This window comes from Delphinapterus leucas, chromosome 6, assembly GCF_059928025.1.
Source record: "Delphinapterus leucas isolate spDelLeu-1000000601 "Yukka" chromosome 6, BTC_Dleu_Yukka2, whole genome shotgun sequence".
NCBI lineage: Eukaryota > Metazoa > Chordata > Mammalia > Artiodactyla > Monodontidae > Delphinapterus > Delphinapterus leucas.
Genome location: NC_143134.1, coordinates 47,192,388 through 47,264,476, shown reverse-complemented (window position 1 = coordinate 47,264,476; position 72,089 = coordinate 47,192,388). Strand labels below are relative to the sequence as shown.

The window sequence follows — 72,089 nt, the reverse complement described above, 5'->3', positions numbered from 1 at the left end:
TTAATGTTTTTAATAACTCCACAGTCTTGATCATACGTGGGTCTATTTTTGTTGAATTTTTTATGTTGGTTTTAAATAATTTAGTACTGTATTTAGATGTGTCTGGTAGTTTTAGATGTAATAGTAGTCACTGTACATGGAAAATTTTAGAGATGTAGCTTTTATCTTCCCACAGAAAGGATTTAATTTTCATCTGACAACTATAATAGGTATAATGGGATTCAGACTTTATAGGGACTTGTCTATTTATGGTTTGTTTTTATTAGTTTTATGGGACTCAGCTACAAACCTGAAATATTTACTAGAGCTACTCATACTAGCCATGGCCTGTACTCCACCTTTTAAAACCCAAATACTGTAAGACAACCAAAGATTCTGCTTAGTTTTCAGGACTCTTAGCTTCACCTTTCTGTTGGCCTTCCTGATCTCTTAGTCCATGCACATAAATATGAAAATGCCTTGAGAGGATAAGTGGTATAGAATATTAAGCTAACCTCTTTGTTGTGTTTTTCTTCAGAACCTGGACCCCTCACCTTTTTATCTTTGAAACCCTGAACTTTGGTGTCATGTTCTAACCCTATGATTCCATTTTTAAAAGCACTAGGCTTCTACTTTCTTCTTGGCCTGTTTGCTCTCTATTGCTTATAGATAGGCAAAGGGTGGAGGGTGATAGTCAGTGCTTGGTGCAACTTAATAAATCTCCCATTGAAGGAAATCAATATTCAAATTTGAACTTTCCACGAGACTAGCATGAGGGTTTGTGATCTACGCTGGGCTTCGAAGCAGGAATAAGTGATGTAAAAAGGCAGAGAATAGGGCTTCCCTGGTGGCGCAGTGGTTGAGGGTCCGCCTGCCGATGCAGGGGACACGGGTTCGTGCCCCAGTCTGGGAGCATCCCGCGTGCTGCGGAGCGGCTGGGCCCGTGGGCCATGGCCGCTGGGCCTGTGCATCCGGAGCCTGTGCTCCACAGCAGGAGAGACCGCAGCGGTGAGAGGCCCGCATACCGCAAAACAAACAAACAAAAAAACAGCCACGATTTACTGATTGCTTGCTATATGCAAGTAAATTTGTGAAGTGTTTTACATTAATCTTCCCATTTAACACTCAACAGAATCTTTTGATGTAGTTGCTAGCACCATCTCTATTGTATAACTGAGGAAACAAATGTTTAGAAATATAAAGTGACTTGCCCAATATACTATAGCAAATGAGTGTGGAGCTGGGATTTTAAGCCAAGTAGCCTGACTGCAGAGCCCATGTGTTTAAGTACTATGCTTCAGCAGTTCCCCTTAATATATCTTTATTTGTTCATTTGATTGATTTACAATTGTACTATTTTTACAATAAGAAAACAAAATAAGGCTAATCTTATTTTATAATTATAATGAAGACAATAAAATGAATTATTATTATAGAACCTTAAATATATGACCAGTGCATAATGTCATATAATACCAAAAAAAAAGGTAAAATTCATTAGAAAACTAGAAGAAGATACATAGATAAGATTTGGTGTGATATTTGAGGTGTCCCAAACTGGTAAAAAGTATAAATACCTAATTCCTAAAAACCTATGTTTTCTAAGTAAATTTTTCTTCGTATATATTTAGGAAATGCTGTATATTTGTGCATATATATAGAGAGAGACACACACATATATTGGTATGTACGTATGTATATGTGTTTATGTGTGAGTGTTTTGGCAGATCTTTTGAATTACCAAAATAATAAAAAGTCCTCAAACATACTATTCATACAAATAGTCAAGAATGTTTTCAAAAACACTAAAGCAAAACAAAACAAACAAAAAACATAGCCTGAAAATATTTCTTGTGGACTGGTCTTGAAACAAATTATCTACTTTGCTAAAGGAACAAATTGTAATAGGAAGCTGTTGGTCAATAAATCAAGACTATGTAATCTTCTATGTAAGAATCAAAAGTGATAATCAATAATATTTGATTAACTGGCCCTACATGATGAAAGTAAATATCACCCTGTTCTTTAAAGGTATCTCCACTCCTTAATGAATTGCTAATGGATGCTATACATGTTTACATTTTTGATCTGTGTTCTAAAGCCATTTTGAGATTATGCTGATGCAATATAATTCTTATTGTATTTCCCCAACATAATGTTTGCCCAGTGTTAAAATGGACATTGTTCTGAGTATAATATCCAGAACAAGATCTCAATTTTATTATCCTTTTCACATTGTTTTCCTTTCTTTGAACATTTCTGGCATTCACACCCAAAGCTTTATATTATGACAAGCACCAAAGCTATGTCATGTTTGCAGATTGCTACTTTTTTTTTCTTTTAAATATGATCATTCTTATTGGCATGACCTATGTTTTTTCTTTGGACTGCTCCATTTATATCCCCATATTTGAAAAAGAAAAATAATCTGCTGCCCAGCAGCATACTAACTCCTCTTCTCAAGTCATACATTAAATGTACTTTTACTTTTGTCCAGAATTCTACCAGTTTTTTAGTTTGGAGTTTTAATAAAAAGAGAAAATGTAAGGAAACATGACTTGGGCACACTGCTGAGTGTGGAAGGAAACATGTATTTTCTAACTCTCTTGAGAATAAGTTCCCGTCTTTCTAGGAAAAGACTGTTTCTGGCCATAGCAACAAGTAACTACCTGAGTTAGTTTTAAGGCCATCATATTTGATCAATGAAACTTCCTCCAGCAGCACACTTCTTAGAATCAGTCAAGCAGCAACAGCCTTTTTCCACTGCCCAGGCTTCTAAATGTCAGCCAATCAGAACAATCTCCACTTTGTAACATGCTTTCAAGCTAAGTTCAACTGATCCCTAAACACGACCACTTCGCAAAGTCCATCAATCCTTGAGAGTCCCACTTTCTTAAACTCTACACAAGATTATCTCTCTGCTTTTCCTCTCTTCCTAGGAAAAGACTGATTGCTAAAACAAAATAATACAACTTTTCTTTCAGGCAATAAATTATCGTCTCTCCTTCTGTACTCTTCAATGAAAATATAGCTAAATACTCTCTACTTTTAAGGTCAGACTCTGTAAGAAAAGGTTATAAGTTATTTGAATGAAGAAATCTACTCTTACTTCTGTACTCTTCAATGAAAATATAGCTAAATACTCTCTACTTTTAAGGTCAGACTCTGTAAGAAAAGGTTATAAGTTATTTGAATGAAGAAATCTACTCTTACCCTATATTTCTTTGTATTTCATTTAGCATAATTTACTGTACACTGTGGTCTCTCAGTAAATCAAATCAAGGAAAAATATTTGAGTCACAAGATATTTTAGGTATTTAAAAACGCAGTGGTGCTCAAATTTTAGAATTTAGTGGTGGAAACCTCCTTAAAAGAAAATTTCACACCAAATCTGACTTGTATCCAATGTCTTTGGGTGAAGTTATGGAAGAATAAGCTAACCTTTTCCCATATGTTCTATTATGCACTTCACCTCTCTTGGGCTCTAAGGTGCAAAGGTATCAGCTAAGACTTTGCTAAATAGCGGTTAAACCACTGATGTGTTTCTATCCACTCAGTTAACAGATGAGGAAAGTGAGGCCCCAATAACTTCTTCAGAACAAGATTACATACAAATAAAACATGTTTCCTCCTATGACTCACCAAATTTCCATGTCAAGCAATTCTTTTGATTATGGATTTCTTCTAAAATATATTATTGCTTTCATTCATGTGGATTCACTAATGTATATGAAGTTAGTTATATTTTGCATTAGTGTTATCATGCACTATATTACAAAGCTGTAGTAATCAAAAAAGTATGGTAGTGGCATAAAGACATACGTACAGATCAATGGAACAGAATAAAGGATACAAAAATATACCCATGTACATATGGTCAACTACTATTTGATGAGGGAGCCAAGAACACTCAATGAAGAAAATACAGTGCCTTCCATAAATAGGGCTGAGAATATTGGATATTCACATAAAAAAGAATGAAAATAGAACCCTACCTTACAACACTCACAAAAATTACCTGGAAATGGATTACAGACTTAAATGTAAGACTTGAAACCGTAAAACTCCTAGACAAAAACATAGGGAAAAGTTACTTGACATTGGTCTTGGTAATGACTTTTAGAATATGATACCTAAAGCATAAGAAACAAAATAAAAAAATAAATAGAACTACATCAAACTAAAAAGCTTCTGCACAGCAAAAGAAACAACCAACAAAATGAAAATGCAGCCTATGGAATGCGAGAAAATATTTACAAATATTTTCACAAATCCAATAAGGAGTTAATATCCAAAATAAAAAAGTAAGTCATACAACTCAATAGCAAACACACACACACACACGCAAATAATCCAATTAAAAATGGGCAAGGGACTGGGATAACCAGTTTTCCAAAGAAGACATACAGATGGCCAACAGGTATAAGAAAAGATGCTCAACATCATTAATCATCAAGGAAATGCAAATCAAAATCATAATGAGATATCACATCACACATGTCAGAATGGCTATCATCAAAAAGACAAGAAATAACAAGTGTTGGTGAGGATGTGGAGTAAAGGGAATAGTAAAGTTCACTATTGGGGGAATGTAAACTGGTACACCTACTATGGAAAACAGCATTGAGATTCCTCAAAAAATTAAAAATAGAACTACAGTATAATCCAGCAATTCCACTTCTAACTATGGGAGGTAATAGATGTTAATTAAACTTACTGAGGTCATCATCTCACTCTCTCTCTCTCTCTTTCTCTCTCTCTCTATATCTATATCTATATAGATATATCTCAAATCATTACATTGTATACTTTATACTTATAAAATGTTATATGTCAATTATATTTCACTAAAACTGGAAAAAATGGAATATATTCTAGAATATTTATTGACTTATTCTATTTACTCACATATTCTCCATAAGCATCTTGTAACTTTTTAAGTCTTCATTCATACTATCTAAAATTAAAATTTATAATAACTATTTATTGCAGTTCCCTGCTGTGTCTTACTCTATTGGGAAAAAGTACATCGCTGACTTTGTTATATATGTTTTCATTATTTTGTAAAAAGAGTGTTTATTTTTCTTACTTTCATTAAGTGATTAAATGAATGAATGATATTTAATTAATGTATTCAGAAAATATATATTGACCATCTCTCATGCACTAGGAAATTTTTTAAATTTTATTGAAATATAGTTGATTTACAATGCTGTGTTAATTTCTGCTGTAAAGTGACTTAGTTATACATATATATATATTCTTCTTCATATTCTTTTCCATTAGGGTTGATCACAGCATATTGAATATAGTTCCCTGTACTATACAGTAGGATCTTGTTGTTTATCCATCCTATATATAATAGTTTGTATCTGCTAAACCTAAACCCCAAATGTTATAAGCACTTGAAACATTATCAATGAGCCAGTTTTCTGCCCTTGTGAAACATAGATTCTGATGGGACTCAGAAAAAAAAAAAGAATATGATAAATAAAGTACATGAACTATTACAAAATAAGTATTATAGAAACATTGAAAAATAAAAGCAGCATTTTGGAATTGAAAGCACTTTTTGTAAAGGCACAAATTATAATTTAAACTAGAGTGGTGAAGGCAGAGCACAATGAGAGGGGGACATTTCAGCAAAGACCTGAGAGAGATGAAGGAATTAGCAGAAAGATATGGAGATGGGAGAACTTTTTTATGCAGAAAACTTGGCCAGTGCAAAGGCCCTAAGATAGAGTGTATATATATATTGTTCAAAGAACAGTTAGGAACCCATGTGGCTGGGTAGAGTATATAAAAGGTAGAAATATAAGACACGAATTCATAAAGCTGGAAAGAGGTCAGACCATACAGGCCAGTCTTATATGCAGGCCTGTAATCTGAATAAAATGGGGAACTACTGCAGGATGCAGGATTCTGAGCTAAAGAGCAAGCTGATATGCTTAGAACCATTAGGAAGTTGTGAAACTAGCCAAGAGATGAGATAATTAGGAGTTTTAGGTTAACGTTTACAGTTGTACACACTCCTATATATAAAATAGATAACTAACAAGGACCTACTGTATATCACAGGGAACTATACTCAATATTTTGTAATAACCTATAAGGGAAAAGAATCTGAATATATACATATGTGTATAACATATATATATATATATATACAAATATATATATATATGTGTGTGTAAATCACTTTCTTGTACATCTGAAACTAACATAACATTGTAAATCAACTATACTGCAATTTACAAAAAAAGAGATAATGGTAGCTTGGACCAAGATGGTCAGTAGAATTTGCTTAGGAGTTGGGTGAAGAGGTGGGGGAAGAGAAGTGGGGGAGAGGGAGAGAGAGAGAGAGAGAGAGAGAGGGGGAGAGAGAGAGAGACAGATAGACAGACAGACAGACAGAGACAGAGAGAGAAAACAAAGATAACCCTGAGGTTTAGGGTTTGATGGAGGTGCTAACAATTGAGATGAAGAAAATCACAGGTGGAGCAAGTTTGAGGGGACAAGATTTGGAGTTCAACTAGACATGCTGAGTTAGAGATATAACCAGACAAATGAGGAGATATGGTTCAACAAACCCATCTTGATTTCAGGCTGGAGATTATAGAAAATCTATGAACAATCAATATATAAATGGAATTTTTAGTGATCATAAATAAATAAGAGATAAAGACAGTAGTTACTGAGCCCTGAGGCACTCCAATTTTAAGAGATCTGAGAAATCTGGAACCTTCAAAGGAGACTGAGAAGGAGCTACCAAGCAGGCAAGAAAACCAGGAGAGTGGGTTCCAAAAGCCAAGTGAAGGACTTTTTTTTTTCCCCAGGGAGGAAGGAGTGAGTGTGTGTATCGAATACAGCCTAGATGTCATAGAAGAACATACTCCAGAAATATCCATTAAATTTAATAACTTGAAGGTCATTGATAATTTTGAAATTATCAATGAAAACAGATCTGATGGTAGAGAGAGTAGGAGTATAAAGTATAAAGTAGGAGTATAAAGGCTCTTTCAGGAAGTTAAAGGTGATATGAATGAAAAGTATTAATTTGTCAAGTGAGTTTGAGCAATGCTGTCTTAATATTGAACATGTCTCTTTTGAATAAACTTAAACAGACTTTCTAATATACAAATGTGAATTTCCCTGGAGCTTATAGTAAGCAGTTCTGGCCAAACTTATTAAGAGGCCTTTTATTTTACAAAACATTTGTAGAATTAGTGTCCTGTACATTTTGAAACTATAATCTTATAGTCACTCATGCCTCTGGATTTTAAGAAAACCATATTAAAAAGAAGGATTGATAGTGTAAAACTAGCTTAAATACTCAGTGTTTTCTAATTATGTTTAATTGGCTATATACTTACATGTTCATTTTTTTTTTTATTTTTGGCTGTGTTGGGTCTTCGTTGCTGTGTGCGGGCTTTCTCTAGCTGCCGCGAGCCGGGGCTACTCTTCGTTGCGGCGCATGGGCTTCTCATTGCGGTGGCTTCCCTTGTTGCGGAGCACGGGCTCTAGGTGTGCGGGCTTCAGTAGTTGTGGCACGTGGGCTCTAGAGCGCAGGCTCAGTAGTTGTGGTGCATGGGCTTAGTTGCTCTGCGGCATGTGGGATCTTCCCGGACCAGGGCTCGAACCCATGTCCCTTGCATTGGCAGGCAGATTCTTAACCACTTCGCCACCAGGGAAGCCCTACTTACATGTTTTTAAATTGGCTTGCCAAGTCATATCTAGTTCATACCATGATTTAATGTCCCTAAATGAATTATATTTATGTCCCTAAATTCCTGAATTTAAATAATACCTCTAGGTATTCCTAAGCAAGAGTAAGCAAAACAGAAACAACCAGATTGAAAGCATCTCTTGGCTCCTCAACTGGGAAGACAGCTAATCAAATGCCTGATAAAATGACATTCTAATGATCTCACACTGTAACTCTAGCAATTCTTCACAAAATCCCTTAAGATTTAATACTATCAAGGTCATGGAATTTTTTTCTTCCCTAAAGTAAATACATACAAATGTATGACTTCTTATTAGATGTACTAGTTTTAAAACTGCAGTTCTATTATTCAAGGCAGGATATCATAATTGTGTTTCTTATAGCAACAGCAGTCACTTTTCTGATGTTGGCAGTGATCTCTGTTCAGTTCATGAACATGACGGAGCATTCACTGTGCATTCTTCTGGGTGTGCAGAAGTGTCAGACTACTTTCAAACCACCTGTCCTCATAGATAACAACAAAACTATGCTCAAGTGAACTTTTGCAGCAAGGCAGCAACCTGTGCTTTCACATCACAGTTGTTACAAAATGAAAGTAAAGGGTATGAATAGGGTCTGGCATGTAGATAAAATTGCCCTTTAGGTATATTTAAGGACCCGAGGGATATTATGCTAATAATATGAAAGGCAAATTGAGGAAATATAGTCACAAAATTACCATATAGTTTGTAATGTCCTAATATCTCCAATAGAGTCAATTTTTACCAATTTAGGACAACTGGAGGGAAATCAGTATTAATTAATATCATTAATGATATTATTAATCAGTATTCATTAATATCATTAATCAGTATTCATTAATATCATCAATAAAAAGTCCAAATTCATTTGTTCATGCATATATACATGTGAATTCATTCTATGCATTTAGATCCTTCTGAGGCATATTAAAAAAACATATTACACCATGTAATAATAATAGCCCTTTAATGCAGGCATTATTTAATTTAACATGTAAGGGAATTGAAGGAAAGAGAATATTTAAATTATGTAATACTCAATGTCACATCAATATTTCAGCATTGTTTGCTGATCTTATAGGTTCCTGTCACCTAATTTATTGCTTAAAAAGTACAACTCTAATCTTGTCCAATTATTGGAAGATATATGTTTCATGGGTCCCTCCCAAGACAAAGGGGTTAAATGTTAATTTCTAAAAACCAATCTAGATAATTCTAATGACATAACCTAAACTACTACAATAGAAGGGGGACTCTTGGGACTGTTTTTCTTGCTCTTATAAATAACACAGGATAAAGACCACCTTCTGGGCTTTGCACTTATTTTTGTTAGGACTTGATGCTGGGAGTTACTGTAGCCAAGTAGCAAATAAGATACATGTCAAGAGAATTACACAGAAGTTGATCAGACCCTTGCATTATTGAGTCACTGTATTAACTTACTGTATAACAGCTTACCTCTGGACTTCTGGTTATTTGAGATAACAAGCATCATTAATATATCACCAGAATTCCTTTTACTTGCCAGTGGACACATCTGATATAGCTAGTAAATGTTGGAACAGTAATTTAAAACTACAACTTGTGATTCAAATTAGTGGGTTCTTTCCATTGCAAAGTCTGAAATTATTTTAAAATTTAATATTTATGTTATTGAAATAAAATATTCATTGAAAATATTTTTTCTGATTTTCAGTTCATATAGTATAATCAGAATTTTCATGCTTAAAAAGAGCATTCTTATCAACAATTCCAGCCACCTCTACGTAACTTAAAAAAAACTGATGCCCAAAGGTAATTATTTGAAAATCCACCTCTTCTGTCCCCTATGTCACTAAGTTGAATAAATCTTGGGTTTCTAACAAAGTGGCACGAAAAATAACTATGGCTTATCAGGGGGAAAATTCTTTTCCCTTTTAGCCTTATCACTATTAAGTGCTAAATGGCGTAAATAATGCATTATAGTATTTTGATGAGGATTTACACACAGAAAATTACTGGCACACACTGGCTACCAAAAATACTAGTTTTTATACATACACTTTTCTATTCATACACTTGTTCAGCAAAGTTATAATTCCAAGAAATGCACTTGAGGAATCAGTACTATGGTTAAATATACTTGCACTGCATGATGTATTATTAGGTTTTTCTTTTAGAGCTAAAGCACATCAAACTATTAAAGCTCTGAGAAGTTCTGGAGTAAAAGAATCTCTATTTGTTTTCTATTGCTGCACAGCAAATGACCTCAAAATTTAGCATAAAAGACCAGTAAACATGTAATATCTCTCACAGGTTCTCTGGATCAGGAGCTAAACTGCTCTGGGAGCAGTTTAGATGGTTGGTTCTGGCTGAGAGTCTTATGAGATTGTAGTTGGGATGCTGCCTAGGGCTTGCAGTTATCTGAAGGCTTGACTGAAGCTGGAGGATCTGATTCAAGGAAGCTCACTCACTTGCTGGCAATCAGTATGGAGAGGACTCAGTGACTATTCATGTGGACCTCTCCACAGAGATGCTTAACCGTCCTCATGACAGTAACTGGATTCCCCCAAAGCAAGTAATCTAAGAGAGTGAAGCAAGGAGGAAGCTTCAATGCCTTTTACAAACTAATCTAGGAATTTATACATTTTTTCCATATGCTATTCACCAGACGCCAGTCGCTAAGTCCATCCCATACTGAAGAGAAGGGATTTAAGCTCTACCTCTCAAAGGGAAGAAGACCAAAGGATCACGAACATACTGCTAAACCACCAAAGGATCTATCCAACTTTATTTAATCTAGGTTTTCTGAAAGTCATTTGACCTTAGAACTCTAAAGTAACATGGTTTTAAGAATTCTCTTTAGGTTCTCTTGACACAACAGTATTCTATGTGGTTTAATTTGAATAAATAAATGAGAAAAGTTTGTCATGTGAAAATAAACAGTTTGAGTACTTCTGAATATTTAAGCAGCTTGACACTTTGTTTTTAAAAACCTCCTTGAATTACATTTATGTTATTCACTTGCCTCAAATAATTTCTAACCACTGATCGTGATCAATTTGAATTGGCAATCATGATTTTTGAATGATACAAATGGACATAAAAATATTGATTTGGGACAGATATTTTCTAAATGCAACTTGGCATATATTGTTTATTTTTAAATTTTTAAATGGTGTTGTTAAGGCCTCTATTCTGGAATGTGATGCTGTTGTGAGGAAGAGTGAAATAATTTGTTTTCAAGTGAAAGGGTTTTGTTTCCTCATCAGCTATTAGATTGGCAAAAAGGGATATTTATTAATAAAATGCCCTCCTTACTGGAAGACCGAATAACACTCAGAGGAATGGAAGCCCAAAGGGTTTCTTAATCCTGACTGTAATACAGGATTTATAAGCAATGCTATAGAGTCCTCTTGAAGACTTAACACATCTAGCCTAGTTCCTTATAGTAGGCAAGTACATAGGAACTTAAACAAATGCCCTAGTCATGAATAATGAGCTTCAAGCAGCTTGAATACCTCATATATCGCCCCCTAAAATTTAAGTATCAACAAAGTCATAGAGTCACTTGAAGTCCAGGATCATTTAGGAGATACTTAATATCTGCCATCATCAGTAAAATGGAAGATAATAACCAGAAAAACAGAAAGAGATAAGATACACTAACATAAGTACTTTCAAACACAGGATGCACTCATAGGAATACAGAGAAAATAAGACATAGAGCTTCATGTTCTTTGTTTTGTACAGAAAACAGAACATGAGAAAGCCAATTGTTAGAATTTAACTGTCCTTAGATTGCAGTTGCTTTCTTTATCTACTGTTTTGTTCCTTACTCAGGTTTCAGCTATTCTGTACCCCATGTAGCCCCATCATAAAGAATTGTACCTTTGGGAAATGACAATTTTCCACGAGAGCAATTTTTATATCTAAAAGACAATGAAAATATGAGAAGAGTGGTTGTTGCTGTTAAAGTGTGTCCTCAGTATTATAAACTACATTATGCAGTCATGAACTTCTATATTAATGTCATTTAAACTTTGGCGATATTAGTCTAGAGAGGATCTTGTGAAGGATGGTACATTAACTTTTAGAAGTGATGGGCTGTGATATACCTGCTGTGCTGTTGAATGGCATAGGCTGAACTTCAGCACAGCCTTCTAAAGTCACTCTTTCTACAGGGCAAGGCTTACATACATGAGGGCAGAGCTGTGAATTCAGATAGTTCAACCTGTCCTTTGAACAGGAAGACATAATGGTGCCATTTAAAAAAGTATTCTAGGGGCTTCCCTGGTGGCGCAGTGCTTGAGAATCTGCCTGCCAATGCAGGGGACACAGGTTCGAGCCCTGGTCTGGGAAGATCCCACATGCCGTGGAGCAACTGGGCCCGTGAGCCACAACTACTGAGCCTGCACGTCTGGAGCCTGTGCTCCGCAACAAGAGAGGCCGCGACAGTGAAAGGCCCGCGCACCGCGATGAAGAGTGGCCCCTGCTCGCCGCAACTAGAAAGTCCTCGCACAGAAACGAAGACCCAGCACAGCCAAAAATAAATAAATAAAATAAAAAAGTCCTCTATAAAATAGCCCATTTTCCTGGTTTCTGGCCACTATATTTTTATCTCTTTCATTAATCACTTTATTCTAGAAATAGATACTGGGAGCCTGCATTGTATACATTAAAGTAAATATTATTGCCCCCAAATTCTAGACATTTACAAATATTTAGGAAAGCACTAAACAAATAGTTGAAACATAATGATGTTAAGGCTTTAGTAGCAGCTTGTGTAAATTACTGAGAAAATAGAAAAAGTAACTATCTGGCTGGATCAGCGGGTGAAGGAAGCACTCCTCCTAGGGAGAATAATGACTACGCTGATGGGTGGGGGAAAGAACAGGCAATGAATATGGACTTGGAGTCAGATGAAAATAAAATCCTTGGTCTTCTATTTTTCTGAATGACTTTTGACCTATTAATTAATCACACGGAGTTTCAGTCATCTCATACTTCTAACAAATGAACCATTTTTTCATTTTTATGTCCCAGTAGTAACTCAAATGAATATGTCTAAAATTTAACCTACCACATTTTCTGTGAGAATGTGCATCTCCTGATGTACTCCAAACCTGATGAAATGTATCTCCATTCACCAGTTCCATTAGCTCCCAATTAGACAGAAGGACTCATGTTTAGTGGAAATTGCATGGGCTCTGAAACCTGACAAATCTTGCTTCAAACTCAGGTTCTAGCACTTACCAGTTGTGTGTATTCATGTACAGTTATTAACCTCATTGAGCCCTATTCCCTCAACTATAACATGGTAGTAAGACTTGCCTTAAAAGATCATTATGAGAATTGGCTACTGTGTATGTAAAGAAGCTGCCACATAGTCATTTCTGGAAAAGAAAATGGATAAATATTATATTGATAAATACTATTTTCCTAGGCTCCTCACATATTCTAGAAATTCAGTGAAACTCCAAGCACTGTAAAGTATGTTTCCTAAATATTTCTCTGCATACCCTATTTTTGTCTCCACCCCCTGTGACTTGGTGCAGACTTTCAGCATTTCCCACTTGAGTTAGAACAAATTTCCAACTGAGCAGTTTGATAAAAGTTGTCCTGCCATGTAATTCATTCCCCACCATGTGATTCACGTGATTTCTCTGAGAAATCTGTTTGATTACATAAGTTTTGCATAGAAACTGTGACTGGCTGCCAGTTGTTTTCATGACGAAGTCAATACTTATTAATATAGCAAAATAACCATTCCTACTGTGATGCTTCCTAGTTTTTTGTTTCTTCTTTTAAAGATTTAATTTTTCATTATTATGGTTTACAATTTGCTATATATTTATATTATCAACCTTATTTATTATATTTTAAGCTTTTTTGTAGCTTTACCTAGGTATAATTGATATACACCAAACTGCACCTATTTACTGTATACAATTTGATGAATTTGGACATATGCATGTTCTTATAATACCATCGTTATAGAAAAATATCCATCACCTTCAAAAGTTTTCTTGTGTCACTTTTGGTCACCTCCACTTCTTTAAACCCTTCTGCTGAAGACACTCCTCATTTCACCAAACATAATAATAAATTATAATACCTACCATTTATTGATTACCTTCTCTCTGTCAGGCACTCTAACAAGTATTTTACCAACATTTCATCCTCAAAAGGATTTTATAGGTTAGTGAGTATACTTACTCTAATTTCACAGATGAAACCAACGTGCATCAATTTAGTGAGTGACCAGAGACTACACAGCAAGTAACTGGAGGACTCAGAATTGAATGTAGGTAATTTACCTCTAGAGCCCTTAGTTGTACATCACTGTGTATACACTGATTTATGGTCCTCTGAATGTACTTTTTTTTATAATTATGTGATTTTTCATGTGCTCTTCCTGATACAGCCACTATGGAGAACAGTATGGAGTTTCCTTAAAAAACTAAAAATAGAACTACCATGTGACCCATCAATCCCACTACTGGGCATATACCCAGAGAAAACCATAATTCAAAAAGACACAGGCACCCCAATGTTCATTGCAGCACTATTTACAATAGCCAGGACATGGAAACAACCTAAATGTCCATCAGCAGAGTAATGGAAGATGTGGTACATATATACAATGGACTATTATTCAGCCATAAAAAGGAACGAAATTGGGTTATTTGTACAGATGTGGATGGACCTAGAGACTGTCATAGTGAAGTCATAAAGAGAAAAACAAATATCACATATTAACGCATGTATGTGGAACCTGAAAAAATCAGTATAGATGATCTTATTTACAAAGCAGAAATACAGACACAGAGACATAGAGAACAAACATATGGACAACAAGGGGGAAAAGGGGCGGGATGAATTGGGAGATTGGAATTGACATATATACTCTATTGATACCATGTATAAAATAGATAACTAATGAGAACCTACCGTATAACACAGGGAGCTCTCCTCAGTGCTCTGTGGTGACCTAAATGGAAAGAAAATCTGAAAAACAGGGGTTATATGTATAAGTATAGCTGATTCGCTTTGCTGTACAATAGAAACTAACATAACATTGTAAAGCAACTATACTCCAATAAAAATTTTAAAAAAAGAAACAGATGAAATAAATTTTACTAATATTTTATTTAACCAAAATGTATTCAACATATTTGAAATGGTCATTTTAACATGTAATCAATTTTTAAATTATTAAATATTTTACATTCCTCCTTTTTTTAAAAAAAAGTCTTTATTGTAGCTCTACTTTTGCAAAAAGTTCACAATTGAGCTCAAACATCTTCTCCTCCAAAAATGTGTTTCTTCATTGTCTGACTCATTCACACTGAGACCTATGCAGATCTCTATTGCACAGTCTCTAGTTATCCTGAGAGAAGGAGTGCCAAACTTTCATCTCTTATTATATGGTAAATATTCTCTAAAAAATTGCTGAGTTAATTTAGTAAATGACTATAAAACTTTTACAGAATCATGTTAATTTATTTACACCACATATTTATTAACCATCCTCCTATATGTTCTCCAACAACCCATTCAGTCCTTTTCCACACATCTATATAATTCTTACAAAGTATATGTATTTCCATAGCTTAAAATATATAATACAGAAGTTTACTGCTACATTTATAATAAAATCTGAACTACTGTGGTAGCCAAAAAGTTCCTTCAGTTTCTAAAGTAAAAATAAGGACACATTTTTCATTTTCACCAAGAACTGTATTGAACAATGTATTTACCATTTTGTTCCACCACCTTCTGCCATTTTTCAGGCAACTTCATAATTCCATCTTCCCAAAACTTTTTATCTTTTTGAGCAAAGCACTGGTCCATGTGCTTTTTATAGTCTTCCAGGGAATTGAAATTTTTCCATTAAGAGAATTTTATAAACACCAAAATAAATGGAAATCCAAAGGTGCAATGTCTGGTGAATACAGTGGATGAATCAGAACTTCCCAGCCAAGCTATAACAGTTTTTGCCTGGTCATCTAAGAAACATGAGGTCTTGCATTATCCTAATGGAAGATTATGCGTTTTCTGTTGACTAATTCTGGATGCGTTTCATTATCAAGTGCTGCTTTCAGTTGGTCTAACTGGAAGAAGTACTTGTTGGAATTAATCGTTTCGCTTTCCAGAGGAGCTCATAGTAGAAGACTCCCTTCCAATCCCACCATATACACAACATCACCTTCTTTGGATGAAGATGTGGCTGGTGGTGGTTCACTTTGCTTGCCCTATGATCTCTTCAGTTCCACATTATTGTACAGTATCCACTTTTCATTGCCTGTCACAATTTGTTTTAAAAACATAATGTTTTCTTTATGTTTAAGTAGAGAATCGCATACGGAAATACGGTCAAGAAGGTTTTTTTCACTTAACTTATGTGGAACCCAAACACCAAAGTGATTAACGTAAACAAGCTGGTAAAAATGATTGTCAATGCTTGATTTGGATATTTTGAGTATGTCAGCTATCTCCCACTTGGTATAACATTGATTGTTCTAAATCAATGTCTCGATTTGATTACTATCAACTTCAACTAGTCTACCTGACCGTGGAACATCGTTCAGTGAGAAATCTCTATCAAAAAACTTCGCAAACCACTTTTGACATGTTCAATCAGTCACAGCACCTTCTCCATTACACTGTAGAAATCTTTTTTTTTTTTTTTGCGCTTCAGTTGCGTTTCTACCTGTCTTGAAATAATAAAGCATAATATGCTGAAAATGTTGCTTTTTTTGGTCCATCTTCAATATGAAAATGCCTACACAAAAATTCAACAATTTTGATGTTTTATTTTTTTAAATGCACACTGATATGACAGCTGCCACAATAAAATCTAACAAACAGTTTTGAATGAAGTTAAAGACAACTAAGCGCTACTGGAGCCATCTTACGGAAAAAAACACACGGATTTTTTGGACAACCCAATACTTACTTGGTCTTTCAAGAGTGAAAGCATACAGTCTCTGCCACTCTCTGACCTCCTCACTCTTCACACCTTTCACTATCCTTTGGACACTTCACTGTCTCTCTCTGCTCTTTGAATATGCCAAGTTTATCCGGCCCTGGGCCTTTTTAGTATGTGAACTTCTATTAAAACATTCTTCACCCATACGTTTGCATGATTTCCTCTTCATCATTTAGGTTTCAGGTCAAAAATCCCCTTACTGTAGAAGCCTTCTTTGACCTTCTAATGACAACTCTGTACTTACCACATCTGTCAAAATCTTTATCCCATCACCCAGGTTTAATTTGGTCATTGGCATTTGTCACTATCACTATCATTGTCTGAAATCTTCTTACTTTAAGTGAATAGTTGTTCTTGGTGTCCCCACCAAAATATAAGATCAATAAAGACAGTGAATTTATTTTCACTGTTCTACCTGTTAGGCATAGAATAGTGTTAAAGCCAATTAATTTTTTAACATGAATGGTGGAAAACATACAATTATGCATGCTGAAAATGATGCAGGAGGGAAATATACATAAAACACTTAGCAGGAATAAAGAAAAACAATTGTAAAGTAAGTTGCAACATGAATATGACAATTATTCATAAAGAGTAATTGGAATAGTACAAGCGAGGATAACAGAGATGGAATATATTAAAGATTTTTAAAGGTATAATGGCTAGAATTCAGTCATCTTTTGATGTGGAGAAGAGAGTATCAATATCAATGACTTATTTGCCTTACGTGCCTAAGTCAAGTGTTAAAATTGTCTTAGAGAATTTCAAGGAAAGAACCCCCACATATTTAAGGGCTGGAGTTTGGCGATAATAATATTACTTTAGAACTTAGTGCCGATGAAGCATCCTATTAGAGACAGACAATCTGGACCTGGCTATATTTTTCTGGAGCTAAGAAGCATCTGAAATAGATAAGATTATCCAAAAAAAATATTTAATGAAAGAGGGAAGTTAGCAGTAGGACTGGGACAAGCAATAGGAACAAGAGGCAAGTATAGTGTTGAGAATGAGGAAGAGACAGAGATCAGGACCCACGCCACCTGACTATGCACGCACACTACTGCTCTCCTTTGTGCCCCACTCCATAATTTTAAGTCTCAAAGAAAAAGAATCCTGAAATACAGGCAGGGTATGGGAGGGCACTTTGCCCCTATCTGCCACGCAGAAGTCCTCTCTCCTTTCTCAATGCAATTCAATGAATACTTGAAAGTCTCAATGTGCCAACCAGAGAACTATGTAGCCACAAGCAGGACTTTTGTGTAGGAGTATCTCCTCTAGTCCCAATATTCTTTCTGTGTGATAGTTTGATTTTTAGTATGTCTTTTCCAGATGTTAGTGAACTCAGTGATATTTTGGCTCTTGAAAAAGCCACCGTTGTAAAATATTACAAATAAATTTTACTCTGTTATTGTGCAATTAGGGATGAGAATGATAGGAAATATACAGTCTTGGAAAAAATGCTACTTGCTCTTTTTTAGGCAAAGAATAAATTTAAAAGAGAGGTGAACAATTACTGATATGATAAAATGTACAGGGAGCTCCAGCTCTCAAAGGCTTAAACAAATATTCAAAATAAAGATCATCTGGAGAGGAAATATATTCTTCTATTTCTGAGTGTTAAAATGCAGTGCTTAAAGTCTATGAAGGAATTTACCAAAAAAGTAAACAAATAATAAAATAAAAAAGAAAATTATGATCCATTATCATCCTTAGGCAATTCTGTTACAAAGATGGTTTTTGTTTTTTTGTGGTATGCAGGCCTCTCACTGTTGTGGCCTCTCCCGTTGCGGAGCACAGGCTCCGGACGCGCAGGGTCAGTGGCCATGGCTCACGGGCCCAGCCTCTCCGCGGCATGTGGGATCCTCCTGGACTGGGGCATGAACCCGCGTCCCCTGCATCGGCAGGTGGACTCTCAACCACTGCGCCACCAGGGAAGCCCACAAAGATGGTTTTAAGGTCTCTGAATTCGAGTTGAAAAAAAATAAGACAAAAAATTCTCTTAATAAGAATGATAAAACTACTTTCATTTGAAATCATTTATTTGAAATAAAAGCAGAAATCTGTATTATCTGGAGATAGTGTCCATATTCAAGTACAGGATTGGGATTCCCAATTGCTAGACTAGGCTGAATTAGAGAGGTTAGTCATAGTAACTAATTAATATTTAGGTAATCACTGTGACCAAAACTGATGTGTAAATAGACTAACTTGTGAATAATTGCCTCTATATCTTGGGATTAGCTGAACACTTAAAAGGACTGACAAAAGCTTTCATTGGTTAGCATTTGTAAAGTGCTCCCTAGGAGTGAGGGCTCAGACTTTGGTTAGATAGAGTAAAACTCTACCTAGAGATGAGCTCTGAAGTAAATTTAAAAAATGAATGTATATAACAAAACAGAAACAGACTCACAGATATAGAGAACAAACTAGTGGTTACCAGTGGGGCGAGAGAAGAGAGGAGGGGCGAGATAGGTGTAGGGGATTAAGAAGTACAACTACTATATATAAAGTAGAAAATCAACCAGTACATATTATACAGCACAGGGAAATATAGCCTTTATTTTGTAATCATTTTAAATGGAGTATAATCTATAAAAATATTGAATTACTAGGTTGTACAACTGAAACTAATATAACACCATAAATCAACTATATTCAGTACAAATAATAATTACTGTATTAATATCTTACACATTATAGTAATCACTGAATTAGGAAATCAGTTTTATATTTTAAACCGTCAACTTTTTGAACTTAGCGACCATATACCTGTATTTGTTCATATAACATTATTATCTCCCTATAATCGTATTTCACAAACATTTGAGAAACCTTAGGCAATCAAATTAAAAAATCATCAAAATTTTTAGGAAATCTATTACCGATTCCAAATAGAAGTTTATTTGTAGCTTTCTGGACTCATTTCATTAACTCTTCCTGTGGCTTCATTTTATTACCTCCTATATCTATGCTTTCCCTTATGTTCTCAACATTATCATCTAAGCCTAGATTATTTTACCATAGGTATAGAATTTTAATATGAGCCTAAAGGGTCCTAGGTTCCCAAGTTATTTCCCTCTCCATCTGTCATTTATGTAAATGAACAGTATGTAAATATAATTCTTATAGCAAACCCTTGCTCAAACCTCAATAGATAAATATTAATAAGGTCAAAGCAGACCAAAGTTTCCATTCAACCTCAGCTCCCCATTCTGCTACACAGATATTTAGGAATCCATAGCAGCCTGTTCCATATGCTATGAAGATGTTAGAGTTATTCAGTTCTGTAGGTCTTGATATATGCCGTCTCCTGCCTTGCAGTAGTCTTCTCTCTATTTCATATCTCCAGGTCCCACTTGCAGAACTTTATTCAAATCTAACTCTGACTCCTAAAAGTGCCTTCTTTCTCTGAATTTATAATACTTTTTTCTATGCCAATTGTGTGGCATTTAAATAGGCTTTGCCTTGCTCTATCTAGGTGATTATTTCCTTATAGTGTTCCTTGAATTTTAAAGCACCTATCTTTAACTAAATCTATTTCCTGGAGTTTATCAATCCAGAGTTTACTTATTTGTATTCATTCATTAAACAAACATTACTGAGGATGTAATATACTTTGCCAAAATGTTTTATCTTTGAATTTTCAAGGGACAGTCTCTTTCCAAGTTTCTGAAAGCTCACAGTCTAAGAGTAGAGATAAGAAAAAGGAGATAATCATACTGCATTATACTTCCTCATCATAGAGCCATGCATATATGAGGTAATTTAAGATTTTATATAAAGAGTAAAAAAATTATTAGAGTCCTTATTTCCAGGCACTGTTTAAATCATTCATAGATAAATAAATACGTCCAATTAATAAACAGAGTGCCAGAAACACAACAAACACTCCAAGAAGGTCTGTTTACAAAATTTGAATTATCATTAATGTTATTTTAGTTATTCCATCTAATATTCCTATAAGATAGAGGGCCTTTCTGTCTTTTGAGATAAGGAAAATTGGGCATAGGTATAGTTATATAAAATTATTTAACCCTGTGGTCATCTAGCTAGTATTTAATAGGTGTAGAATTTAAACTCATAACCTTCATTCTAGAATTTGTACTTTTTCCAGTAAATAACCTTCACAAATGATGTTTCTCTCATTGCCATTCTTAAAGTAAGAATGGGTTTGGATAAGGACCATCTTATGCTCAAACAAAGTAACATAAATTTCTTGGTCTGTCATTTCATTTTTCAACCAAGCAGCAGAGAATGAAAATATTAGTGCTAGAGTATGGCTTTTTTTCCCCTTAGAGTTTAACCTGACTATAGGGTTCAATCATACAGAAGTCCATTCAGTTTGCTCTGAAAATAGTAGGTGTTATTTGAAGAAATTTAACTGTGAGGTAAAGGGCAAGATTGATTTGAAAATGACCATTGTCCACTTACAGCATTTTAACTCAAAACCTTGTATTTGAAGCTAGTACTTAGGCTTTTTAAATGCTTACATTATCAGTTAATTTTCCACACATTTTGGAATGTGTGGGTCACCATGACAACTAGGGAGAATCCTTGTCCAATGGGGCCTTCTTTTCAATAGTGCACCATTCAGAGTCTTTCTGAATGAGGCTCAAAATGGTAAAAATCCTTAGTACTGCATGCCCTAGACAATCAGTAGTGTCTGAGTGATTCATTATAATCCCTCATAAACCTGAATCTAAGTAAAATGTACTTGTTAGTGCCACCCAATAATGAGACCATAATAGATGTTGTGTCTTTTTAATAATTAATATGATCATATGTATAATGTATATAATTATTATTAATAACATTTACCAGTACTGTACTCCAGGCCACTCCACCCATTAGACTGTATTAAGTACTGTACAATCATAGTCTCAATTTTACTAACTCTGCGAGGTAGCCATCATGGTTTTTTTTTACCCTTTGGCACATACACAAATGGAGCCTTAGTTTACGATATCTAACCTAATTGTTGGCAGAGCCTAGTTATGGGCCATATTTGTTGACACTAGAACCTCAACTCTTAACCAGTTCTATGTACTATTTATAAATACAGCTGGTTGATATTGTAGGTAGATAAAACAGGATGTTGAAGAAGAAAATATCTTTTAAAAATGTAGTCTCAGCTAGTTTTATTTCTTTCATATTACGATATTTATCTAAGTTATTCAACTGAAGTAACCAGGGTAAGCTCTGCTGCTTCCACACATCCTTTTCCTCAGAGCACTGATATACCAGTTGAGTCTGCCAGAGAGCTTTTCCCTAGTTGTCTGATCTTTGGGATTTCTGAATCTCTGCTGCAGAGGCAGCTGTATTTTTAATAGAAATATGGGAAATTGAAGATTTGTTCTTTATCAAATGGGATCAAAGGTATTGAGAAGCATGTCATGTTATTATGTCCTGTCTTATGAGATTCAAGTCATAGCATCCAGCATGAAAAAAGTACATTCATTCTATATTAAGAATCTTTGGGGCTATATACCATACAAATCCAAAACAAATAAGAAAGCAGAGTTTTGAGGCTTTATTCTATCCATCATTAGCAGACTGAAAACTCTGTCTTTGGAGAAAAGCACCGATATATATTTTTCACTCCTGATTATTACTCAAGATATAGGTGTGTGTCTAGGCCTTCCTCACAATCAATCTCTGGCTTTAAAGGGCTCAAAAGCAAAATTGCTTACACGGCACACTTCAAGAGCTGTGGTTTTATTATTATTGGAAGTTTAAAATAAGCAAGAACATTGCTAATTTTTAGGTATAAATATGAATGTCTATTTTTTCTCAACCACTCAGGAAAAACATCTGATTTCTACTAGCCCTATCCCCAACTAAAATATTACACAGCAGAGCATGCTGCTTCCAATGCTCTTATCTTAATGAGAACTTAAAAAGCACTACACTTAAATGAAATATAAATCTGGGAAACTCAGTTTCCTGAATATGATTACATAAATTTTCATAGTTTTATGTTTATAAATTGATTTCGTATCTTTTATCTCATTTACTTTTCACGACAGCTTGTCAGCCAAACAAGGCATGGGTCAGAATTATTTAATAGCTATTACAAATGCTCAAAGGAGCTAACAGACCTCCCTACTACACAGGAAAACAAATACCAGAATCAGGACTCCAGTTTTCCCACCTCTTCATGACTCCAGTGCATTTATTCATCTATTATCCAATACCAGCCTTCTAAAGAGTATGTTCCTTGTATAACGAATCTGCAGTACTCATCTAATTTGGGATATCAAAATGTATGTTTTAAGTCTAAACCATCTCTTAAGTTTCTGTGCAGTTCAGAGTCAGAGCAATATTTTTTAATTCCTTTCTTTGAAAAGAATGTCCATTTAATAATGAGAGATATCATTGGCTAATTTGTTCTACAATATGGCCACAAATCCTGCTTTATTTATAAAAACTTAATCTATTTATGCTGTACCCAGCAGAAATAAATATTTTAAAACCTCAGAGATATAATAAATGTATGAATCCTCTGCTTACCTTCTAGAACTTAGTACTTAATAAATGCTTGTCTTAATTTCTATATGCTAAGGAGAAACATTATTTTTTCAAATATGCTATAAACTGAATAAAGTCTCAAAGTTTACATAAGAATTTCAATATGAAGGCAACACAAGATACACATAGATGACCCAGTAGCACTATTTTGAATGTTGCTTAAAACTAGTTATAACAAAATAATTATAAAGATATAAATATAATCAAAATGGCATTATGGAGATATATATGTATATATATTATGTATGTTTATTTGTATATATTTGAATATACATGTATATGTGTATATATTCGAATGTATATGTATATATTTAAATATATGTGTATATGTATATTTGTATACATATGTATATTTGTATATATACATGTATGTATATATCTGAATATCAGAAAACCATAATTTAAAAAGTAACAGTTGACTTCTACTTTTGGGTAAATGGAGTAGCCTTGTGGCAGAAGAATACAAGTTTGTATTTTAAAAGTATTATAAATATTTTTGAAAACTGATGGGACAGCAAAGACAAAAGGAGCTATAATTAGAGGACAAAACTTCAGAGAGGTGATTTATAATGAGCAGGCATTTTTTCACTGGGGCCATGTGCTGATTAAGGGAAAAGACAAGATACTGAAATGTTCTACAAAGAAAGAGGGCAACTGTCACTGGATAGGGAAACCAGCTGTGAATTTGATGATTTCATGGAGAAGATATTAACACTAGAGATTTCAGCAACATCCAGTTTCACCATAACTTCCCCCAAGAAAGGTAAGTTCTGCAGCAGTGCAAGGTGAGAGGCAAAAACACAAAACTGTGAAAAGCAGAGCAGTTTTTTCTCAAGTTTTACTGGGCTATGGAGACAAAGTTTCAAGTTCAGGACCCATTAATAGGAGGGGACAGGATGAATAAAATATTCTCTTGCCTAAAAAAAATCTCTGGAAGATTATGCCCTCCAGAAAGGGTGAATCAGAATAATATTAAATCTAACAGAGAATACTTCTTTCAGCCAAGCTGGAAAAATAAAAACTGGATCTCCCCTTCTCCTCAAAAACAACTTTAAAATGGTGACAAAATATATGAAACAAACATTTTCAGACACTGGATATCAGCCAACCAAGTCAATGTTTCTGGCAGAGGGACAGAAAATGAGGTAAACCCTACAACCACCACCACTTACTGAACAGAGTGTTTCCAGGACACAGAACAGGAAGGGGGAAAGCCAGGAAGACTCTGAGTTGCAAAGACTGAGTGAGGATTTCAGGGAACCCAAGGAGCTAAAATTCTCAGGATAGACTACTGGAGAGGACAGAACTGCAGAGAAAAAGAGAGGGTGGGGAGAGGAGCTCCAGATATCTGCAGAGGGTGCTGAGTAGTAAGCAGTACATGTGTGTGAGGAAACTGCTCAAACTCATCTGAAAGGAAGAGAGGGACCTGGAGCTCTATAGGTTTAAGAATAATTTGTGTTCCTATCACCAGAGTAGAAAAACATGGAATTCATGGCACATTGGGAAGAGTACTCAGAAAGAAATTACTTCAGTAGTAAAACAAAATTAGACTTGACTTAAGGCTGTTCTGGAAATTCTAACAGCATTTCAGAATTGCCTTTCTAGTGTGCTTCTTGTTTCAGGGAGGTTCCAAGGGTAATTCTCTGGTGGGAGTTGGAGGACTCAAGCAAGGGAGCAGCCATTCTGATGCAGACACACGTATTGTTGTTAATCTGCTGACGCACTTCCTTGACCCAGAGTAGCAGCTGGGCCTGTGGCTGCTAACTGTTCTCTCTGGATCTTCATTCAGTTTCTGACTCCTGGGCCATGTATGTTTAGTTACAAGAAGGGCAATGACTTATGCAGCATACGTTTCTCAACTAGTTCAGAGGCAAGAAAAAAGGACATGAATTTTAGTTAATCCTTATGAGGTTCCAGTTCATGGGGTTCCAGGCTATTTCCAAGCTTTTCATCAGACTGCCTACCCTGTGGACATTGAGCTCTAGCTTTAGATACAGAAATAGCCTTGTAGAAACCACTTAACCAGCCCCCACACTGAATAAGCCAATTCACTCATTTCCTATGTATATATTCATCCTTCATCCTAATGGTTCTGCTGCTTCTCTTGCTGGACCCTGAATGACACATACCCTTAAAAAGTCAAGCTGTTACCAAGAAACTTAACTGCACCAGAGAACAAACCTCAAGTATATTTACAGGAATACAGAAATATCTAATACCCAGAAAGATCAAATTCAGAATGTTTTTCATTCAATTAAAAAAAAATTACCAGACATAAGATGCAGGAAAAATCAATCAATAGAAACAGAGCAAGAAATAACAGATGACAGAATTAGTTGATAAAGACATTAAAATAGTTATTATTATAAGATACCATATAGACAAGAAGATAGGAAAATATTTAGAATATTAAGCAGGGATAAGGAAGATATTTTTTAAAGACCCAAATCAATCATCCAGAGATGAAAAATATGTCGAAAATGAAAAATACACTGGATGGGATTAATAGATCGCATACTGTAGGAGAAAAGATTAGTGAGCTTGAAAAAAAAACAGTAGAAACTATACACAATGAAACACTGACTCGAGCATTTATGACACAGAAATGAAAACCTATGTGCAAGAGAAAGGCTGTACACAAATGTTCAGAGAACTTCATTTGTAAAAGCCCCAAACTGGAAATAACCCAAATATCCTTCAGTGGGCGAACGTCTGCAAACTGTTACATCCATACCATGAAACACTACTCAGCACTAAAAATGAAGAAACTACTGCTACGTGTAATAACTTAGATGGACAGCAAGGGAATTATCTGAGTGAGGAAAAAAAAGTCTAATCTTAAAAATTTACATACTGTGTGATAGCATTTACAGAATAGTTAGAAAATGAAAAACAGTTACAGAGATGGAGAATAACAGATTAGTGGTTGTCAGATGTGAGAGATTTAGACCAGGGTGAGGAATGAGGTAAAGGAGTAGCCAGTTCTCTATCTTCATTGTAGCTTCATCTTCATGAAGCTATGAAATGATAAATGGAGTATAAATATATACAGACACACACAACACACAAACGAGTAAATGCATAATTTAAAATCTGAATAACCTCTCTGAATTACACAATGTCAATTTTTTGGTTTGCATATTGGACTGTCAATAGCAAAGTTATGTAAGATGTCAACACGGGAAGAAGCAGAATGGAGGGCTCATTAAACCTCCCTGTATATTTGATATTTCCTGTGACTCTACAATTATTTCAAATCAAAAAGTTAAAAAAATATGAAACAAAGAAAAAAGAAGTAAACTACAATTGGCCTAATACTCCTATAACTGGAGAAACTGAAGGAATAGGGCTGGGGATATGGGGGTGGTATTTGCAAAAATAATCACTGAAAAATTTCTGAACTTTATGAAAAGTATAAACCACAGGTCAAGTAACTTCAACAAACCCTAAGGACAAGAAATATAAAGAAAATACTGTGAACCTATAATTCTAAACCCAGTCAATAGATATTTCAAAAACAGGAGAGGGGGGGACCTTGAAGATGGCGGAAGAGTAAGACGCGGAGATCGCCTTCCTCCCCACGGATACACCAGAAATACATCTACACGTGGAACAACTCCTACAGAACACCTACTGAAGGCTGGCAGAAGACCTCAGACCTCCCAAAAGGCAAGAAACTCCCCACGTACCTGGGTAGGGCAAAAGAAAAAACAGAGACAAAAGAATAAGGACGGCACCTGCGCCAGTGGGAGGGAGCTGTGAAGGAGGAAAAGTTTCCACACACTAGGAAGCCCCTCCGCGGGCGGAGACTGCGGGAGGCGGAGGGGGGGGGCTTCGGGACCGAGGAGTAGTGCACAGCGACGGGTGCGGAGGGCAAAGCGGGGAGATTCCCGCACAGAGGATCGGTGCCGACCGGCACTCACCAGCCCGAGAGGCTTGTCTGCTCACCCGCCCGGGCGGGCGGGGCTGCGAGCTGAAGCTCGGGTTTCGGTTTTGGACGGAGCGCAGGGAGAGGACTGGGGTTGGCGGCTTGAACATAGCCTGAAGGGGTTAGTGCACCACGACTAGCCGGGAGGGAGTTCGGGGAAAAGCCTGCACCTGCCGAAGAGGCAAGAGACTTTTTCTTCCCTCTTTGTTTCCTGGTGCGCGAGGAGAGGGGTTTAAGAGCGCTGCTTAAAGGAACTCCAGAGACGGGCGCGAGCCGCGGCTAAAAGCGCGAACCCCAGAGACGGGCGCGAGCCGCGGCAAAAAGCGCGAACCCCAGAGACGGGCGCGAGCCGTGCCTAAAAGCGCGGACCCCAGAGACGGGCGCGAGCCGCGGCAAAAAGCGCGAACCCCAGAGACGGGCGCGAGCCGCGGCTAAAAGCGCGGACCCCAGAGACGGGCGGGAGACGTTAAGGCTGCTGCTGCCGCCACCAAGGGGCCTGTGTGCGAGCACAGGTCACTCTCCACACCCCTCTTCTGCGGAGCCTGTGCAGCCCGCCACTGCCAGGTTCCCGGGAACCAGGGACAACTTCCCCGGGAGAACGCACGGCGGGCCTCAGGCTGGTGCAACGTCACGCCGGCCTCTGCCGCAACGTCACGCCGCCTCTGACGCCGCAGGCCCGCCCCGCACGCAGTGCCCCTCCTTCCCCCCCCTCACCCCCGGCCTGAGTGAGCCTGAGCCCCCGAATCAGCGGCTCCTTTAACCCCGTCCTGTCTGAGCAAAAAACAGACGCCCTCCAGCGACCTACACGCAGAGGCAGGGCCAAATCCAAAGCTGAGCTCCTGTGAGCTGTGAGAACAAAGAAGAGAAAGGGAAATCTTTCCCAGCAGCCTCAGAAGCAGAGGATTAAAGCTCCACAATCAACTTGATATACCCTGCATCTGTGGAATACCTGAATAGACAAGGAATGATCCCAAATTGAAGAGGTGGAATTTAGGAGCGAGATCTATGATTTTTTTCCCTTCTCCTCTTTTTGTGAATGTGTACGTGTATGCTTATGTGTGACATCTTGTCTGTATACTCTTGCTTCCACCATTTGTCCTAGGGCTCTATCCGTCCATGGTTTTTAAAAAAAAAAAAATTTTTTTTCTCAATAATTAATTTTAATTGTAATAACTTTATTATACTTTACCGTCGTTCCTTCTTTCTTTCTTTCTTTCTTTCCGTCCTTCCCTCCTTTAGACAACGAATCACCCCAAATTGAGGAGGTGGTCTCTGAGAGCAAGATTTATGATTTTTCCCCCTTTACCTCTTTTTGTGAAGGTGTATGTGTATGCTTCTGTATAAGATTTTCTCTGTATAGCTTTGCTTCCAACATTTGTCCTAAGGTTCTATCCGTCCCTCTTTTTTTTTTTTTTTTTCTAAATATTTTTTAATTCAATAACTATATTATACTTTATTTTATTTTTACTGTATCTTCTTTCTTTCTTTTTTCCTTCTTTCCCTCCTTCCTTCCTTCCTTCCTTCCTCCCTCCCTCCCTCCTTTCTTTCCTTCTTTGCTTCTTTCTTCCTTCCTTCCTTTCCTCCTTTCCTTCTTTCTTTCCTCATACTTCTACTAATTCTCTCTACTTTTTCTCCCTTTTATTCTGAGCCGTGTGGATGAAAGGCTCTTGGTGCTCCAGCCAGGAGTCAGGGCTCTGCCTCTGAGGTAGGAGAGCCAACTTCAGGACACTGGTCAACAAGAGACCTCCCAGCTCCACATAATATTAAACGGTGGAAATCTCCCAGTGACCTCCATCTTAACACCAGCACCCAGCTTCACTCAACGACCAGCAAGCCACAGTGCTAGACAACCTATGCCAAACAACTAGCAAAACAGGAACACAACCCCACCCATTAGCAGAGAGGCTGCCTAAAATCATAATAAGGCCACAGACACCCCAAAACACACCACCAGACGTGAACCTGCCCACTAGAGAGACAAGATCCAGCCTCATCCACCACAACACAGGCACTAGTCCCCTCCACCAGGAAGCCTACACAACCCACTGAAACAACCTTAGCCACTGGAGACAGACATCAAAAACAACGGGAACTACGAACGTGCAGCCTGCAAAAAGGAGACCCCAAACACAGTAAGATAAGCAAAATGAGAAGACAGAAAAACACACAGCAGATGAAGGAGCAAGATAAAAATGCACCAGACCTAAAAATGAAGAGGAAATAGGCAGTCTACCTGAAAAAGAATTCAGAATAATGATAGTAAGGATGATCCGAAATCTTGGAAGTAGAATGGACAAAATGCAAGAAGCAGTTAACAAGGACCTAGAAGAAATAAAGATGAAACAAGCAATGATGAACAACGCAATAAATGAAATTAAAAGTACTCTAGATGGGATCAATAACAGAATAACTGAGGCAGAAGAACGGATAAGTGACCTGGAAGATAAAATAGTGGAAATAACTACTGCAGAGCAGAATAAAGAAAAAAGAATGAAAAGAACTGAGGATAGTCTCAGAGACCTCTGGGACAACATTAAACGCACCAACATTCGAATTATAGGGGTTCCAGAAGAAGAAGAGAAAAAGAAAGGGACTGAGAAAATATTTGAAGAGATTATAGTTGAAAACTTCCCTAATATGGGAAAGGAAATAGTTAATCAAGTCCAGGAAGCACAGAGAGTCCCATACAGGATAAATACAAGGAGAAATACGCCAAGACACATATTAATCAAACTGTCAAAAATTAAATACAAAGAAAGCATATTAAAAGCAGCAAGGGAAAAACAGCAAATAACACACAAGGGAATCCCCATAAGGTTAACAGCTGATCTCTCAGCAGAAACCCTACAAGCCAGAAGGGAGTGGCAGGACATACTGAAAGTGATGAAGGAGAAAAACCTGCAACCAAGGCTACTCTACCCAGCAAGGATCTCATTCAGATTTGATGGAGAAATTAAAACCTTTACAGACAAGCAAAAGCTGAGAGAGTTTAGCACCACCAAACCAGCTTTACAGCAAATGCTAAAGGAACTTCTCTAGACAAGGAACACAAGAGAAGGAAAAGACCTATAATAACGAACCCAAAACAATATAGAAAATGGGAATAGGAACATACATATCGATAATTACCTTAAATGTAAATGGACTAAATGCTCCCACCAAAAGACACAGATTGGCTGAATGGATACAAAAACAAGACCCTTATATATGCTGTCTACAAGAGACCCACTTCAGACCTAGAGACACATACAGACTGAAAATAAGGGGATGGAAAAAGATATTCCATGCAAATGGAAACCAAAAGAAAGCTGGAGTAGCAATTCTCATATCAGACAAAATAGACTTTAAAATAAGGACTATTACAAGAGACAAAGAAGGACACTACATAATGATAAAGGGATCGATCCAAGAAGAAGATATAACAATTGTAAATATTTATGCACCCAACATAGGAGCACCTCAATACATAAGGCAAATACTAACAGCCATAAAAGGGGAGATTGACAGTAACACATTCATAGTAGGGGACTTTAACACCCCACTTTCACCCATGGACAGATCATCCAAAATGAAAATAAATAAGGAAACACAAGCTTTAAATGATACATTAAACAAGATGGACTTAATTGATATTTATAGGACACTCCATCCACAAACAACAGAATACACATTTTTCTCAAGTGCTCATGGAACATTCTCCAGGATAGACCATATCTTGGGTCACAAATCAAGCCTTGGTAAATTTAAGAAAATTGAAATTGTATCAAGTATCTTTTCTGACCACAACGCCATGAGACTAGATATCAATTACAGGAAAAGATCTGTAAAAAATACAAACACATGGAAGCTAAACAATACACTACTTAATAATGAAGTGATCACTGAAGAAATCAAAGAGGAAATAAAAAAATACCTAGAAACAAATGACAATGGAGACACAACGACCCAAAACCTATGGGATGCAGCAAAAGCAGTTCTAAGGGGGAAGTTTATAGCAATACAAGCCCACCTTAAGAAGCAGGAAACATCTCGAATAAACAACCTAACCTTGCACCTCAAGCAATTAGAGAAAGAAGAACAAAAAAACCCCAAAGCTAGCAGAAGGAAAGAAATCATAAAAATCAGATCAGAAATAAATGAAAAAGAAATGAAGGAAACGATAGCAAAGATCAATAAAACTAAAAGCTGGTTCTTTGAGAAGATAAACAAAATAGATAAACCACTAGCCAGACTCATCAAGAAAAAAAGGGAGAAGACTCAAATCAATAGAATTAGAAATGAAAAAGGAGAAGTAACAACTGACACTGCAGAAATAAAAAAAATCATAAGAGATTACTACAAGCAACTCTATGCCAATAAAATGGACAATCTGGAAGAAATGGACAAATTCTTAGAAATGCACAACCTGCCAAGACTGAATCAGGAAGAAATAGAAAATATGAACAGACCAATCACAAGCACTGAAATTGAAACTGTCATTAAAAATCTTCCAACAAACAAAAGCCCAGGACCAGATGGCTTCACAGGTGAATTCTATCAAACGTTTAGAGAAGAGCTAACACCTATCCTTCTCAAACTCTTCCAAAATATAGCAGAGGGAGGAACACTCCCAAATTCCTTCTACGAGGCCACCATCACCTTGATACCAAAACCAGACAAGGATGTCACAAAGAAAGAAAACTACAGGCCAATATCACTGATGAACATAGATGCAAAAATCCTCAACAAAATACTAGCAAACAGAATCCAACAGCACATTAAAAGGATCATACACCATGATCAAGTGGGGTTTATTCCAGGAATGCAAGGATTCTTCAATATACGCAAATCTATCAATGTGATAAACCATATTAACAAATTGAAAGAGAAAAACCATATGATCATCTCAATAGATGCAGAGAAAGCTTTTGACAAAATTCAACACCCATTTATGCTAAAAACCCTGCAGAAAGTAGGCATAGAGGGAACTTTCCTCAACATAATAAAGGCCATATATGACAAGCCCACAGCAAACATCATCCTCAATGGTGAAAAACTGAAAGCATTCCCACTAAGATCAGGAACAAGACAAGGTTGCCCACTCTCACCACTCTTATTCAACATAGTTTTGGAAGTTTTAGCCACAGCAATCAGAGAAGAAAAGGAAATAAAAGGAATCCAAATCGGAAAAGAAGAAGTAAAGCTGTCACTGTTTGCAGATGACATGATACTATACATAGAGAATCCTAAAGATGCTACCAGAAAACTACTAGAGCTAATCAATGAATTTGGTAAAGTAGCAGGATACAAAGTTAATGCACAGAAATCTCTGGCATTCCTATATACTAATGATGAAAAATCTGAAAGTGAAATCAAGAAAACACTCCCATTTACCATTGCAACAAAAAGAATAAAATATCTAGGAATAAACCTACCTAAGGAGACGAAAGACCTGTATGCAGAAAATTATAAGACACTGATGAAAGAAATTAAAGATGATACAAATAGATGGAGAGATATACCATGTTCTTGGATGGGAAGAATCAACATTGTGAAAATGACTCTACTACCCAAAGCAATCTACAGATTCAATGCAATCCCTATCAAACTACCACTGGCATTTTTCACAGAACTAGAACAAAAAATTTCACAATTTGTATGGAAACACAAAAGACCCCGAATAGCCAAAGCAATCTTGAGAACGAAAAAAGGAGCTGGAGGAATCAGGCTCCCTGACTTCAGACTATACTACAAAGCTACAGTAATCAAGACAGTATGGTACTGGCACAAAAACAGAAATATAGATCAATGGAACAGGATAGAAAGCCCAGCGATAAACCCACGCACATATGGACACCTTATCTTTGATAAAGGTGGCAGGAATGTACAGTGGAGAAAGGACAGCCTCTTCAATAAATGGTGCTGGGAAAACTGGACAGGTACATGTAAAAGTATGAGATTAGATCACTCCCTAACACCATACACAAAAATAAGCTCAAAATGGATTAAAGACCTAAATGTAAGGCCAGAAACTATCAAACTCTTAGAGGAAAACATAGGCAGAACACTCTATGACATAAATCACAGCAAGATCCTTTCTGACCCACCTCCTAGAGTAATGGAAATAAAAACAAAAATAAACAAATGGGACCTAATGAAACTTCAAAGCTTTTGCACAGCAAAGGAAACCATAATCAAGACCAAAAGACAACCCTCAGAATGGGAGAAAATATTTGCAAATGAAGCAACTGACAAAGGTTTAATCTCCAAAATTTACAAGCAGCTCATGCAGCTCAATAACAAAAAAACAAACAACCCAATCCAAAAATGGGCAGAAGACCTAAATAGACATTTCTCCAAAGAAGATATACAGAATGCCAACAAACACATGAAAGAATGCTCAACATCATTAATCATTAGAGAAATGCAAATCAAAACTACAATGAGATATCATCTCACACCAGTCAGAATGGCCATCATCAAAAAATCTAGAAACAATAAATGCTGGAGAGGGTGTGGAGAAAAGGGAACACTCTTGCACTGCTGGTGGGAATGTGAATTGGTTCAGCCACTATGGAGAACAGTATGGAGGTTCCTTAAAAAACTACAAATAGAATTACCGTATGACCCAGCAATCCCACTACTGGGCATATACCCTGAGGAAACCAAAACTCAAAAAGAGTCATGTACCAAAATGTTCATTGCAGCTCTATTTACAATAGCCCGGAGATGGAAACAACCTAAGCGCCCATCATCGGATGAATGGATAAAGAAGATGTGGCACATATATACAATGGAATATTACTCAGCCATAAAAAGAAACGAAATTGAGCTATTTGTAATGAGGTGGATAGACCTAGAGTCTGTCATACAGAGTGAAGTAAGTCAGAAAGAAAAAGACAAATACCGTATGCTAACGCATATATATGGAATTTAAGGGGAAAAAAAAATGTCATGAAGAACCTAGGGGTAAGACAGGAATAAAGACGCAGACCTACTGGAGAACGGACTTGAGGATATGGGGAGGGGGAAGGGTGAGCTTTGACAGGGTGAGAGAGAGTCATGGACATATACACACTAACAAACGTAGTAAGGTAGATAGCTAGGGGGAAGCAGCCGCAAGGCACAGGGATATTAGCTCGGTGCTTTGTGACAGCCTGGAGGGGTGGGATAGGGAGAGTGGGAGGGAGGGAGACGCAAGAGGGAAGACATATGGGAACATATGTATATGTATAACTGATTCACTTTGTTATAAAGCAGAAACTAACACACAATTGTAAAGCAATTATACCCCAATAAAGATGTTTAAAAAAAAAAAAAAAAAAAAAAAACAGGAGAAATAAAGACTTCCTCTGACATATGAAAGTTGATGAATGATTACTATAAGAAATGGTAAAGTCAGTCCTTTAGACAAAAGGAAAATGATGTCAGTGAGAAAAATGTATCTACACAAGATTTTCTTTACTCTGTAAATATCTTTAAAAGATGACTCACTGTTTAAAAGAAAGTAATAAACATGTGGAGTTAGTTTCTTTGAGAGTAGATGTTCACATAAGGTTTTCTGCATCTAAACTTTACTTCCATATTGCAGATGAAAGATAATTTGCCTTTTACAGTGATAACTTCATTTCTGTGTGAAACCAGCTTCCTTTCTCTTTTGCTTTTGGTCTTTCCTCTTCTGTTTTTCCCATTCTTTTGAGAAGCTTGGAGATTAATTAGTCATAAAAGAAAATACATTGTGTGATTATATGTACACTCTTAAATATCGAATCTAAATAATTATCAAAATGAATATAAAAATATTAAACTGTTTGTTTTTTATTATATATGTTTACTTTCTAGACAACCCTGAAATTTAGGAAAAAGAAAAAGAAAAGCAAGCCACTTGAGTTTTTCTTTTTTTTTTAACATCTTTATTGGAGTATAATTGCTTTACAATGGTTCGTTTCTGCTTTATAAGAAAGTGAATCAGCCATACATATACATATATCCCCATAACTCTTACCTCTTGCGTCTCCCTCACTCCCACCCCACCCCCATCCCACCCCTCTAGGTGGTCATAAAGCACCGAACTGATCTCCCGGGGCTATGCAGCTGCTTCCCACTAGCTATCTATTTTACATTTGGTAGTGTATATATGCCCATGCCACTCTCCCACTCTGTCCCAGCTTACCCTTCCCCGTCCCCGTGTCCTAGAGTCCATTCTCTACATGTGCGTCTTTATTCATGTCCTGCCCCTAAGGTTCTTCAGCACCATTTTTTTTTTTTTTTTTTAGATTCCCTATATACATGTTAGCATACGGTATTTGTTTTTCTCTTTCTGACTTACTTCACTCTGTATGACAGATTCTAGGTCCATCCACCTCACTACAAATAACTCAATTTCATTTCTTCTTATGGCTGAGTAATACTCCATTGTATATATGTGCCACATCTTCTTTATCCATTCATCTGTCGATGGACACTTAGGTTGTTTCCATGTCCTGGCTATTGTAAATAGAGCTGCAATGAACATTGTGGTACATGAATCTTTTAGAATTATGGTTTTCTCAGGGTATCTGCCCAGTAGTGGGATTGCTGGGTCATATGCTAGTTCTAGTTTTAGTTTTTTAAGGAACCTCCACACTATTCTCCATAGTGGCTGTATCAATTTACATTCCCACCAACAGTGCAAGAGGGTTCCCTCTTCTCCACACCCTCTCCAGCATTTATTGTTTGTAGATTTTTTGATGATGGCCATTCTGACCTGTGGAGAGTCTTGATTGCAATTCTCTAATGATTAATGATGTTGAGCATTCTTTCATGTGTTTGTTGGCAATCTGTACATCTTCTTTGGAGAAATGTCTATTAAGGTCTTCTGCCTATTTTTGGATTGGGTTGTTTGTGTTTTTGATATTGAGCTGCATGAGCTGCTTGTAAATTTTGGAGATTTACTCTTTGTCAATTGCTTCATTTGCAAATATTTTCTCCCATTCTGAGGGTTGTCTTTTCATCTTGTTTATGGTTTCCTCTGCTGTCCAAAAGCTTTTAAGTTTCATCAGGTCCCATTTGTTTATTTTTGTTTTTATTTCCATTTCTCTAGGAGGTGGGTAAAAAAGGATCTTGCTGTGATTTATGTCATAGAGTGTTCTACCTATGTTTTCCTCTAAGAGATTGATAGTGTCTGGCCTTATATTCAGGTCTTTAAACCATTTTGAGTTGATTTTTGTGTATGGTGTTAGGGAGTGTTCTAATATAATTCTTTAACATGTAGCTGTCCAGTTTTCCCAGCAGTACTTATTGAAGAGGCTGTCTTTTCTCCATTGTATATTCTTGCCTACATTATCAAAGATAAGGTGACCATATGTGCATGGGTTTATCTCTGTGCTTCCTATCCTGTTCCATTGATCTATATTTCTTTTTGTGCCAGTACATACTGTCTTCTCCATTTTTCTTTCTCAAGATTGCTTTGGCTATACGGGGTCTTTTGTGTTTCCATACAAATTGTGAAATTTTTTATTCTACTTCTGTGAATAAATGCCAGTGGTACTTTGATAGGGATTGCATTGAATCTGTAGATTGCTTTGGGTACTGCAGTCATTTTCACAATGTTGATTCTTCCAATCCAAGAACATGGTGTATATCTCCACCTGTTTTTCATTTTTTACTTCATCACTATCTTACAGTTTTCTGAGTATAGGTCTTTTGCCTCCTTAGGTAGCTTTATTCCTATGTATTTTATTCTTTTTGATGCAATGGTAGATGGAATTGTTCCCTTAATTTTTCTTTCTGATCTTTTGTTGTTGGTATATAGAAATGCAAAAGATTCCTGTGTATTAATTTTGTGTCCTGCAAATTTACCACATTCATTGGTGAGCTCTAGTAGTTTTCTGGGAGCATCTTTGTAATTTTCTATGTATATCATGTCATCTGCAAACACTGACAGTTTTACTTCTTCTTTCCTGATTTGGATTCCTTTTATTTCTTTTTCTTCTCTGACTCCCATGGCTAGGACTTCCAAAACTATGTTGAATAAAAAAGGTGAGAGTGGACATTCTTGTCTTCTTTATGATCATAGAGCAAATCCTTTCAGTGTTTCACCACTGAGAATGATGTTGGGTGTGTGTTTCTCATATATAGCCTATATTATGTTGAGGCAGGTTCCCTGTATGTCCACTTTCCAGAGAGTTTTTATCATAATGGGTGTTCAATTTTTTCAAAAGTTTTTCTGCATCAAATGGTTTTATTCTTCAGTTTGTTAATGTGGTGTATCACACTGATTGATTTGTGTATATTGAAGATCCATTGTATCCCTGAAATAAATCCCACTTGATAATCATGTGTGAACCTTTTCATGTATTGTTGGATTAGTTTGCTAGTATTTTGTTGAGTACTTTTGCATGTATCTTCAAAGGAGGAAAGAATATAAAATGGAGAAAAGACAGTCTCTTCAATAAGTGGTGATGGGAAAACTGGACAGCTACATGTAAAAGAATAAAATTAAAACACTCTCTAACACCATACACAAAAATAAACTCAAAATGGATTAAAGACTTAAATGTAAAGCCAGATACTATAAAACTCTTAGAGGAAAACCCAGGCAGAACACTCTGACATAAATCATAGCACTATCTTTTTTCATCCACCTCCTAGAGTAATGAAAATAAAAATAAACAAATGGGACCTAATTAAACTCAAAAGTGTTTGCACAGCAAAGGAAACTATAAACAAAATGAATAAACAACCTACAGAATAGGAAAAAAAATTGCAAAAAATGTGACCTATAATGGATTAAGCTCCAAGATACACAAACAGCTAATGAAGCTCAATATCATAAGAACAAACAACCCAATCAAAAAATGGGTCGAAAATCTAAATAGACATTTCTCCAAAGAAGACATACAGATGGCCAAAAAGCACATGAAAAGAGGCTCAACATCACTAATTATTAGAGAAATGCAAATCAAACTTACAATGAGGTATCACCTCACACCAGTCAGAATGGCCATCATCAAAAAATCTACAAACAATAAATGCTGAAGAGGGCGTGGAGAAAAGCAAATGTGCCTACACTGCTGGTGGAAAAGTAAATTGATACAACCATTATGGACAACAGTATAGAGGTTCCTTAAAAATCAAAATATAGAACTACCATATGATTCAGAAATCCCACTCCTGGGCATATATCTGGAGAAAACCATAACTCAAAAAATACACACACCCCAATTCATTGCAGCACTATTTACAATAGCCAAGACATAGCAGTAACCTAAATGTCCATCAACAGAGGAATAGATAAAGAAGAAGTGGTACATATATACAATGGAATATTACTCAGCCATAAAAAAGAAATGTTATTTGCAGCAACATGGATGGACCTAGAGATTGTACACTAAGTGAACTAAGTCAGACAGAGAAAGACAAATATCATATGATATTGCTTATATATGGAATCTAAAAAAAAGGTACAAATGAACTTACTTACAAAACAAAAATAGAGCCACAGATGTAGGAAACAAACTTATGGTTACTGGGGTGGGGGGAAGGAGGCAGGGATAAATTGAGAGATTGGGATTGACACATAAACACTACTATATAACCAATGGATAACTAATAAGGACCTACTGTGTAGCACAGAGGACTCTACTAAATACAATGACCTACATGGAAAAGAATCTAAAAAATAGTGGATATATATATATGTCTAACTGAAACACTTTGCTGTACAACTTAAACTAACGCAACATTGTAAATCAACTATACTCCAATAAAAATTTAAATAAATGAATAAAAATATTTTGTGATATATGTATGCTTATTTTATCACCTTTAAATTTGTTACAGTGTAAAAAAATGTTTGCTCAAAAATATGACTACAAAGATCTAGTTTTTCATTTTCTAGCTTTCTCTTTTCTCCCAAGCAAGACAAATTTGGTTACTTGATTGAATGCTACAGTGAATATAAATGGTTTAGACTACACTACATACAATAGTAACAGAGAACTATAAACATGGATCACGAAAAAATACCCTGAGAAACTAGCCATACTTTATAAGCTCTACTGAGGTATAATTGACAAATACAATTTTAAGACAGTTAAATGAAAATGGATTATAGACTTAAATTTAAGACCTGTAAAACTGGAAAACTCCTGGAAGAAAACATAATGGAAAGCTATTTTACAACAGTTTTGGCAATGACTTTTTACATTTGACACCAAAAGCAAAAGCAACAAAAGCATAAATAAAAAATGGGACTACATCAAACTAAAAAGCTTCTGCACAACAAAAGAAACCATCAAAAAAATACAAAGACAAACTACTGAATGACAGAAAATATTTATAAAATATATATGTGATAAAGGGTTAATATTCAAAACATATAAACAAATCACACAACTCAGTAGCCCAAAAAGAAACTATCTGATTAAAACAATGTGCAGAGAGGACCTTCAAAATGGAGGAGGAGTAAGTCATGGAGATCAGCTTCGTCGCCACAAGAACATCAAAAATACATCTACATGTGGAACAACTCCTACAGAACACCTACCAAACGCTGGCAGAAGACCTCAGATTTGCCAAAAGGCAAGAAACTCCCCACGTACCTGAGTAGGGCAAAAGAGAAAAGAAAAAATAGAGACAAAAGAATAGGGACAGGATGTGCATCTCTGGGAGGGAGCTGTGAAGGAGGAAAAGTTTCCACACACTAGGAAGCCCTTTCACTGGTGGAGACAGGGATGGACACGGGGGGGGGGGGGGATTTTTGGAGCCACGAGGAGAGCAACAACAAGGGTGGAGAGGGAAAAGAGAGATTCCCACACAGAGGATCAGTGCCGAGTAGCACTCACCAGCCTGAGAGTCTTGTCTGCTCACCTGCTGGGGTGGGTGGGGGCTAGGAGATGAAGCTCGGGCTTCGGAGGTCACATACCAGGGAGAGGACTGGGGTTGGCTGTGTGAACACATCCTGAAGGGGGCTAGTGTGCCACAGCTCGCCGGGAGGAAGTCTGGGAAAAAGTGTGGACTTGCCTAAGAGTCAAGAGACCATTGTTTCAGGGTGCGTGGGGAGAGGGGATTCAGAGCACCACCTAAACGAACTCCAGAGTAAGGGGCAAGCCGCGGCTGTCAGTGCAGAAGACACCAGAGACTGGCATGAAACACTAACGCTGCTACTGCAGCCACCAGCAATCCTGTGTGCAAGCACAGGTCACTATTAACACCATCCCTCCAGGCTGCCTGTGCAGCCTGCCACTACCAGGGTCCTGTGATCCAGGCACAACTTTCCCAGGAGAACACACAATGTGCCTCAGGCTGTTGTAACGTCATGCCAGCCTCTGCTGCCGCAGGCTGGCCCCACATTCTATATCCCTCCCTCCCAGAGGCCTGAGTGAGCCAGAGCCCCCTAATCAGCTGCTCCTTTCACCCCCTCCTGTCTAGGTGAAGACCAGATGCCAGAGGGTGACCCACACACAGAGCCAGGGCCAAATCCAAAGCTGAACCCTAGGAGCTTTGAGAACAAAGAAGAGAAAGGGAAATCTCTGCGTGCAGCCTCAGTGGATTAAATCTCCACAATTAATTTGATGTACCCTGCATCTGTGGAATACCTGAATAGACAACAGATCATCCCAAAACTGAGGTGGTGGACTTTGGGAGCAACAGTAGACTTGGGGTTTGCTTTCTCTAATTTGTTTCTAGATTTATGTTTATCTTCATTTAGTATTTAGAGCTTATTATCATTGGTAGATTTATTGATATGATTGCTCTCTTTTACATATATATATATTTTTTTTTCCATCTCTTTTTGTGTGTATGCTTCTCTGTGTGATTTGGTCTGTATAGCTCTGCTTTTACCATTTGTCCGAGGGTCCTGTCTGTCCATTTATTTTTTAGTACACTTTCTAGCATTCGTTATCATTGGTGGATTTGTTTACTGGTTTGCTTGCTCTATTTACTTTTAATTACTTTTTTATTTTTTTGTTTTGTATTTTTTTTAATTTTTATATTCATAACTTTATTTCATTTTATTTATTTTTCTTCTTTTTTTTTTCTTTTCTCCCTTTTCTTCTGAGCCATGTGGCTGACAGGGTCTTGGTGCTCCAGCTGGATGTCACGCCTGAGCCTCTGTGGTGGGAGAGCCGAGTTCAGGACATCGCTCCAGCAGAGACCCCCCCGGCCCCTCGTAATATAAATCAGCTAGAGCTCTCCCAGAGGTCTCCATCTCAATGTTACGACCCAGCTCCACTCAACAAACAGCAAGCTCCAGTGCTGGACACCATATGCCAAACAACTAGCAAGACGGGAACAAAACCCCAGCCATTATCAGAGACACTGCCTAAAATCATAATAAAGTCACAGACACCCCAAAACACACCACTGATGCAGTCCTGCCCACCAAAAAACAAGATCCAGCCTCATCCACCAGAACACAGGCACCAATCCCCTCCACCAGGAAGCCTACACAACCCACTGAACCAACCTTAGCCACTGGGGACAGACACCAAAATCAACGGGAACTACAAACCTGCAGCCTGCGAAAAGGAGACCCCAAACACAGTAAGTCAAGCAAAATGAGAATACAAAGAAACACACAGCAGATGAAGGAACAAGGTAAAAACCCACCCCAAATAAATGAGGAGGAAATAGGCAGTCTACCTGGAAATGAATTTAGAGTAATGATATTAAAGGTGATCCAAAACCTTGGAAAGAGAATGGAGAAAATACAAGAAAAGTTTAACGCAGAAGAACTAAACAGCAAACAAACAATGATGAACAGCAAAATAAATGAAATAAAAAATTCTCTAGAAGGAATCAAGAGCACAATAACTTAGGTAGAAAAATGGATAAGTGACCAGGAAGACAAAATAGTGGAAATAACTACCGCAGAGCAGAATAAAGAAAAAAGAATAAAAATAATTGAGGACAGTCTCTGAGAACTTTGGGACAACATAAAACACATCAACATTCTAATTATTGGGGTCCCAGAAGAAGAAGAGAAAAAGAAAGGGACTGAGAAAATATTTGAAGAGCTTATAGTTGAAAACTTCCCTAATATGGGAAACGAAATAGTCAATCAAGTCCAGGAAGTGCAGAGAGTCCCATACAGGATAAATCCAAGGAGAAACAAAGACGCAGATTAATTCAACTATCAAAAATGAAATACAAAGAAAAAATATTAAAAGCAGCAAGGGAAAAACAACAAATAACATACAAGGGAATCCCCATAAGGTTAACAGCTGATCATTCACCAGAAACTCTGCAAGCCAGAAGGGAGTGGCAGGACATATTTAAAGTGATGAAAGGGAAAAACCTACAACCAAGATCACTCTACCCAGCAAGGATCTCACTCGGATTCGACAGTGAAATTAAAATCTTTACAGACAAGCAAAAGTTACAAGAATTCAGCACCACCAAACCAGCCTTACAACAAATGCTAAAGGAACTTCTCTAGGCAGGAAACACAAGAGAAGGAAAAGACCTACAATAGCAAACCCAAAATAATTAAGAAAATGGTAATAGGAACATACATATCGATAACTACCTTAGATGTAAATGGATTAAATGCTCCAACCAAAAGACACAGACTGGCTGAATGGATACAAAAATAAGATCCATATATAAGCTGTGTACAAGACACCCACTTCAGACCTAGGGACACATACAGACTGAAAGTGAGGGTATGGAGAAATATATTCCATGCAAATGGAAATAAAAAATAGCTGGATTAGCAATTCTCATATCAGACAAAACAGACTTTAAAGTAAAGACTATTACAAGGGACAAAGAAGGACACTACATAATGATCAAGGGATCAATCCAAGAAGAAGATATAAGAATTGTAAATATTTATGCACCCAACATAGCAGCACCTGAATACATAAGGCAACTGCTAACAGTCATAAAAGGGGAAATTGAGAGTAACACAATATTAGGGGATTTGAACACCCCACTTTCACCAATGGTTAGATCATCAAAAATGAAAATAAATAAGGAAACACAAGCTTTAAATGACACATTAAACAAGATGGACTTAATTGATATTTATAGGACATTCCATCCAAAAACAGCAGAATACAATTTCTTCTCAAGTGCTCATGGAACATTCTCCAGGATAGATCATATCTTTGGTCACAAATTAAGCCTTGGTAAATTTAAGAAAGCTAATTGTTTCAAGTGTCTTTTACGACCACACGCTATGAGAGTAGATGTCAGGAAAAAACTGTAAAAAATACAAACACATGGAGGGTAAACAGTATTCTACTAAATAACCAAGAGATCACTGAAGAAATCAAAGAGGAAATCAAAAAATACCAAAAACAACTGACAATGAAAACATGGTGATCCAAAATCCATGGGATGCAACAAAAGCAGTTCTAAGAGGGAAGTTTATAGCAAGACAATCCTACCTCAAGAAACAAGAAAAATCTCAAATAAACAACCTAACCTTACATCTAAAGCATTTCGAGAAAGAAGACCAAAAAAAAACAAAAAACAAAAACAAAAAGAACCCCCAAAGTTAGCAGAAGGAAAGAATTCATAAAGAATACATCAGAAAAAAATGAAAAAGAAATGAAGGAAATGATAGCAAAGAGTAATAAAAGCTGGTTCTTTGAAGACAAACAAAACTAATAAACCATTAGCCAAACTCATCAAGAAAAAAAGGGAGAAGACTGAATTCAATAGAATTAGAAATGAAAAAGGAGAAGTAACAACTGACACTGCAGAAATACCAAGGACCATGAGAAATTACTACAAAACACTATATGTCAAAAAAATGGATAGTGTGGAAGAAATGGACAAATTCTTAGAAAAGCGCAATCTTCAGAGTGAACCGGGGAGAGATAGAAAATATAAACTGACCAATCACAAGCACTGAAATTGAAACGGTGATTAAAAATCTTCCAACAAGCAAAAGCCACAGACCAGATGGCTTCAGAGGTGAATTCTATCAAACATTTAGAGAAGAGCTAACACCTATTCTTCTCTTCCAAAATACAGCAGAGGGAGGAACACTCCCAAACTCATTCTACGGGGCCACCATCATCCTGAAACCAAAACCAGACAAATGTGTCACAAAAAAAGAAAACTACAGGCCAATATCACTGATTAACTTAGATGCAAAAATCCTCATCAAAATACTAGAAAACAGAATCCAATAGCACATTAAAAGGATCATACACCGTGATCTAGTGTGGTTTATCCCAGGAATGCAAGGATTCTTCAATATACACAAATCAATCAGTGTGATACACCATATTAAAAAATTGAAGGAGAAAAACATATGATCATCTCAACAGATGCAGAAAAATCTTTTGACAAAATTCAACACCTATTTATGAAAAATACCCTTCAGAAACGAGGCATAGTGGGAACTTACCTCAATATAATAAAGGTCGTATATGACAATCCCACAGCCAACATCTTTCTCAATGGTGAAAAAATGAAACCATTTCCACTAAGATCAGGAACAAGACAAGGCTGCCCACTCACACTACTGTTACTGAACATAGTTTTGGAAGCTTTTGCCTCAGCACTCAGAGAAGAAAATGAAATAAAAGGAATCCAAATTGGAAAAGAAGTAAAACGGTTACTGTTTACAGATGACATGATACTATATTAAGAATTGTAAAGATGGTACCAGAAAACTACTACAGCTAATCAATGAATTTGGTAAAGTAGCAGGATACAAAATTAATGCACAGAAATCTCTTGCATTCCTGTACGCTAATGATGAAATATATGAAGGAGAAATTAAGGAAACACTGCCGTTTACCATTGCAAATAAAAGAATAAAATACCTAAGAATAAACCTAGCTAAGAAGACAAAAGAGTTCTATGTAGAAAACTATAAGACACTGATGAAAGACATTAAAGATGATAGAAACAGATGGTAAGATATACCATGTTCTAAGATTGGAAGAACCAACATTGTGAAAATGACTATATTACCCAAAGCAATCTACAGATTCAGTGCAATCCCTATCTAACTACCATTGGCATTTTTCACAGAGGTAGAAAACAAATTTCACAATTTGTATGGAAACACAAAAGACCCCAAATAGCCAAAGCAATCTTGAGAAAGAAAAACGGAGCTGAAGGAATCAGGCTCCCTGACTTCAGACTGTACTACAAAGCTACAGTAATAAAGAGAGTATGGTACTGGCACAAAAACAGAAATATACATCAATGGGAGAGGATAGAAAGCCCAGAGATAAACCCACGCACACATGGTCACCCTCTCTTTGATAAAGGAGGCAAAAATATACAATGGAGAAAATACAGCCCTTTAATAAGTACTGCTGGGAAAACTGGACAGCTACATGTTAAAGAATGATATTAGAACACTCCCTAACACCATACACAAAAATAAACTCAAAATGGATTAAAGACCTAAACACAACACCAGACACTATAAAACTCTTATAAAAACACAGAGAGAACACTCTATGACATAAATCACAGCAAGATCCTTTTTGACCCACCTCCTAGAGAAATGGAAATAAAAACAAAAATCAACAAATGGGAACTAATGAAACTTAAAAGCTCTTGCACATCAAAGGAAACCATAAACAAGATGAAAAGACAACCCTCAGAATGGGAAAAAATATTTGCAAACAAATCAACTGACAAAGGATTAATCTCCAAAATAAACAAGCAACTCATGCAGCTCAATATCAAAAAAACAACAACCGAAACCAAAAATGACAAAAGACCGAAACAGACATTTTTCTAAAGAGAATATACAGATTCCCAACAAAAACATGAAAGGATGCTCAACATCACTAATCATTAGAGAAATGCAAATAAAAACTACAATGAGGTATCACCTCACACCAGTAAGAATGGCCATCATCAAAAAGTCTACAAGCAATAAATGGTGGAGAGGGTGTGGAGAAAAGGGAACCCTCTTGCACTGTTGGTGGGAATGTAAATTGATACAGCCACTATGGAGAACACTATGGAATTTCCTTAAAAAAATAAAAATAGAGGTACCATATGACCCAGCAATCCAACTGCTGTGCATATACCCTGAGAAGACCATAATTGAAAAATAGTCATGTACCACAATGTTCATTGCAGCTCTATTTACAACAGCCACGACATGGAAGCAACCTAAGTGTCCATCGACAGATTAATAGATAAAGAATATGTGGCACATATATACAATGGAATATTACTCTACCTTAAAAAGAAAAGAAACTGAATTATTTGTAGTAAGGTGGATGTACCTAGAGTCTGTCATACAGAATGAAGTAAGTCAGAAAGAGAAAAACAAATACTGTATGCTAACACATATATATGGAATGAAATTTTAAAAAAAAGGTTTTGAAGATCCTAGTGGCAGGACAGGAATAAAGACTCCGACATAGAGAATGGACTTGAGGACACAGGGAGGGGGAAGGGTAAGCTGGGACGACATGAGGCAGTGACACTGACATATATACACTACCAAATGTAAAATACATAGCTAGTGGGAAGCAGCCACATAGCACAGGAAGATCAGCTCGGTGCTTTGTGACCACATACTGGGATGGGATAGGGATGGTGGTAGGGAAACGCAAGAGGGAGTGGATATGGGGATATATGTGTACGTATAGCTGATTCACTTTTTTATACAGCTAACACACCATTTTAAAGTAATTATACTCCAGTGAAGACGTTAAAAAAAAAAATGGGCAGAGCAACTGAATAGACTTTTCCCAAAGAAGACAGATAAATGGTGAACAGGAACATGAAAAGGTGCTCCACATCAGTAGTCATCAGAAAAATGCAAATTAAATCACAATAAAATGTGACCTCACCTGTTAGAGTGGATATCATCAAATTAACAAGAGATAGCAATTGTTGGCATGGATGTGGAGAAAAGGGACCTTGTGCACTGTTGGTAGGCATGTAAATTGGTGCAGCCACCATGGAAAACAGTATCAAAGTTCCTCAAATAATTATAAATTACACTACAATAGGATCCAGCAATACTGCTTCTGGATATATTTCCAAAGGAAATAAACACAGAATACTGAAGAGACTTTTGCACTCTCGTGTTCATTGCAGCATTATTTGCAATAGCCAAGGCATGTAAACAACCTAAGTTTCCACTGATGGATGACTGGAGAAAGAAGATGTTATGTGTGTGTTTGTGTGTATGTGTGTGTGTGTGTATGTACATGTGTGTGTATATATATATATATACAGATATTATATACACACATACATACACAAATATTATTAAAATATTAAATATTATTATTCATATTATTCTTGGCTGATTATATTATCAGCCATGAGAAAAAGAAGGATATCCTGTCACCTGTGGCAACATGGATGGATCTTGCATGTACTATGCTAAGTGAAAGAAGTGAGACAGAGAAAGATAAATACTGCATGGTAAGATATGTGGAATCTAAGAAAAAAATTCAAACTCATATAAACAAAGAGTAGAATAATGGCTGCCAGGGGCTGTAGGGTGGGTAGGGAGCTAGGGAGAGGTTGGTAAAAAAGTACAAACTTTCAGTAATAAGATAACTAACATCTGAGGATCTACTGTATAATATGGCTATGACAGTTGATACACTGTAATTGTACACCGTAATTTCAATTGTGTAATTGAAATTTGCTAATAGAGTAGTACTTCAATGTTTTCACACACACAAAAAGCTAAACATGTGAGGTGATGGATGTGTTAATTACCCAGTTAAGGGAAATCCTTTCACATTGTGTACGTATATCAATTCATCACTATACACACTTTAAATGTCTTACAGTATTATTTGTCAATTGCAACCTTGATAAAGCTGAAACTTTTTAAATTACCAAGACCCTTTTGCATCCATATCTATATTTTTTTCCTTTTTTTTTGTATTTTCTCCATATTGCCTTTCCCCTTTTGCATGTATGCTTTTGACCTCCATGTCTCAGATTCCTCATTTGTCAAGTGATAATACACATGGATTCAATTCATGGAAATTACTTAAAATAGTGACTAGCACAAAATAATCACTCAAAATATTTGCTATTATTATTATCAGTATTATCATAAATTATTTTAACAAAAAAATAATATTTTGTTCACAATTCTACCATGGTAAAATACCGAGTCTAATTTTCTGTGTTCCCTTCCAATTCTTCTCTATTTGCATATGTAATGTTCATAAATATGATTATGAAAAGATTAAACTGCAAAACCAATTGGGTAGCAAATTGAAACTTTTAATACCACTTGTTATGACTTCCCTAAAATGTGTGTTCATTTATTCAATTTTTGAGGGGAATCATGGAAGGACTGGGTAGAGAGATTCCATATTGAAATTTAAAAATAATAAATGAGTTTATATTAATTAAAAAGAAACATTCATGGTAACATCACCCAATAGTTATTACTGAATTCCTAGTTAAGGTAGTTTGTAAAAGCCCTAAAACAAACAAGTAATCAAAGTCATTGTATACAGATTATTTGTACAACATATCTTCATGGTACATCAAAATTTGAGTTAATTTTTTTTTTAAGCAGTGTAATGATCAGGACCAGAAACAGATAGAAATTAACCATATTTCAGGACATTGACAAGCATTAGCTCTTAGAGAATTTGAATGTGTTACATCACTGCCTACATATAGTATAAACGTATTTAAGATCATAATTTAGTAATAGTTCAACTGTTTCTTTCAACATTATATAAAAAACTTTTTCTGTTTTAAAATGAAATTTATAATTAAAAACTTTACATAATAGTCCATAAAGGATTTATCACTCTTTACTGAGGCATTTACACCAGTTTTGAACTTAATGTACTTTCTCTATATTCCATATTTACTGCAAAGAATTCACAGGCTTGAGCAACTGAAAGGAATCACAGAATTTCCTAGAGCATATTCATATAAGGTTTTTAAAAGGATACAGTACAGGGGCTGGGCTTCCCTGGTGGCGCAGTGGTTGAGAGTCTGCCTGCCGATTCAGGGGACACGGGTTCGTGCCCCGTTCCGGGAAGATCCCACATGCCGTGGAGCGGCTGGGCCCATGAGTCATGGCCGCTGAGCCTGCGCGTCTGGAGCCTGTGCTCCGCAATGGGAGAGGCCACAACAGTGAGAGGCCCGCGTACCGCAAAAAAAAAAAAAAAAAGGATACAGTACAACACTGGGAATCCAAGAGATATCCAGGTGCTAGATCCTGAAGTTCATTCTTATTCAGACAAGAACCAACCTCACCTCCAAACTGAACTACCACAATTTATGTGATGAGTCTTGATTTCAGAGAGTTTATAGTTTGTAATGAGGTCCTTTATGCTCCTCTGGTCAGCTAGCAAAGCCAAACTCTCAAGTTGGTTATGCCAGGTGAAAGTGATCAATAAACAAACTGGCTTTGGGTGCCACCAGAAGAATGTAAGATTTTAAATAGTTGTGAAAAATCATTAGAAATCATAGTTAGTTGCCCTGTCTTGGCCAAAAGTCAAAATGTGAAATGTAGGCTGTCCTGGTCCATCTTAAAATAACTATCTCATATAATAATCTACATATTTCCAGTTAGAAATTATAGTACAATTATTCATAATTATGTGATTTCTTTCTTTGAATTCTTTTACTAAGATAAACTCATAAATGTAGAGGATGTCAAAGATTAAGCTTAATGATTCTTCATAGACATGTTATGCATAAATGAACATGCTCATTTTGTTATAACTGTACCAGTATTAGCTCTTTTTTTATTTTTTATTTAAAAACATTCTTGATTACTAATGATATTGAATTTTTCATATATGGTTCATGTGGACTATTAAAAGAAGCAATATGAAATGAAATAAAGATGAAACTATCAAAATGGCCATTTTAAAAATGAAGTGGATGTTTTTGAAATGGTAATTCATGTAGGTTGTATTATGTTTTGAGTAGTGGTGACATTTTTTGTTTACTTCACCCATACTTTCACTTCAAAATTATTTGTGACCACTGCCATATGCCTAAATGGACTGTGCTTTATGCAAAGTCCATACACTCAATGCCTTAATCACAATAGCAGAGTTTTGACAGCAATAGAGCTAAATATATATGTCTTTTTATATTTATTGACCTCTTGCAGATGTCTCTTTTATCCATTTCAAAATGTCGCATCATTGCTTTAAATAAAACCATTTATATAATTTTTCCCACTTTCTGTTAATTCATCTTTTCCTCTTTAGTCTCCTATCTTACCTAATTCTGCTTTCCATCATCTATAGTTATATTTGTTTCATACATTAAAAAAAAAAAAACAGGCTTTTTATCCAAGAAATAAGGATTTAAAGTCCATTTTTCTACACCCTTAAGTTTGAATTCATCTCAAAACTATGTTACTCATCTCTATGACCCTCTTTATGGTGCCAACAGGATGCCAAACAATTGATATCTGCCTCTTGAAAAACCAAATCTTGAGTAAATGCATGTATGTATGAACTGAGAAATCCTCCTTATTTATCTTAGGAGATTTGATATAAGAACCTTAGTATAAGTAGAATTCTCCCCCCATATCTGACAGATAAGGCTTCTCCCTGAATGTTCTTCAATCCTCACTTTCTTATAGAAATATATCACTGGGGACATGCAAAGATTTCAAGTGACTTATACAGGTAGTACAATTTTGAAATTCAGGAAAAATTCAGGTTTATAATCCAAATTTCAGGCACAATAATTAGGAGAAAAGGAAACCAACACTCTCACATAATTTTTTTCACAACATTTTATCATTAGAGCCTTCTGAACTAAATTCAGTGCACTACTTAAAGAAGTTGTACAGTTGTGAATTCTTCCAAGCTAGTGGAAAAAAAGTAGAGGGGAAAAAACAAACAAACAAATGAAAACCCTGGGCCTATTTGAACATAGCCATAACTGTAGAGTGGAGTAATGGGTATGGCCTATGGTCTTGGGACTCACAAGACCCATCTCTGACACCTTATTCCTGTACAACCTTCAGCAAGTCTTTAACATCTCTCAACTTAAATTGGCAGAGTCTTATTGTCAAGACGAGGTAATACAGCATTTTAAAAACTTCTTATCAAGTTCTCTAAGACAGAGGAGATATTCATTACAATTACTGTATTTGCTTTGGGGTAAAAAAAGACCTGAATTTAAATCCTCACTCTGCCACATATTAGCTAAATAAGAGTTGAAATAAACTCTGTAAACCATGGTTTCATCTGTAAGGTAGAAATAGTAATAGTTCCTAACCCTACAGAATTCCTATAAGAATGGAATGATATAGTGATAGAAAGCACTTTGCACATTAGAACAGAACTGTGCACTGTGGGCTAAAGGAATCTTAACTGCTAGTATAACCTTGCAGGGAGTACAATATATTAGAGCTGAGTAAGAAGCAAAAAGAACAGTTAAAAAAAAAAAGAACTAGGAGAAGAAGGCAGGATAAAAATTATTCAGGACCATGGTAACAAGTTTGAATTTTGTATTAAATACAATTACAATTCACTAGATAATTGTAAACAGAGGCATGCCATGATATTGTTTACACTTTTTTTGTTTGTTTATAAATATATTTATTTATTTATTTGGCTGAGTTGGGTCTTTGTTGCTGCGCAGGCTTTCTCTAGTTGAGGCGAGTGGGGTCTACTCTTTCTTGCGGTACGCTGGCTTTCTCACTGCGGTGGCTTCTCTTGTTGCGGAGCACGGGCTCTAGGCGCACAGGCTCAGTAGTTGTGGCTCGCGGGCTCTAGAGCGCAGGCTCAGTAGTTGTGGCGCATGAGCTTGGTTGCCCCACGGCATGTGGGATCTTCCCAAAGCAAGGCTTGAACCCGTGTCCCCAGCATTGGCAGGCGGATTCTTAACCACTGCGCCACCAGGGAAGCCCTCATATACACATTTAAAAGACAAATCTAGGATTTCCTCGTCTACTTATTGTGTAAAAAGCTAGAAAGTGCATTGGCCCTGAAATAATGAAAAAAGGATGAACAACACAATCATAGTTTTCTTGAGACAGTCAGAGAGCTGAGTATACTGGACTACTAAATTAGTTTGAAGTCCAAGAAGGATGTGATGGTTAATTTTATTTGTCCACTTGACCAGGCCACTAAGAAACCGGATTTCTGGTTACACATTATTTCTGGGAGTACCTGTGACTATGTTTCTGATTGAGATTAGCATTTGAATCTGTAGACTGAATAAAGCAGATAGGTTTCCCTGATGTGGGGGGCACCATCCAGTCTGTTGAGGGATGAAGAGAATAAAAAGGCAGAGGAAAGAAAAATCCACACTCTACCTGACTGGATGAGCTAGGACATTGGTCTTCTGCATTTGGACTGAGATTTGTACCTTCAGCTTCCCTAGCTCTTGGGCCTTTGGGCTTGAACTGGAAGTACACTAACTTTCCTGGGCCTTCAACTTTCAGATGTCAGATCATGGGACTTCTCACACCCGATAATGCATGAGCCGATTATATATATATATATATATATATATATATATATATACACACACACATACACACACACACACACACACACACACATACATATATATGTATATATATATTCCTTATATAATAGAGACAGGTGGATAGATAAATAGATAGGGAGATAGAGAAGTAGATAGATAGATGATAGATATTCCATACTTATCTAAGTACAGAATCACTAAGAATAGGTTCTCCATTTAAAGTTGTAGCTCTGGGAGTTAAAAAGGGCTCTGACAATGTGTTTGGTTGACTGAAACATAGACTAAAAGCTGGCCTGGCCCACAGTGAGTGAGTTAGAAATACTGGACTTCCCTCAGTTTATTGCATAGGAAAGGATACAATGCCTCAGGAAGATTGGAATGTTAGAGCATATTTGTCACTTAAGACTTGCTCATCCAGACTGGAGGGCCAGAAGACATATTTCATCAATACCATGAAAAATATATTTGTGAGGGGAGCCACATAATCCTTGAAGAGTTCAGTGACTGCTCTTCTCTGTAGGTCAGACCTTACAGTGGTAATTGCAGCCACTCAACTGAAAAACTTAAATGCAATAGGAGTAATTGGATTCTGAGGTGACAGGGGCCAAGTGGCAGGACTCAATCACCAAAAGCAAGGTGCGTGTGTCTACCACAATGGACAGCAGAGCCAAAGTAGCAATTAGAATTGTCTGACCTATACAGAATTATGGTGTTGGCTAGTGGATCAAGGTGTTCCTAGAACTGAAACAGAGAGGAAGCCTATTCAATTCTCACTTGATATGTATAAGCATAAAAGTCCTACATGAAGTGAACACAAGCCTAACTTGAATTATAAAAACAAGAGAGACAGAGCACCTTAATCAATTCCCAGCTTTGAGCCAGTGTACAGACCCATAACTCCTTGAATGAAAGGGAGGCTGGATCCCTTTGAGAAAGAATCCCAGTACACTGACAAAGATTTATACTGTTAATAGTTCAGCCTTCCCCAAAGGTACCTATAGCCTTTTACCAGGATCACTGCACATTGGAGAAAAGGAAATAACCAGACCTTCAGGGACTACTGGGCACTGGCTGTAAGCTGACACTGATTCTAGGAGACCCAACATGTCACTCTGTCCACCAGTTAGAGGAGGAGCTCACGGAGGTCAGTGAGCAATGGAGTTTTAGCTTAAGTCTATCTCACAGTGGGGCAAGGAGATCCTCAAACCTATCCTATCATTATTTACCCAGTTCCAAATGCATAATTGGAATATACATACTTTGCAGTTGGCAAAATTCCCATACGGGTTTCCTGACTTGTGGAGTGACAGCTACTATGGTAAGAAAGGCCAAGAGGAAGCCACTAAAATTTTCTGTATCTAGAAACATAGAAAACCAAAAGCAATACTTTTTTCCTGGAGGAATTACAGAGATTAGTACCACCATCAAGCACCTGAACGATACAGGGATGGTGATTCCCACCGCATCTCCATCCAACTTACCAATGTGGCCTCTGCAGAAGACAGATGGCTCTTGTAGAATGACAGTGGATTATCAGAAGCTTAAGCAAGTAGTAACTCCAATTGCAGCTGCATTATCAGATGTGGTTTCATTACTTGATCAAATTAACACATACCCTGGCACCTGGTACAACTACTGACTTGGAAAATGTTTTTTTATCCTCCATACCTGTCAATAAAGACTACCAGGAACAGTTTGCTTTCAGCTGGCAAGGCTAGTAATACACCTTCTTTGTCCTGCCTCAGAGGTGTATCAACTCTCCAGTCCCCTGTCAGAATTTGGTTGGCAGGAATCATGATCATCACCTTTCCCTTTCAAAAGAAATCACACTGGTCCATTACATTGAGCACATTGTTCTGAATGGACCTAGTGAGCAAGAAGCAGCAACTATTCTAGACTTTTTGTTAAGACATTTGCATGGCAGTGGGTAGGAAAAAGATTTAACAAAGTCAGAGGCCTTTGACTTCAGTGGTCTGAGGCATGTTGAGATATTCCTTCTAAAGTAAAGGATCAATTTTTGCATCTGGTCACTCCCACAACAAAAACAGAGGCCTAGTGGACTCTAGATATTGGAGGTAACATATTTTGAGTGACCTGAAAAGCCGCTCATGAGGCTCAAAACAAGAGCCCAAATGAGGCCCAAACAAGAGGTCTCTGCAAGAAGTCCTGGCAGCTGTGCAAGTTGCTCTGATGCTTAGGCTATATGATCCAGCAGATTAAATGGTGCTAAAGTGGCAGTGGCAGAGAGAGATGTTATTTGGAGTCTTCAGCAAGCTCCTATTGGTGAATCACAGTTGAGGCCCTTAGAATTTTGGAGCAAAGCCCTGTCATTCTCTGGGGATAACTATTCTCTTTTTGAGAAATAATTCTTGGCTTGCTCCTGGGCCTTAGTAGAAACTGACATTCAACCATGAGCCCCCTAGTTACCATGCAACCTGAGATTCCCATCATAAACTGTGTATTCCCTGACCCAACAAACCTTAAGGCTGGGTGTGCATGGCAGCATTTCATCATCGTCAAATGATCAAGCCCAAGAAGACCCTGAAGGCACAACTGAGTTACATGAAGAAGTGTCTCAAAAGCCCATGGTCCCCAATCTTGCTAAACTGCATTCTCCCTCCCAGCCTGCATCTACAGGCTCAGTGGATTCACTTACGATCAGTTAACAGAGAACGAAAGACTAGGGCTTGATTTAAAGATGTTCTGCATGATATTTAGGCACCACTTGAAAGTGGATAGCTGCATCACTCCAGTCTCTTTCCAGGGCATCCCTGAGGGACAGTGGTAGAGGAAACCCTCCCAGTGAGGAGAACTTCCAGCAGTGCATCTGGTTGTTCATTTGCTTGGAAGAAGAAATAGTCAGATGTGCAATTATATACCAATAAATGGGCTGTGGCCAACGATTTGGCTGGATGGTTAGGGACTTGGAAGGAATATGATTGGGAAATTGACAATACAGCAATTTAAGGAAGAAGTATGTGGACAGACTTTCCTGATTGGGTGAAAATTGTGAAGGTATTGTGTCTTTTGAGAGTTTAGCTAAGCTACTCCATGCTATTGCTGCCTCAACAACCATTCTGTTTGGCCAAGTGGCTTACAGGGACCTTAACCTGACATTAGCCTTCTTATGCAGGTTCACACCATAGATTTTGGTGTGCAGAGTCACAAGGAGATGTAAGTTTCTGATATGACCTCCCTAATAGCCCTTGTGATCAACAGTCTCCTCTGCCTCCCAGCATCTGTATGCCTTATACACCCCTTAGATAAGGCCACTGTAGGGATTAACTAAACCCCACTCTTTGGTTTTAAACCTGTCCCTAGCCTGGGAACCCCAACGTACTTCACCCACAGACCTTGATAAAGGCATGTACCCCAGATCCGGCCTCTCTCTCTGTCTGCACTCTGCCTTGACCTCCCCATGTGGCCCCTTGAGATGTGTGTGTACTTCTTCCAGGACCTGAGAGTAATAAACTTCTCTATTTCAATTTCTCTTGTATTCTGTTGTTGAACTATGGCTAAACATTAGGCACCCTGTGCTCCACTTAACAAATCTTAATTAAACAAAGTCATAACAGTATCCCATGTGAATGCTCATCAAAGGGTGACCTCAGCAGAGGAGGATTTTAATAATCAAATGGATAAGATGACCCATTTTGTGGATATCAGTCAGCCTTTTCCCCCAGTCACCTCTATCACTACCTAATGGGTTCATGAATAAAGAGACCATGATGTCAGGTGTGGAGGCTAGGTATGGGCTTAGCAACATGGAATTCCACTCACCAAGGTCTACCTGGCTATAATCACTGCTTGCTGCTCAATCTTCCGGCAGCAGTGTCCTACACTGAGTCCCCAGTATGGCACCATTCCCAGGGTGATCAGCCAGCTACTTGGTGGCAGATTGATTACACTGAACCACTTCTATCATGGAAAGGCAATATTCTATTTTGTTCTTACTGGAATAGATACTTACTCTGGACACAGATTTGCCTTCCTTACCTTTGCCAAAGCTATACCATCCATGGACTTACAAAATGCCTTATCCACCATTATGTTATTCCACATAGCATTGCTTCTAATCAAGGAACTCATTTCACAGCAAATGAAGTGTGGCAATGGGTCCAGGCTCATGGAAAATTTTGTGTATCATGCACAGTCAACATTAAAATTCCCTCCATCTTAGTATCTTTCATTACATAACAACTTACATTCTATATTGATCAGCTCTAACAAAGTGTTTCATTACATGATTTCACACATGCTCAATCATTCCATGCTATTTTGGAGAGAGGGATCAATTTCCTGTGGTGCCAGAGTTTGCATATTCATGTTAATTGTGTATCTGTTACTATTATGCTATCTTATCATTAGGTATGATTTCCTGAGCCCTGTTGTTAATAGACAAATTTAAATAACTCAAAAAGGTATGCATTTAAATTGCTCATACTGGGTAAAAGATAAGACCCAACTCTATGCTGTCTCTAAGATACTAACTTTTATTAGGAAGAGATGTATAGGTTAGTGGTAGAAGAACAGAAACTGATATACTATGCAAACTTTAATTAAAATAACAAGGTATATCATGTAGTAGGCATCCTTTAAGATGCTCCCTAATGTTTCCCAACCTGTATTCAAGCTCTTGTACAATATAATCTCCTCCTCTTGAGTTTGGAATGAACTTACTGATTCATTTCTAATGCACAGTACATTGCAGAAGTAACTGGATGTCACTTCTGAAATAAATTTATAAAAGGAGTGTGGCTTCGATCTTGCATGTTTTCTCTCTTTTGTTCTCTTGCTCACCCTCAGGAAGTCAGCTGCCATGTTGTGATCTGCCCTCTAGAGAGTCCCACTTGGTAAGGAACTGAAGGAGGACTCTGAACAATAGCCAGTGAATAACTGAATATTTCAATCAACCCACAAGGAACTGAACACTGCCAAACAGCACATGAATTCATTTGCAAGCAGATCTCCCGCAGGCTGAGCCTTCAGATGACACCTGGATCAACAGCTTGACTGCAACCTCATGATATATTTTGACGCAAACACACTCAATTAAGCAGCATTTGAGTCTCTGATTAAAGCAAAAACAAACTAAGAAAAATGAATTTTTGCTATTTTTAAGGCCCCTAAAATATAAAGTATATGTGTACATGTATACATATATGTGTGTGTATATATATGTATGTGTGTGTGTATATATATATATATATATATAAAATGTCAATGATAAAGGGATCAAGTAACCAAAATCATACAGGCATACATCATTTTATTGCACTTCACTTTATTGTGCTTGGTAGGTACTGCATTTTTTATAAATTGAAGTTTTGTTAGCATTTTTTAGCAATAAAGTATTTTTAACTAAGGCATTTACATTGTTAGTTAGACATAATGTTATTGCACACTTAACAGACTACAGTACACTGTAAACATAACTTTTATATGCACGGGAAAACCAAAAATTTCAAGTGACTCGCTTTAATATGATACTCACTTTAACGTGGTGGTCTGGAACAGAACCCACAATACCTCCAAGGTATGCCTGTATATTAATTATAAATACTTATATACCTAAAATCAAGCAGTGGTGTATCCAAAAAATTGAATGCTATTCAGAGATAAAGAATGGAGCTATTATGAATGAATCTGAAAAGCACTGTGGCAAGTGAAAGATGCCAAACTCAAAACAGATCTATACTATATGACTCCTTTTATGTAATAGTTTGGAAAAGGTAAAACTATAGGGATAGAATATAGATAAATGTTTGCCCAGCACAGAGGGAAATTGGGGATGTGGAAATTGATGACAAAAGGGCAAAAGGGAATATTTGGGGATGATGGAAATTTTCTCTATCTTGATTGTGATAGTGGCTACATGATTATATAAATATATCAAAACATATAAATTTACATCCAAAATGGTTAATTCTATCATATGGAAATTATACCTCAATAAACCTAACTAAAAGCAATCCAAATATAAAAGAATAAATAGATGGTGCTAGCCGTTACTGTATGAGTGGTAGATTGTATGAGGTATAAATTGTTATGAAAAGGTAAATATGGAGGCAGTAATCCAGTGGGAAAATAATGGTAGTTTTGGATAAAATGGTATTTTGTACTTACGCAGTTAAATGGTGTAATGGAGTGGACTGATTGAAGACATATATATATGTGTGTGTGTGTGTATGTTATCTTGCATATATATATATATATATATGTAGCAGAATAGAGGAAACCTATGAATCCTGTTTTTAATTTGTGGAACATGGTAGTTGACTGTCATTTACTGTATTAGAACAGGCTGGAGAAAAAAAAAAGAAGCTTTTGTGTGCAATCAAAACTTCAGTTTTAGATATATTTTATATATTGGTGAAATACCCCAGGAAAAATTCAAATAATGGTAACAACTTAAGTAACCTTTACTCTGTGCCAGGTAGACTTTTAAGTGCTTTAAATACAAATGGACTATATAAACTCATTCCATCCTCAATACAGTCATATGAGGTAACCCGTATTATTATTATCACAATATTATAATGAGAAAAAAACTATGACACTAAGTGGTTAAATGATTTGTCTAAAATTATACATTTATTAAGTGTCACAGGTGGGCTGGTTGCAGAATCCATGCTCTTATATACTACATCATACTAACTCTTTTAAGTAAGGGGTTGGATATATGAATCATGAACTCAGAGGATAAAATTAGAACTGCAATTTGAACTATCTCCATAAGCTGTAGTATTTTGATCCGTAAGTATGGATGAGATATTTTTAGCTCAGAGTGTTTGTAGAAAAGATAATAAGCCAAGGTCTAAGCTCTGGGTTTGGAATTTAGACAGAAAATGTGGAGCTATCAAAGCAGGCTAAGAAACAGTGGCTACTGATGCAGGAGAAAATCAGAAAGTGTGGTGTCATGAAGTCAAGCTAGAGACATTTCAAGTAGAGGATAGTCAGTTGGGTAATAATACTGAGAAGCTAAAAAAGGTGGTATTACAGTATTATACTAAGGCAGGCTACTGTAACAAAAAGACCCAATGACAAGATTGTTTTGTTATCGTTGCTTGTCTGTATGACTTTTTTTCTCCTGTCATGCCCGACTCTGGGTATGTGTCCTAAGCTTGCAAGCAGCCCTGCTCCAGATTCTCTACTTTGCATAGCTGTCATCACCTAAGGGTACTGCATGTTCCATGTGGGATTTCTACTTTGCTTAGGCTGTAATCAATGGAAATGGGAGAAAGAATGAAGATGCCATACCAATAGGCTTGGGGCCTATGTTCTACTTCCTCTCAGGCTAAGTTAGTTACATAGCTATATACAGCTGCAAGAAAAACTCAGAAATAAAGTCTAGCCATGGTACCTGGAAGTAAGAGAGAACAGATTTTTTGTGGGTACCAGATAATCTTAGTTACAGCAACCAATTAATATGGTTTGGTAGAAATATCCAGTTATCTAGTCATTAATTTAATCATCATTCATTTACTCATTATTTTCATTTATTACCAAACATTACCTTCTACCCACTGTGTTCCAGGCACCACAGAGTTTATTATTGGAATAAATAATATTTGAGGCATCCTCCGCAAAATCCTTTTTTAAAAGAAATGGGAGATATCAACTAACTATATTCCCTCTCTTCCTCCCCTGCAAATTCCTAAACTATGTATATATTCAGCAATTTTATATTATCAAAAGATAATAAAAACAGAAAGAAAACTATTTTTCTGGCTAAAATAATATAGTCAATAATATTTAAAGTATACCAATAGTCAACTGAACTTGTGATAATACAAAATATCCACAAAAAATTGAGCATATAATGAAAAACCTCTCATACAAACATATTTTTAAAGTATTTTGCATTAAGCTAAAAATAAATGTGCAACATGTATATAAGAAAACTAATAAAAATTTCTGTAGGACATGAAAGAGAATACATGAAGAAACAAAACTTTATCTGGATGAGATAATATGACTGTAAGGACGTACTTTTTTTCTAAATTAATACATACGTTTAATGCAACCCTAGTCATTATTAATATAAATAAACTCACATACAATGTGGTGCAGCAATTCCAAGAAATGGAAACTCTTACACAAAACTTAAATATGTGTGTGTGTGTGTGTGTGTGTAAGCTATGGTAGAAGCTTATGCACTTATTACAGTGGCTTACAGAAATGGTGAAACATTCTACTACTTCCTTTGCATTGAATACCTTACAGCTATATAAATAACTGAATATAGAATAGATATGATATCACATATGTATATATAAATATAAAGAAGGATGGAGAATAAAAAGTCATCAGTTATACAAACCAAGCTGGTAGGTGTTAGGTTGTCTCTGAATGGGAAGTAAAATTGCACAGGGCTGAGTAAGGAGAAATTTAATTTTTTAATTTACACTGCTGAAATATTTTAAATAAGCAAGTATTGCCCTTGAAGTTAAAAACAAAATTTCTGAAAAGAGACAGATAATGTCAACTCTTCTTGTGCAGCTATTTGAGTTCTTTTTTAGTTTCTTCCAAACTAATACTGTGTCATGACAGTTTAACACTTAGGACAGTATTTTTATTACAAGAAATAGAAAGAAGTAGATACACTTCTTTATTTAATCTATGGAACTTATTTAAGGAAGGTTATGGAAAATGAAAAAAATAAAACCTAGGGTAGTGTACATCATTTTTTTGTTTGTCTCTTTATAATTAAAGCCTGGTACGCCAAGGGTGGGAACCTATGATCTGGAGCTGCAGCAATCCTATAGATCACTAGGACCATGCACCAAAATTAAAAATCAGGCAGAATATTCAAGAGGACTTTGTTGATCAGTTAATATCTTTTTGTACCCCTCACATATAATAGATGGATTTCACAACAGGGTGATAACCAGAGCTTTACATTATGAGGAGCTTCTGCTGTCTCCCTAAAGGCCTCATTTCTTCAACCTACTGCAGCACTTAATGTGTCTTGCAAAATTTCAATCTGAGTATTTCTGTAACAAGCATTCTAAATGCAAATTGAGGCTGAGAAAGGGAGAAGATAAAAAAATAATAATAAAGCTCCTGTGAAAGTAAGGAAGAAATTTATCTATAAATAAAAACCAAGTAATTAAAATAATGTTAAACAGACCAAATTGTGTAGTTTACAATGCAATATTAACTGAATATTATTAAACTAGTGAATACTGAAAATGGTTGAATGAAGTTATATCCTTCAGTGGAGAGCTTCACTCTTAGATTATGTAATTTTAATGCACTTCATTTACACTTTGAGGCAAACCAAAAGCACTTTCCTACAAAGTATGTTTTCTTCAAGACACAATGTTGTCTGCCATAAGGTTATTATAGGTGATTAAAACAATATCTTGTGCTATACAGTAGGACCTTGTTGTTTATCCATTATATATATAATATTTTGCATCTGCTAATCCCAAACTCCCAATCCATCCTCCCCCCACTCCCCCTACCCTTTGGCAACCACAAGTCTGTTCTCTATATCTGTGAGTCTGCTTCTGTTTCAAGTTCATTTGTGTCATATTTTAGATTCCACGTATAAGTGACATCATAAATTTGATACCCTGTTATAAATCATAATGGAAAATGTGAAAAAGAATGTATATATATGTATAACTGAATCACCTTGCTGTACAGCAAAAATTAACACATTGTAAATTAACTATACTTCAATAACATAAATTTTTAAATTCTGTACAAATAAACAATAAAACAAAACAAAACAAAAAAAACAGTATCTTGCTGCCAATGTGATGACTTTAGAAACAAACTTGTATGACAGACTATTTTCTGGGTTCCAGGAATATAGAGGGAATTAGATAATTAGCTTAGTTTAATGACTTTAAACCTTCCTTATTTTCCAACATACATGTTTCACATTATACATATCTAACTAAGAACTGTTTTCACTGCAACTCAAAAATTTTAAGCTCTATTTTCATTTAGTTTGAAATGTCTTCAAACTCCACTTGAGACTTCATTGACCCATATGTCGTTCAAAAGTCTGTTGTATAATTTCCAAATATTTTAGAATTTTCCAGCTATATTTCAGTTATTCATTCCTAGTTTAATCCCACTGTTGCCTCAGAACATATGTTGTATGATCCTTATTCTTTTAAACTTATTAAGGTGTGTTTTACTCCCCAATGTATGGTCTACTTTTGTAAATGAATGTTCCATGACAGCTTGAGAAGAATGTGTACTCTTTTGGTGTTTACTGAAGCATTTTATATATGTCAATTAGATCACATTGATTGATATTGCTTTTCAGGTCAACAATATACTCATTGATTTTTCTGCCTGCTTGATCTATCAATTACTGACGAGGGGAATGGATTTGCAGTCTTCAACTATTATTGTGAATTTATCTATTTCTCCTTATTATATTAGTTTTTTGCCTCACCTATTTAGATACTATATTGTTAATATTCATTTAAGATTGTGATGTCTTTGTGGAGGATTGACCCCTTTATCATTATGTAGCCCTCTTCTTTATCTCTGATAATTTTCCGTTATGAAAACTGATTTTTCTGAAATTATTATAGCTATTTTAGCTTTATTTAGGAAGTTTTAGCATGGTATAACTTTCTTCACCCTTTTAATTTTTTCTTCTCAGAATCTTTATATTTAGGGCATTCCTTGTTAGACAACATACAATTGGATCTTGTTGCTTTTTAAAAAATAAATCCATTGTACTAATCTGTTTTTTAGTTGGTGTATTTTTAGACACTTCACATTTAAAGTAATAATGCACTTGGATTAACAACTACCATATTTGTAACTATGTTCTACTCATTCCCAGTGGTTTTCTGTTTTAATTAAGCATTTTATGAGTCCATGTGATTTCTTTTCTAAGTGGATCAATTATACTTCTTTTTAAAAAATTAGCAGTCACCCTAGAGTTTACCATACACATTTTTAACTAATCTACGTCCACCTTCAAATAACACTTTCTGCTTCATATATAGTGCAGGTACTATATAACAAAACATTCCCAATTCCTCTCTTTCTTTTGTGCTACTGGTACCATTTATTTAATTTACACATATGCTATAATCACCCAATTGTCACTTTGATTTAAAAAATCAATTTTATTTTAAATCAATTACAAATAAGTAAACTCAACTATTTTATTTCTCCTTAATTTATTCCTTCTGCAATGCTCTTTCTTTACATAGATCCATATTTCTGACCTATACCATTTCTTTCTATTGGAAGAACCCCATTTAACATTCCTTGAAGGGCCGGTATCCTACAAATGAATTGTTTTAGTTATTGTCTGATAATGTTTTAATTTTCCCTTCAATTCTGAAAGACAATTTCAATGCATACAGAATTCTAGGTTAGTGTTTTTTTCTTCTTTCATCACTTTAAATATTCCATGCCACTCTCTTCTTGCTTGCAAGGTTTTTGATGTAATTTTGATGAAAAGTCTGATATAATTACTATCCCTGTCCCTCTGTAGATAAATTTACCCACCTCCTCATCAACCTCCACCTTTCTTCAAGATTTTCTTTTTCTTTTTGACTTGCTGCAGTTTGCCTATAAGATGATCAGTATAGTTATTTTAGTGTTTATCTTGTCTTGTGTTCTCTGAACTTCCTGGAACATGGTTTGATGTCCATCATTAATTTTGGAAAGTCTCAGCCTTATGACTTACACTGAGCTCACCAGAAGTTTGGCTGCGCTTAACATTTGCTGTAGGCATACATGTCAGAGGCTAAAAATCTCCACAGTGTCCTTGTTTTCTTCTCACTGTTTTGGTCTCTTTTCTCATATGTGGGCTACACTAAATACTCTTTTTTTTTTTTTTTTTTTTTTTCCAGAGAGTGTCTATGTCTTGCAGGTCTCTCAGATGTAATGCACTATTATTGTACTGGAACCTTGTTGATGTGGTGGTGACGTGAGGCTGAAGGGCCTCTGCCTGTGTTCTGTGAACTTTACAAGTGTTTTCTTCCTATAAAATTTTCCCCCTCCCTCATTTAGTTGACACAGGAGGACAAGATGGGGCTGAAGTGAGGGGAATGCCCTTTCCTTACCTGTGTGAGGCAAGACTCTGGTCAAGTCTTTTCCCTAGAGTAGTAGGCCTTTCTCATTTCATGAGGATTACTTTTCCCCCCTCACACTGCCAAAGCCATGATGGGCCTTTCTTGAATTTTCACTATGAGAAAAAGGTAGGTTTCCTGGGGATAAAGTGGAGCTCCCTCACGCATGACCAGAGACCATAGGAATTTCTCCCTCACTCAATGGTCCACACTCAACTTCCAAGTAATTGACAAAATTACTATTTGAGTTTTCCAACCATTTTATTTCTCCAGCAGGTTTTCCTCTAGGTAAACAGATCTTAGCTCTGACTCTCTGGATTTACCTGTGTCTTCAGATTTGTGAGTACATTTTGCCCTGCAAACTCAGTTTTTTGATGGACCCAAAAAGTCCCTGATTTTTGATTTCTCCCCCTTTTTCTCGGTGTAAGGATGGGAAGGACAATTTTCAAACTCTACTTTTTGGAGTTGAAGCCTAAAGTCTCAGTAATTTACTTTTTATTGTTAAGAAAAGCCTCATTAAGCAGATGCTATTTTATTTGAGATCTTTATGACAAGGCAGTACTATCCTTGTAACAATAAAGGAAACTGGTCTATGCAAAGCAAACATCATATCTAAGGCCTCTAAGAAGGAAGGGCTTAGCAAATTCAAGTCCAGTGTGGCTGGGACATAAAAAGTGACTGAAAGAGTGTTACAGAAATGAGTAAAGATGCAGAAGGGGGTAAGAAGAGATATTACTGCGGGTCATGATAAGAAATAAGATTGTCTCTTAAATATACTGAAAAGTTACTGAAAGTTTTATGCAGGGGAATGACACAGTCCAATTCACCTTTTAAAAAATGGCTCTATTTTGACCTAAGAGAGTGGCATGAACATATATACACCACCAAATGTAAAATAGATAGCTAGTGGGAAGCGGCCGCATAGCACAGGAAGATCAGCTCGGTGCTTTGTGACCACCTAGAGGGTGGGATGGGGGGGTGGGAGGGAGATGCAAGATCCCCCATATATGGCGATATATGTATATGTATAGCTGATCCACTTTGTTGTACAGCAGAAACTAACACACCATTGTAAAGCAATTATACTCCAATAAAGATGTTAAAAAAAAAAAAAAACCTAAGATATAAGAACAACAAAAAAAAAAGGCTCTATTTTGGGGGATAACTATTGTTCTGAGGTAAAAGTAGGTGAAAGAAGACTAATTGTGAGTCTACTGGAATAGCTTAATTAAGATGAGAGTTGAACTAAAGTTGTAGTACTGAAAAAGAAAAGAAGGAGCTAGGCTGGGAATTTTTTAGAGATAGAACCAGATGACTTCCTGATGTAAATAACTGGGAAGAGTAGGTACAGGTTGAAGCTAATTGTGAACATTATTATAGGAAAAGACCTTAGAGGATGCCTAGATTAATTAATTCATTCCCACATTAATCAAACAAACAATCAAACAAATGGTCCACAGAGAGTACAAAAATTGCCCAAAGATACAAAGCTAGCATGATCACTACTCAGAATTAGACAATCGTCACAACAGTGAGGTCCTTTAGTCATCATAACAGTTTGCTTCACTCTCTTACTTCTGACTACTTTTATTTACGCAAAAATAATATATTTCTACCTCAAACTTATCTCTATATGGCATTCCCTTTCCTCATAACTTTTTAGAAAGAGCTGCAAACCGGACTTTAGTTTCTTTAAAAATTTGCAAGTGTTAGATAATTCTTTCATAACTCACATATATGAACATTTTCACTAAAATTAAACTGAAAAATAAGACAAGGGCTCAACCAGATAAATTATTTAATGTGGCATTGTAATAATGGCTCAGCAAGAAAGAGAAATTCTACACTACAGTACCAGGTAACTGTGTTAAAAATATATCATAGTGATCCTAGCCAATTAGTTTACAAAGGAAGGAATATATCCATAGTCCAATGTAAATTCAAATGCACCTAGGTGTCTTAATTGAATAAATCAAATGTGCATGCCTATGTAAAAGTTTAAGATATATAACTGAAACTTGCAACACTTTTTAAAAGTATCTGTCTTTAACTTGTGCTACATCTTGACACCTATTTTGTGGCTTGACCCCTATATTATAGTGTTTTAAGTAATAAAGTGCTAGCATAATTTTGCCAATGGAAAAGCTTTTAAAAATAGTCCTTCATTTTATAAACAGAAATAGTGAATCTACAGGATTGGTGAAGGATTATCAATTAGTTTTTAAATTACTTAATAACCTCTGTGAACTTTGTTATCTTCTCTTTGAACATAATTAAAACTTCTGAAAAGAGTAAGAGTTAATATTCCAGTTATAAAAAATAGCTGTTATGTACTGTGTACTATTGGCCAGGCACTCTCAAGTATTTTACATGAATTATGTAATTTAACTCTAACCTATGAGTGGATTTCTTTTTAATTCTCACATTATACATGAAGAATTTTGGACATTAACAGACTATATTACTTATAAAAGGTCACGTTGTCAGTAATTATAGGATCCAGGATTGAAACCAATATAATCAGACTCCAGAATCTGTGCTCTCAATTAACTGCTACACTGCCTTCCTGTTACATGATACTCTCTTCTTGTTCTGTAATGAATGGACCCACTTTCTTATACTATTCTTCACAAAGGAAATGAAAAAATGTACTAATTTTAAGTACCATTACTAAATGCTAACAGAACAAGGAGACTATATTTTCACTTATCATTCATTTGTTCCTTTATTCAGCTATTAACCTAAATTTCTTGAGCAACTCTTAGGCATTGTAACAAGATATGAGAAGACTAAAGACAAGGTCACTGTCCTCAAGTATTTTCAAGTCCATGGGAAGCCTACAGAAATTTGCATAAACTCTGCATGATTTGAAAATAATCAAGGAGACAAAGTTAAATAGGCAAAAAACATAAAGTACTAAAATTTAGAATGATGAACACATAATGTAATAAAAGTAAGTTTCACTCTAATATAGCTGAAGAAGTAATAAGGAAAATTTAGTGTGATTTCTTCGTTCTCACGTGAGGAACATTTCAGCATATTGTGGTCCTTGGACAAACAGCATCAATATCATCTGGAGATTTGTTAGAAATGCACAATTTTTGAGCCCCACCCCAGATCTACCAAACCAGAGCTTGCATTTTACCAAGAGCCAGGGTTATTTGTATATATACTGAAGTTTGAGAAGCAGTGTCATAAAGACATATACCTTGAATGTCTATGTTTCCATAGACTTCATTTGCATATATGCCTTGTTAAAGCTCCCTTTTAGGTACATTCCTGTCACTACTATCTCTTTGGAGGCCCACAGTGAGTGCAGTTCCTGTGTCCCACTCATATTCAGGGAAGGGCTGATACTGCTTAATTGTAGAACATTAGAGCAAGAATGATTTTTGCCAAGCATCCTGTGTGCTTATACTTGGCATTAATGGTCAGAATTTACTATTATGCAAGATGATAAACAACAAAAAAAAAGAGTTGTATGGGAGAGATGTTAACTTATAAATCAGAAGGCATTTGGATTGTTCAGAAAGCCAGCAGAAGAACAACATTAACAACAGGGTTCAGAAAACTATACCCAATTATAAGGTAGCATAATGATGACATATACACTAGGAATGACTAGTGTAGATACACTAGGAAGGACTCCAGCACCCTAGGAAATTCATCCTTATGCCAAAATAATTGAGCATGTGTGACATCATGCAAGAGCCATTTTAATTACTAGATCTGAGCATTGTAGAATCTAGGTTGCTGTTCGATAAAAGATACTAAGATAGAGGGGATTTTAACGTGGGCAGTGCTTAGATGCCACAAATTTTTGCAAAAGTTCATTACTAATACTATAAGCTGTCCTTAGGTTGACTCCTTACAAACAGCCATGCTATCTGTGTGATCAAAGTCAATAAAACACATTTTCCAAATCAGCCTGGGCTTTGCCACTACTGAATTCTTCTACAACCTTTAAACTAGGACAAAGGCTTGAAAGGTAAAAGCAGTCAAACCTATTGAGGATATTTACTGGAAAACTAAGCTCTAGAGACATGAATAAACTAAAATCACCTCTATGACTCCTAGTCCCCAGATAAACTCACCATACCTCTCAGGTATTTCCATAAGAGACTGTATTCTCTAGCTATACAAAATTTCCAGAAATATACTGTAGATGTATTAGAATTGAAACATGAGAAGCTAAGAGAGAAAAGGAACGAAGCACAGTCAAGAAAATACAATTTGTCAGAGAATCTTCACATTGTGTAGAGCAGACCCTGACACAAAGTGGAGTTAACAAGAATCTATTTTTTTCTGTGAAATTTGAGAGTAAAAAACAATTCAATAAAGCCTCCTTGCCCTACAAAAATGAATATCAAATTATTTCTGCTAAAGCATTAATAACTCAAAATTCAAATATGTAAAACAATGTGTCATACCTTACAGAAAGTTTTCATATGGATTACACATTAATTGTGAACAATAAATCATTAGTTATACTATATTAGTAACTTAACTATGGAAGTTGACACTATATTAGAAAGCCAAAGGTTTTGTTGTCAGACAGACCTCAAATTTTATTTCTCATTCTCTCATTTTTTTAGGGTGTGAAATCTTAATTAACTTATCTCAATTTCTTCATCTATAATCTGAGGTAATAATACCTACTTTGTAGAGTAGGTTTTCAAAATATAAACCAACTCAAAAGGGTTAGGAGACCCAAAGAGACCATATATGTGATGTCCTTTCTTAGTCCCTAATTCTCATCTGCTAATAAAATTATTCCTATTCTGAGCTGTCATCTGAGTTTTCTCCATTGATTACAATTAAATCCATCAGTTTCTTTTCCAGCTCTACGTTGGTGTGCATTTCTCATGCCCTTATTCCTCCCTTTTGCTCCTTCCAAAATGACAACTGCTTTTCTTCATCACATTAAGTGGCCATTCACCCTTGAGCCAAGGAAATAATGCTCACCAGAACAATATTTAGACTGAGTAGCACTTTCAAAAATTCAAGGCATAGCTATCTGTCTGTCACTGAGAAAGTGGATTACTGCAAGGATTCTTACTACTATTAAAAGTCATGTCAGAAAGAGTTATTGATTTATTGTCAACAGAAACAAACTCATGTTGATAGCACCTGGAAACCAATTTCATCATTCTTAAACGCAACTTTTCAAAAAGAAATGTGCGATTGATACAGAGCTCACAAATTGTAGCATGCAACATATATACGCTAATTTGAGAATACACTCTTTGTCTTAAATGCTTTCATATTCATTAGTACCATGGATCCTTGCTGTGGTAATTTCCTTACTGAAAAACATTTTTAAATGTTCTATGCCATGGATAAAATACAGTGACAAGAAGAACTGTTGGATTAGCTCTAACATGAGTCTGTATACACACATATGCATACATGCACATATATGTATTTATATCCACAAATGCAGATATACATATATACATATACAGCTGTATCTATATTATATATTCATATGTAAAAAGTGCATTCATATATTACTTTTCTAATTAAATTATATTTCATAAAATTAGAAACATGAAAGTAAAAATAGAGGAATAAAGAAATTTTGCCACAAGAGTAAGAGGTCAATTTCTTTTCTGTTCCTAAGTATGAAGAATAAGATCCTCTAATTTTCAGAACTGGCTCAGAGTGACTGTGAATTGGCAAGAGAGTTGCCTAAGAGAATAATTAAAGTTGTGCTAAATACTGAAGTATATAAAACATATAAAGCACATGGTCAATCCTTTGTCACTTTGTTAATAAAAGAAAATGTTGATGACATGTTGTGTACTTATTTTTCTTATTTCACTGGTATATATTTATGGTATATAGTAAATAAATCACCCATTCTCTATTAAAGTCATAAATACCAGAATCTTATATGAGATTCTTTATATTCTGTACTATTAAAAATTTTCCTTTTTGCCTGAAATTCAAATAAATATCAATTAATTTGGGTAAACAACATAGTTAAATATCCATCAGAAATGTTTGTATTTCTAGGCAGACCACCTGGCAAATATTACCTGACTACCATAAGCATGTTGAGATAAATACATACAAATACCTATGATAGATGGTGGCTGGTGAGGCATTCCAGACTCTCATATATTTTCATAATAGAAAAGTTACAGAGAATATTTTGAAAGGGATGATTTGGGAAAAGTTGCTATGGAAAAAGATTATCATTTGTGATGTGCTCTTAATTCAGGTAAATTATTGGTAGATAAAGCTGGAACGGTAATAGGGAGGAAACTATTTTATTACAAGTTAATCACTGAAAGGATGTCGCCTATAAGCTTAAATTATACATAATGGCCCATCTCTGGGAATCCTGCCTCCCAGGTAATGGGCATTAAGCTAAAATACCTTTGTTTAGCTCACAGGAAACATCCTGACCAGGCCACCTGTGAATGGCTGCATGAACGAAGAGATTAAGACATCCCCTCCAGAGTTTGGCTGGAACCAGGACTTTAACCCCTCCTCTTTTGGTATAAAAGAAGCCTGAATTCTACTCAGGGAAGATGGTTTTTTGGGACACCAGTCCACCATCTTCTCAGTCTACTGAGAATAAAGTCACTATTCCTTGCCCCAAAACTCATCTCTCGATTTATTGGCCTGTCATGTGTCAAGCAGTACAAGCTTGGACTCGGTAACAGAAATAGGGATTTCATTATAGTAGATGAAAGAGCCTGGATAATGGTATAATGCTGGTCAATATGCATATGTAATCTCAGACAGTCTAAAATTCTGTAAGCATGTATACTCTAATTTTTCTATAAAGGTAAAGATCACAGAGGGGAAAAAATAGAATTAGATAACCAGGAGAACCAATGAATGACAATAACAGTTTGGCTTGCTTAGAAAGTCTAGCAGAATGGATAAAACAGAATCCCAACTAAAGTAGAATTAGGGATATCGATGAATGGCTACTAATACTAGTCCTGTCACATTGAGCAAAAGAACATGACACCAGGCTTCATGCCTTCCAGTGAATCTGTCTTTCTAATGGTCTCCTTTTTCAGGATCGTATGTCTTTAACTTATATTTTAAAGCTATGAATAGAGAAAGGGAAAATAGCACATCTCCCAGATTTTTACAGATAGATTTATAGAGTAAGTTAAGACAATTAACCAGAGAAATCTCATGGTCTAGGCTGAGAACAAGAACGAAGAAAATGCTACCAATGCCCTGCCCCAGCAAGTACCCTCGAGGAGGGAAAGCTCTGCCTGTTTGAGTGTGTGCATGCAATTTTGTACATGCATGTAGGGGGATGTGTGCACAGTGTGATTTAAGAGGAAAAGGGATAAGGAGACACAAATGTGCTTCAGTATCTTGGGCCATGATAGCTTGAACATAGATATATTTGCATCCTTTGATGATTTTAGTGTGAAAGCAAAAATAAAAAGTACAGTAGTTACTAACAGAATTAAAGGAGCATTCATTAAAGCAGCACTGTGGAAAATTCAGTTGGTAAACCAGGGAGGAGTTT

At 36.3% G+C, this 72,089-nt stretch overlaps 3 pseudogenes; all 3 read left to right on the top strand.

Moving 5' to 3' along the window:
* Window positions 1-50,991: 50,991 nt before the first annotated feature.
* Window positions 50,992-54,618, top strand: LOC111163168 (uncharacterized; annotated as a pseudogene).
* A 53-nt stretch (window positions 54,619-54,671) lies between these two features.
* On the top strand, window positions 54,672-55,865 carry LOC149748933 (uncharacterized; annotated as a pseudogene).
* A 20-nt stretch (window positions 55,866-55,885) lies between these two features.
* Window positions 55,886-56,755, top strand: LOC149748932 (uncharacterized; annotated as a pseudogene).
* Window positions 56,756-72,089: the final 15,334 nt, after the last annotated feature.